Source organism: Pseudophryne corroboree, chromosome 6, assembly GCF_028390025.1.
Source record: "Pseudophryne corroboree isolate aPseCor3 chromosome 6, aPseCor3.hap2, whole genome shotgun sequence".
Taxonomy (NCBI): domain Eukaryota; kingdom Metazoa; phylum Chordata; class Amphibia; order Anura; family Myobatrachidae; genus Pseudophryne; species Pseudophryne corroboree.
This window is the reverse complement of record NC_086449.1, coordinates 486,443,171-486,515,259: the sequence shown is the minus strand read 5'-3', so window position 1 is coordinate 486,515,259 and position 72,089 is coordinate 486,443,171.

Genomic DNA, 72,089 nt, shown 5'->3' with positions numbered 1-72,089 from the left:
GGGTTGCCAGTATCCATTATGGAGCACAGTATCCCTAATTCACATTATGACATACAGTGTTCCCAGTTCATATTATGCCACATTACAGTGCCCCCTGTTTATATTATACCATACTATAGTGCCTCCCCTTCAAGTTGTATGACATTACAGTACCCCACAGTGGCGCACGTAGGGGGGGTTTACGAGTACCTGGAAACCCCCCCTGAAGAGTTGAATTTTCTATTTTGAGATGGAGACAGCTGTGTCTCCGTCTCAGCAAAATCCGCAACCGCATTCACGATCATGATCACCACAGTGTAGCTACAACAACAGAGAGCTATGGAGCTCTCTGTTTACAGAATGTCCTGGGGCTGGGGCAGGGCCGGTTCTGTAGCTCTCTGCGCCCCGGACGGCAATAGGGGGTGTGGCTTCATACAGGGGGAGTGGTCATTTACGCCCCCTGTACAGACTGAAATTATGTGCGGTGCGCGATGACGTCATCGCGCACCGCACACTAAAGGTCCTTTCCACAAAGGGAAACTAGACGCGTAGCGTCTAGTTCCCTTCGTGGAGAGTACCTTTGCTGTGCGGTGCGCGATGACGTCATTGCGCACCGTACAGTAAAAGACCTCTCCACGAAGGGAAACTAGACGCGTACGCGTCTAGTTTCCCTTCACAGCGGTGGCGGGCAGCGGGGGGCACCTCAGCAGCAGATCTTGCCCTGGTGCGGCACCCTCCGGATGGCGCCCTGCGCCCTCCAGAAGGCGGCGCCCCGGGCAAAAGTCCTGCTTGCCCGTGGCAAGATCCGCTACTGGGCTGGGGGAGCTGCTGACTGTACATGCTTAGCCTCAGTAGCTCCATCCGTCCTCTCACACTGCTGCCCCTCTGCTCCCAGCACCTGGTGGATTACACACATTTAACACTGCATATGTAAGTGTGAAGTCTGTATTTATGTGTATACTGTATCTGTATGTTTGTATGTACAGTATGTATGTATGTATGTATGTATGTATGTGCTTGTGTATGTACAGTATGTATGTATGTATGTATGTTTCATGTGTGTTTGTGTATGTACTGCATATACTGTATGAATGTGTGCTATATATGTATATATATATATATATATACACATACATATATATATATATTTGTATATAGTATATACATACAGTATATATATCTATATATTTATGTGTGTGTATATATATATATATATATACTGTGTGTATATATATATATATAGTGAAAACGGGAACAGCCGGCACTCATAGAGACTCTATGAAATAACTTGACACAGCACAGCAGCTATAGTATAGTATAGTATAGTATATATATATATATATATATATATATATATAGTACACATACATGGATATATGCACACACACCCACCTACGGAAACCCCTATCGCAAAATCCTGCATTTGCCCATGCCCCAGTTCATATTATGCCACACATTAGTGCCTCCACTTCGTTTTATAATACCACATTAAAATTAGCAGGTCCAATGTCATAACTAGATATAGTGTAGGACCCAAGGCAAAAGTTTGTAAGGGCCCCTATGTACCACCCAATGATGAAAACACATGTAACAGTGACAGGGAAGGTGGGCCCCACTCAGCTCTGGGCCCCATAGCAACTACACTCTCTGCACCTATGGTAGCTACTCACATATATCTAGTTATTGTAATGCTGATTTTTACAGTAAATAATAAAAATAAAACTATATGATACAAGTATTACAACCATACTGATGGTGACCAGTGCTATGAAAGTAAAATAAAGGGAATACCCAATCCACAGCTGAACAAAGTTATTTTACTAAATCTATTTTTGTTACAAATAAAAGAAGGTAATAGAAATAAGTTGTGCATCTATAAATAGTTTGGTTGCTTTTTCAGTTTTATATGTTTGTATTCGGACACCTTTTGCTCAACAAAAAAAACTTTAATAAAAATAGTTGTATAGATAAAATAAATATATAAAACATTAAAATGTGTCAAACCTTGACAGATTCATCAAATCTACAGTATGTTACATCATACAAAGAGTAGGCATCTAAAGTGATTCATCGTAGCATGAATATTGTTCTGCATCCAGCCCTCACTGCAAACTGAATACAGAGTGACAGATGCATACAATTTGGATTATCGGGTATCTTATTTTAGCAAAAAATAATTGCAAAGACTCACAAGACTGTTTTCAACTTTTATGTGTGTCATGATACAGTATATAGAATTTATCAGTTTGTAGCCTGTTCACTATTGGTTATGAATCCTTGGTTTTTCAAATGCATCCCTTGATACACTGAGGCACCTTACAAATCAATGGAAATAATAATAACAACAACTTCAACATTAAAGCAATATTCTCTGTTTATAAAAGTTTGATATAATCAATACAGGTTGAGTATCCCTTTTCCAAAATCCCACATTTTTGGGTCCCCTACTGAGATAATGACATATATATAATATATTATGTGTACATATCGATATATTTTAAAGATATACAATAATATCATATATATATATATATATATATATATATATATATATATATATGTCATTATCTCTGTAGGGGAACCAAAAATGTGTGATTTTGAATTTTGGATAAGGGATTCTCAAACTGTATATGCATTGTTTAACATTGCTCTAAATAGAAAAGTGTTGTTAGGTTTTGTAGGTTTTACATTGAGGTATGTATTGTGTTTCTCAGTATTTTAGATTTTGCAAATGGAAACTTGAACTGAAAGTATTAATATTTTTATTCTTCTAGATTTCAGGTTTTGAGTACGTTAGACATTAGAATATATTTAATTTGGGCCATATGGAGACTGAATGTCACATTAAAGAGATACTTATTGTACTTAGAGTTGGCAAGAGGTGGAGCTAGGTAGCAATGACAGCAGCTCAGTTGGTAATACTTGAACTCTGAATTTCTAAATAGAGATTATTGCACTCATTATATTGTTCTATTATTCCACATGGGGGAAAAAAAATAAACACATTAGTCCACACAGGAAAATAATAATAATTTGAACAAACAGTAAAAAACAAAACATTGTCCTCCACAAGAAAAAATTATGTTGGCCCCAACAAGCTAAAAACACAGTAGCACTCATGGAAAACAATAAACAACACTGACCCCCCCAAAAGGAAAAGAAACCACACTGACCAACACCTTAAAAAAATTCAAACACATTGGCCAATACAGGTCAAATAAAATACATTGGCATCCACAAGAACAAAAACAAACACTTTAACCTGAAAGAAAAAAATTAAAAAATAATGGCCCCCACAGGAAATTAAAAACACATTGACCTCTTACCAGTAAACAAAACAAAAAAAAATACATTGCCCCCCACATGAAAAAAATAGAGTGGCTATTGTATGTCCCTGGGATGGGGGAGTCTATGTCTAGATGACTGTGGGATAAGGTGGGGAGTGTATGTTCCTTGGGGGGTGGTACAGTGGATAATGTATACAGACCCGGGTTGGGGGTTCTGTATATACCTGAGGCCATGGGGGGGAATGTATGTCATTGGGGCAGGGTGGTTGTGGTGGAAAGGTGGTAAGCATGTAGTGTATGTCCCTGGCCTAGGGGGTGCAGTGTGTCTAGGGGGCTGAGGGAGGGAAAGAGACAGTGCAAGGGAGAGAGACAGTGCCAGAGAGAGAAAGAGAGGGAGATATACAGTGTGAGTGTCAGGGAGAGACAGAGGGAGACACAGTGTCAGAGAGAGATTGTCAGGGAGAGTGTCAGGAAGCGGGTGAGGGAAAGATAGACAGTGTGAGGGAGAGAGAGAGTAGCAAGAGAGAGTGTCAGGGAGAGAGCATAGAGATAGAGAGGGGAGCGAGCAGGAGATATACATTACCGGCTTCTACAGCAGATTTGCAGAGGTCTCTGATGGGGACGGGGCTTCATAGCCTTAGGCACCTCCTCATAAATTACCACAAATCATGGCACTGCTGATTTGCTGGTGTTCTGAGCCTGCCTGAAGGGCCCCCGACCCCTTCCACATCCTCCACATGGCTGCAGGGGGGTGCTATCGGCAGCAGACATTCAACAGTGGTCAGTGTTGAAGGGGGAGCGGCAGGTCTCAGAGCAGCCCGTGATTGGGTGCAGGAGGAGCAGCAGGCCCTGGAAGCAGCTGGGGCCCCATAGCAGCTGCACCCACTTTAGTTACGCCATTGCACTGGCCTGTTTCCCTCAACTAGTCCCAACATCAAATCAATGACATACACATCTAATATAGACCATGCACTGCATTAATATCCTCCGAGAACCCCACATTACATTACCAGCCTCCAAATAACATAACACACTCCCCAGATAATGATAATGCAAACACTAGTCCCCACATAACATTCATAATCCCCTCACATCAGTCTCCACATAGCATTAACCTCACCCACCAGTCTGCACAAAATGCTAACCTGTCTACACTAACCTCCACATAACATTAATTCTCCACAAACTAGTTCCAATATAATATTAATACCCCTCAACAAAGTACATTCAAAGCTACTCCACTACAGGTACTGTACCTGCTCTGTAAAATGCTGGGGGAGAAAGTGAAGCAGAGGTGCCAAGGGGTGTGTGTGGGGTGCGGGGGGGGGGGGGGGGATGCGGTTGATCTCCATTGCTGCCCTTATAGTAATATTGCTGGCTCCAGAGTAAGGTCAAGCCACCAAAAAGCACCAAGCCTACTATAAGACCAGCCAGGGTAGAGGGCGCCCTGTTGCTGTGATGTCCCCGGATTCTACGGCTGGTTATCCTATTACATCCCACTGGAGCCACGCTATGCCTACATAGCTACTGCTGCTCCTGGCTAGTGACACTATGATGTGCCCACCAGCCAGAGCAGATTACAGCTTCCGGTTTGCATTGCGCAACGGAACACAAATCCCAAAGGTGCGGTTAGCAGTCAGCCCGGCCAGTGGTGTGATGGGACTATAGGACCAGCCTGGCCAAGGAGATGATGGGACCAGCCTAGCAGGATCTCACATGTGTCCCGCTGGGCCAATCTGCCCCTGTGTAGTAGTGTGGAGCAGAGGGGGCGCATAGGAGTAGTAGTATTTCAGAGCAGTGGGGCAGGAGAATTACTAGTACTGTATGAACACAATAGGATGCATGTTGGTGCAACTTAGATGCATGTGCACTATTAAAAAAAAAAGCATTCAACTCTGCATTACGTGCAACTCAGAATTTGGTAATATGTCTTGAAATCTAAAACTATCAATATAAGCCACATGAAAATCTTAAAAATGTATATCCACATTGAGGTGTCTTTTACGGTCTGCCCTCTTAGCATAGAGCTACTGCAGATCTGGAGCTTAGGCCCATTAGGACATATGTAATTCTGCTCCCTGTACAATATATGAGGATGTACTACTCTGACTATCCTAAGAGTTTCCAACTGTGTAGAAAAATAACTTTTCCCCATAGCAGCTAAACTGTTTGAACTGTCATTATTTTAGTGCAGTATAGAAAATGGAACACCACCTGATTGCATGCTATAGGTAAAACCATCCGGCTGTACAGTTACCTGTGAAAAGTTTACATAAATATATTTACTGGAGCCCATCAGCTACAAGGAGAGGATCTTGGATATAATTAAGGCCCAGGGGAAAAAAATCCCAAAAGATCTATTTTGTAGTGCTTGACAAATTGTCCTTAGTGACTTATGCTCAAAATAAAATATTCAAAAAAGTACAGTAGTCAATGTCACTACTGTCATATTCCATTGTCTTACATTGATTAATAGCATAACATGGAAAAATGCTAGCTTTTATAGAAATACCAAGAGATTATCTCTTCAGAGTTGCCATTTGATGTTTTTAAGATAAACACATTGAAAACAGAAGCACTGAGCCACTGACTTAATATCATTGAATTTATTCTTGAAACACAACAAATGTATTTAGTTCATCTCTTTTTAAAGACTGTCTGAGAAATAGAGAATTTATGATTAAACTTTGGTGGCAATGGTGCAGTGATATATGAAACTATGCTTACACTGTTGTAGTAGATAATGCACATTAAAGCAATTGTGGTTACACCTTTCATAGTTACAGTAACTAGAAAAAACTGCAATTGCCGCTTTCTAGAAACTGAGGCTCCTTCTTCAGGCAGATTGTAAAATGAAAGCTGAGATTGGCAGTGTACAGTATATAATATTTATATTTTCTGCAAAATGAAAGGGAATAGAAAATATACAGGATGGGTGGGAAAATATATATGAGATTGCTACACATTAAGCAACATGTTAATATCTCTCTTGTGCTATTGGCTGGCCCAGCAACAGGTGGCTACTATTGTGCTTGGTCCCAGGCTTCTGTGAGGCCCCTACACAATCCCTCTCCCTCTATTAGGCAGTGTATGTAGTTTGTGGGCACACAGTGACATCCTGTGCCTGGTTCTGTTGCACCGGTAAAACTCCAATGAGCCCCGCTACCAACGCTGGTAAGCAACCTGCTCTGGCATGCACTGCCCCTAAGTGCCAGATGTCAATCATCGGACAATGAAGTTCGGGAGCTGTCACTAACAGTAAAGTGGAGGGTAGCTGGGGATGGCCTGCCCAGTTCTGTACACCAGGGAAGTGTCCTAGATGGGACAAAGGACCTTGTCCAGGTTATAGAACACTGAAGTAGGCAGTGCATATGGAGGGAAGGGGAGCTGCAGCAACACACATGTGCCTTAAGGTTAGCTACAGCACCACAATTATGGAAGAAGGGGGCATTATGTTGTTTGAAAGCTGCTTTCCCTGCTAGAACCAGGTAGGGGGAGGTTGGAAGGCTTCCATTTGAGAACTAGGGGCTACAGTAGATGGGGGATTCAAGTTTCAACGTTTCAATTCAGATCATGAATCTTTTTCAAGACCAGCCTACATCCATCAAAGAAGACAATTAAATAATGTTCCAATAGTAATCCACTGCAGTATACATCAAATATACGCATTTGCCAAAACAAGATACTAAGGTGTAACAGCCATCCAGCATCTCTATTCAAAAAATGGGTCGGATAAGTGTGGTAATGTTCCAATAGTAATCCACTGCAGTATACATCAAATATACTCATATGCCAACACAAGATACTAAGGTGTAACAGCCAGCCCAGATCCGAGTCCAGCTCGGGACTTCCCGCCAGACTCGGAAACCAGAACGAGGCAAAACGTCATCCTCCCGCTGTCGGATTCTCGCAGGTTTTGGATTCCATATAAGGAGCCGCGCGTCACCACCATTTTCACTCCAGTCCTGGAGAGTCTAGCAAGAGGACATGTCTCTCTCCTCAGTGTCTGTGCAGGAAAGTGGGGTGGCGTCCTGCTCTGTCTTATGTATGTCATTCCAGTGCTGTGTTGTGCTGCATCAGTCCAGTGGTGGTGTCTTGTGCTGCATCAGTCCAGCGGTGATGTCTTGTGCTGCATCAGTCCAGTCACAGTGGTGGTGTCCTCTGCTGCCATATGTTCAGTGCTGCTGTATAAGTCCAGTGAAGTGGTGCTGTGCTGCATCAGTCCAGTCACAGTGGTGGTGTCCTCTGCTGCCATATGTCCAGTGCTGCTGTATAAGTCCAGTCCATTGCAGTGGTGCTGTGTTGTCCTGCATCAGTCCAGTGGTGGTGTCCCTGTACTACTGTATAAGTCCAGAGGTACTGCCATATAAGTCCAGTGAAATTGCTGTATAAGTCCAGTGATACTGCTGTATAAATCCAGTCAAGTGGTAGTGCCATATATGTCCAGTGATACTGCCGTATATGTCCAGTGGGTACTGCCATATAAGTCCAGTGATACTGCCAAATAAATCCAGTAATACTGCCACATAAGTCCAGTGATACTGCCGTATATGTCTAGTAATACTGCCGTATAAGTCCAGTGATATTACTGTATATGTCCAGTGATACTACCATATAAGTCCAGTGATACTACTGTATAAGTCCAGTCCAGTGGTACTGCCATATAAATGAAGTCCAGTGGTACTGCCGTATAAATTCAGTCCAGTGGTACTGCCATATAAGTCCAGTGATACTGCCGTATATGTCCAGTGGTACTGCCATATAAGTCCAGTGATAATACCATATAAATCCAGTCCAGTGGTACTGCCATATAAATACAGTCCAGTGGTACTGCCATATATGTCCAGTGGGTACTGCCGTATAAGTAATCCAGTAATACTGCTAAGTAAATCCAGTAATACTGCCGTATAAGTCCAGTGATGCAGCTGTATATGTCCAGTGGTACTGCTGTATATGTCCAGTAATACTGCCGTATAAGTCCAGTGATACTACCGTATAAGTCCAGTGATACTACTGTATAAGTCCAGTCCAGTGGTACTGCCATATAAATCCAGTGGTACTGCCATATAAATCCAGTCCAGTGGTACTGCCATATAAATGAAGTCCAGTGGTACTGCCGTATAAATTCAGTCCAGTGGTACTGCCGTATAAATCCAGTGGTACTGCCATATAATTCCAGTGGTATGGCCATATAAGTCCAGTGATACTACCATATAAAACCAGTCCAGTGGTACTGCCATATAAATCCAGTCCAGTGGTACTGCCATATAAATTCAGTCCAGTGGTACTGCCGTATAAATCCAGTGGTACTGCCATATAATTCCAGCGGTACGGCCATATAGGTCCAGTGATACTACCATATAAATCCAGTCCAGTGGTACTGCCGTATAAGTCCATTGATACTGCCGAATAAGTCCAGTGATACTGTCGTATAAATCCAGTCCAGTGGTTCTGCCGTCTAAATCCAGTGGTACTGCCGTATAAATCCAGTCCAGTGGAACTGCCGTATAAGTCCAGTTATACTGCCGTAATAGTCCAGTCCAGTGGTACTGAAATATAAGTCCAGTGATACTGCCATATATATGTCCAGAGGTACTGCCGTATAAGTCAAGTGATACTGCCATATAAATCCAGTGATACTGCTGTATAAGTTCAGTGATACTGCCATATATGTCCAGTGGTACTGCCGTATAAATCCAGTGATACTGCCATATATATCCAGTGGTACTGCAGTATAAGTCCAGTGATACTGCCGTATATGTCCAGTGGTACTGCCGTAAAACTCCAGTGATACTGCCGTATTAATCCAGTCCAGTGGTACTGCCGTATAAGTCCAGTGATACTGCCGTATAAGTCCAGTGGTACTGCCATATATGTCCAGTGGTACTGCCGTATATGTTCAGCGATACAGCCGTATATATGTCCAGTAGTACTGCCATATAAGTCCAGTGATACTGCCATATAGGTCCAGTGGCACTGCCGTATATGTCCAGTTATACTGCCGTATATGTCAAGTGGTACTACCGTATAAGTCCAGTTATACTGCCGTAAATACCCAGTGGTACTGCCGTATATGTCTAGTGGTACTGTCATATAAATCCAGTCCACTGGTACTGCCATAAAAGTCCAGTGATGCTGCCGTATAAGTACAGTGATACTGCCATATATCCAGTCCAATGGTACTGCCATATAAGTCCAGTGATACTGCCATATAAGTCCAGTGATACTGCCGTATTTGTCCAGTGGCACTGCTGTATAAGACCATTGATACTGCCCAAAAAAATCCAGTCCAGTGGTACTGTCATATAAGTCCAGTGATACTGCCGTATAAGTCTTGTGATACTGCCGTATATGTCCAGTGGTACTGCTGTATGAATCCAGTTATACTGCCAAATAAATCCAGTACAGTGGTACTGCTGTAGAAGTCTAGAGATACTGCCATATAAGTCCAATGATATTGCCGTATATATCCAGTGGTACTGCCATATAAGTCTAGTGATACTGCTGTATAAATCCAGTCCAGTGGTACTGCCATATAAGTCCAGTAATACTGCCATATAAGTCCAGTGATACTGCCATATACTGTATGTCCAGTGGTACTGTCATATATGTCCAGTGATACTGCCTTATAATTCTAGTGGTACTGGCATATAAATTCAGTGGGACTGGCATATAAATCCAGCCCAGTGATACTGCCATATAATTCCAGAGGTACTAGCGTATAAGTCTACTGTTACTGCCATATAAGTCAAGTGTTACTTCCGTATATGTCCAATAGTACTGCCGTATAAGTCCAGTGATACTGCCGTAAAAATCCAGTACAGTGGTACTGCTGTAAAAGTCCAGAGATACTGCCATATAAGTACAATGATACTGCCGTATATGTCCAGTGGTACTGCCGTATAAGTCTAGTGATTCTGCTGTGTAAATCCAGTCCAGTGGTACTGCCGTATAAGTCTAGTGATTCTGCTGTATAAATCCAGTCCAGTGGTACTGCCATATAAGTCCAGTGATACTGCCGTATATGTCCAGCGGTACTGCCGAATAAGTCCAGTAATACTGCTTTATAAATCCAGTGATACCTGCCATATAAGTACAGTGATACTGCCATATACAGTATGTTCAGTGGTATTGCCGTATAAGTCCAGTGATACTGCTGTATAAATCCAGTGATCCTGCCGTATATGTCCAGTAGTACTGCCATATAAATCCAGTGATACCACTGTATAAATCCAGTCCAGTGATATTGCTGTATAAATCCAGTGATACTGCCATATAACTCCAGTGGTACTGCAGTATAAGTCCAGTGATACTGCCATATAAAACCAGACCAGTGGTACTGACATATAATTCCAGTGATACTGCTGTATAAATCCAGTGATACTGCTATATACAGATGGGTCCATCTTTATCTTAACCTTTAATAGGATTTACTGAGACTGGGCAGTCAGACTTAATCCCCTGCTGTAATGACTTAATCCCCTGCTGTATTGTTCTCTGTATGGTATTGCAGCTGAGAACAATAGATGAAGGGTTTATGTTAATAAACCATGATGTGCCTAGGCGCAGCAAACTAGCCAAGATAACCATGGACCCATCTACTGTATATGTCCAGTGGTACTGCCGTATATGTCCAGTGATACTGCCGTATATGTCCAGTGTACTACCGTATAAGTCCAGTGATACTGCCGTATAAATCCAGTGGTACTGCCATATAAATCCAGTGATACTGCCGTATAAGTCCAGTGACACTGCCGTATAAATCCAGTCCAGTGATAATGCCGTATATGTCCAGCGATACTGCTGTATATGTCCAGTAGTACTGCCGTATAATTCCAGTGATACTGCCATATAAATCCAGTGGTACTGCCATATAAATCCAGTGATACCGCCATATAATTCCAGTGATACTGCCATATAAATCCAGTCCAGTGGTACTACCATATAAATCCAGTGGTACTGCCACATAAATCCAGTGCTATATAAGTCCAGTCCAGTAGTGCTGCCATATAAATTCAGTGGTGCTGTCCTGTGCTGTATATTATTTACTCCAAATAAAGGGGTTATTAATATTTAATTCAAATCATTTTTACAGGGTTTGCCCTCTGTGCTGTAGAGGTACGTTCTCCTGTGCTGCATTTTGTTATATAACTCCAGAAAAATAATGGAGAACAAAAATTTGAAGGATAAAATAGGGAAAGATCAAGAACCACTTCCTCCTACTGCTGCTGCTGCCCTGCTGTTGTTGCTGCTGGGAGTTGATCATCATCCCAGAGGGGAAGTCAGAAGACCACTTGTACTACTTCAACTAAGCAATTGACTGTTCAACAGTCCTTTGCGAGGAAGATGAAATGACAGCAGTCATCCTGTTGCAAAGCGGATAACCGAGGCCTTGACAGCTACAGATGGGTCCACCGTTATCTTGAGTAGTTTTCTGTGCCTAGTCACAACATAATTTATTAGCATAAACCCTTCATCTATTGTTCTCAGATGCAATACAATACAGAGAACAATACAGCAGGGGATTAAGTCATTACAGCAGGGGATTAAGTCTGACTGGCCAGTCACAGTTCATCCTGTTAACGGTCAAGATAAATGTGGACCCATCTGTATGTTGGTGCTAGACGTGCATCTAGTATCCACCATTAGTGCAGTGGGACTGCGGTGCCACTCCTAGATGGGCCAGGTGTTCGTGCCGCACACTTGTATCGCTTAGCTTAGTCATACAGCTACCTCATTGCACCTCTTTTACTTCTTTGCATGATGTGCTGTTTGGGGCCTAGTTTTTTTAAGTGCCATCCTGTCTGCCACTGCAGTGCCATTCCTAGATGGGCTAGGTGTTTGTGCCGCACACTTGTATTGCTTAGCTTAGTCATACAGCTACCTCATTGCACCTCTTTTACTTCTCTGCATGATGTGCTGTTTGGGGCCTAGTTTTTTTAAGTGCCATCCTGTCTGCCACTGCAGTGCCACTCCTAGATGGGCCAGGTGTTTGTGCCGCACACTTGTGTCGCTTAGCTTAGTCATACAGCTACCTCAGTGCAACTTCTAGGCCTAAAAACAATATTGTGAGGTGTTCAGAATAGACTGGAAATGAGTGGAAATTAATGGTATTGAGGTTACTAATACCGTAGGATCAAAATTACTCCCAAATTCTTTGATTTTAGCTATTTTTTTTATTTTTTTCAAAAATCATCCAGATCCGAAACCAAAACTCGAAAGGATGGTTTTGGCAAAACCTATCCAGATCCAAAACACGAGTGGGGATCCAGATCCAAAACCAAAACACAAAAAGTGCCCACCGCATATCTCTAATTTGATGTATAAAGCAGTGGATTACTAATGGAACATTATTTCATTGTCTTCTTTGATGGATGTAGGCTGATCTTGAAAAAGATTCAATATCTGAATCGAAACGTCGACTTCTGTGAAGCTACAATTATTAATAAAAATTCTCTGACCATTTGTGAAGATTTATTGTTTGGAGTGTGCCCCATCGTTGCACGGAACGCACAAGTATATACGTGGATCAACCTATGTAGTGGATATCCACTGGGAGAACCCCCTTGATGGATTATTCTGATGTGAGTGCAGGACATACGTGGATATATATATATATATATATATATATATACGCTACAGTAGTCGGAACTCTCATCATACTATACCCTGTGCATGCCTGTCCTGTTAGGGTCTCCTGCCCTGTGCTGCCACGTCGTCATGGCAACTGGGAGACAAGTGCTAGCGGAGTAACCTGAGCGCAGCTGATACTCCGGTTCGGGTCTTTTGCTGTGCAGTGGTTACAGGCTTTGTACACGGCAGGGGATCCGGTGCTGGTTTTTGTGCTCACAGTCTGTGAGGTCTGAGTGGGGCGTGGACAGCACCTGCTATATAAACCCTCTTCTCAGGTTAAGCAGATGCTGCTGAATCTTTGTTGGTTAGTCAGTTCCTGAAATTTAGCCAGTACTGTGTAGCTTTGTATTTGTTTGTTGCTTACTGCAAATAGGCCTTGGGATTTGGTACTACACTCTACCAATCCAGACCTAGCAGTAAGACTGGAGTCAGTCGTTTAACTTGCTGGGGTTCTTTTGCTACTCTGTGAACTTAGCAAGTTTGCAACAGTATTCTCAGACTTGCCTGCCAAAATCCTTTCTCACTGTGCAAGGTGTTCAGGTGTCAGTTTAGTGGCAGTAAGCTGAACCAGTGCACTGCAAGTGAGGACTAGGATTGTGGAGACTCTCCTTGTGTCTATTATTCCATCTCTGACCAAGGAGTTTACTGCCACACCCGTTGGTAACCCTTTAGGGTTTTGCTGTTGCCCTTAGCAACGGCATTTCGGGTTCTCTACGTATTAAAACACAACATCTCGCTTCTTTCCATCTGAGCATTCCTAATACTAGGGAGACACCCAGTTTCTTAGCCTCTGGGCTTCTCTGTTCACTTTGTGTTGATTTTGTTACCCTATCACCTTCTGCGTACGTAATGTCATATTCCCCAGTCTGTCTGTGAGTTCATTTGTTTTGCATCCCTCTCCGTTCAGACACCAGTACATTCCTGCAGGCACTGGTGTGCATAACATATTCAGCAGCCCAATACTCCTGTTGAAATTTTGTGGGAATATGGAGCATACCCCTCAAAATACTTTGCAACAGGTGGTCGATCTGGTGCAGGTCTTAACTCGACAATTTAATGATTTGCCCATTAAAATGCACACCTCCCAGGCCGCTGGCGGAGCTCCCGCAGCAGCAGCACCTTCAGGGGTTATGGAGCCGAAAGTAAATCTCCCGGATCGTTTTTCTGGAGATCGCTCGCAGTTCTTTTGTTTCAAGGAGAGCTGCAAGCTATATTTCCAGCTTAGGCCTCAGTCTTCTGGGTCGGAGATTCAGCGGGTGGGCATAGTGATTTCCTTGCTACAAGGAGACCCACAGGTCAGGGCATATGGGTTGCAGCCTGACTGTCCGTCGCTTAAAAGTGTTGATGCTTTTTTTACGGCACTGGGCATGTTGTATGATGACCCTGACAAGACGGCCTCAGCCGAGGCTCAGTTTCCGATCCTTAAGCAAGGGCGAAGGCCAGTTGAGGTTTACTGTACGGAGTTTCGGAGGTTGGCCCATGATACCCAGTGGAATGACCCAGCCCTGAGACACCAGTACCGAAGAGGTCTTTCTAACCAGATAAAAGACCAACTGGTACAATATCCCTTGCCTGATAGCTTGGATCAGCTCACGCAGTTATCCATCTGGGTGGATAGACGGCTGAGAGAGCGTAGGCTTGAAAGGGAGACCGAGGTTTCCTTCTTTCCCAAGGGAACCTCAGACTCTGAGGAATTTTCCGAGGAGCCTATGCAGATTGGGGCTACCCGCCTCTCCTCGCGTGAGAAGACGCTGAGGAGACAGCAGGGGTTGTGTTTGTACTGTGGGAATAAAGGTCATGTGGTAGTATCATGCCCAGAAAAGCCGGAAAACTTCAGGGCCTGAGGGTGATGGGAAATATCCTGTCAGGCCAGAAGTCAGAATTTCCCAAGAAGACTTTTATCATTCCGGTGACCTTGAAGATCCTCGGTCAAACTGTCAAGACTGAGGCCTTTGTGGACAGTGGGGCCGACGGGGTTTTTATGGACCGCCAATTCGCCCTGAAACACTCTGTTCCCTTAGTACCCTTGGCATCGGAAATTGAGATCTATAGGTTAAACGGGGAACTATTATCCCAGGGTAAAATTACCTCTTGCACTAGCCAGATTTCTTTGTTTATTGGAGCCACACACTCTGAAAAATTGTCCTTTTATGTGACTGTCTGTACTTTTACCCCATTGGTGTTGGGGTTACCCTGGTTAAGGGCCCACAATCCTCAATTTGACTGGGTCTCTGGGGAGATTCTTAGTTGGGGTACTGATTGTTTCAGGAGTTGCTTGAGCCTTCCAGTCAGGCTTTCGCAGCTAAGTTTGCCAGGATTGCCAGGATGTTATGCAGATTTTGCGGACGTGTTCTCCAAAAAAGTTGCAGAGGTACTACCTCCCCATCGCCCCTATGACTGTGCCATTGATTTGTTGCTGAATGCTAAGCTTCCCAAGAGCAGGTTGTACTCCCTGTCACGTCCTGAGACTCAGGCTATGGCAGAGTACATTCAGGAGAACTTGGCTAAGGGATTTATCAGACCTTCACAGTCTCCAGTTGGGTCGGGGTTCTTCTTCGTGGGTAAAAAGGACGGTTCATTGCGACCCTGCATCGACTTCAGGGAATTGAACCGTATCACGATTAAAAACTCATACCCACTGCCTCTCATTTCGGTCTTGTTTGACCAGCTTCGTACTGCCACCATTTTTTCTAAGATTGACCTACGCGGTGCGTACAATCTAATCCGAATAAGAGAGGGGGATGAATGGAAGACTGCCTTTAATACCCACTCAGGGCATTATGAATATTTGGTGATGCCTTTTGGGCTCTGTAATGCCCCGGCAGTCTTCCAGGATTTCATGAACGATGTGCTCAGGGAATATTTGGATAGATTCTTAGTTGTATACTTAGATGACATCCTAATCTTCTCCCATTCCCTGGAGGAACATCGGAAGCATGTACGCTTAGTCCTCCAGAAACTCAGAGACCACCGGCTTGGGGCGAAGCTGGAGAAGTGCGAATTTGAAGTTCAGCAAATCGCATTTCTAGGATATATTATCTCCCCAGAAGGTTTCCAAATGGAGGGTTCCAAGGTACAGGCAGTCCTGGATTGGGTGCAGCCCACTAGTTTGAAGGCGCTTCAGCGTTTCCTGGGCTTTGCAAATTTTTATAGACGATTTATCGCTGGATTTTCGTCTATAGTGGCGCCCTTGGTGGCACTCACTAAGAAAGGGGCGGATGTTGCTCACTGGTCTTGTGAGGCCAAAGCGGCTTTTGCCCGTCTCAAAAGGGCATTTGTCTCGGCCAAGGTGGTCCTTTTGTGGTGGAGGTGGATGCCTCTGAGATGGGTATTGGGGCAGTGCTCTCTCAGATGGGAGTGTCTGATAATCGCCTTCATCCCTGTGCTTACTTTTCCCGTAAATTTTCGCCTGCCGAGATGAATTATGACGTGGGTAACCGGGAATTGTTGGCTATTAAGGATGCACTCGAGGAGTGGAGACACTGGCTTGAGGGGGCTAAGTTTGTGGTCTCAATTCTCACCGACCATAAGAATTTGGCATATTTAGAGTCAGCAAAGCGTCTCAATGCCAGGCAGGCACGATGGGCTTTGTTTTTTGCTCGCTTTAATTTTTTGATAACATATCGCCCTGGGTCAAAAAACATCAAGGCTGATGCGCTCTCGCAGAGTTTTGCTCCAATCCAGGAGACCACCGAGGAGCCATTGCCCATTGTGTCCCCATCATGTATTAAAGTGGGCATTACCCAGGACCTCTTGTCATTAGTCCTTAGAGCACAGGAGCAGGCTCCTCCAGACCTTCCGGTAGGTCTTTTGTTTGTGCCTCCTAGGTTAAGACAGCGAGTGTTCCTGGAATTCCATGCCAAGAAGTCGGCAGGTCACCCGGGTATTGCCAGAACTCGGGAGTTGCTATCTAGGGTGGTGTGGTGGCCCTCGGTGGCTAAGGATGTGGATCAGTGGGTTCGGGCATGTGACATCTGTGCCCGAAATAAGACTCCTAGAGGGGTTCCTGTTGGCCCATTACATCCACTCTCTATTCCATCTAAGCCATGGACCCACATTTCAATGGATTTTGTGGTGGACTTGCCCAAATCCTCGGGGATGACAGCAATCTGGGTTGTCGTTGACAGGTTTTCGAAGATGGCGCACTTTGTTCCACTGGTTGGGCTGCCATCGGCCAGACGCCTGTCTGAATTATTTATGCTGCATGTTGTGCGCCTCCACGGGTTGCCACTTGATGTGGTCTCTGACCGCGGATCCCAGTTTGTGGCCAAATTCTGGAGGGCATTTTGTTCCGATCTCCAGATTTCTGTCAGCTTGTCGTCAGGCTACCATCCGCAGTCTAATGGGCAGACTGAAAGGGTGAACCAGTCCTTGGAGCAGTTCCTCAGGTGTAATGTCTCCAAGTGTCAGACTGACTGGGTTGCTCATCTGTCCATGGCGGAGTTTGCCTATAACAACGCGGCTCACTCTGCTACAGGGATCTCTCCCTTCCTTTGTGTGTATGGGCATCATCCTAAGGCCAATTCTTTTGACCCCCTGGACTCCACGCCTGGTGGTTCCTCTGTGGTTTCGGTCCTTAGGGGTATTTGGAGGAAAGTGAAGAAAGCCCTTGTGTCTGTGTCATTAGTGACCAAAAGGGTTTTTGATAAGCGGAAAAGACCCTGCAGCTTCAAATTAGGAGACTTCGTCTGGTTGTCTACCAAGAATTTGAAGTTGAGACAGCCATCTCATAAGTTAGGCCCCCGGTTCATCGGCCCTTATAAGATCACTAGGGTTATCAATCCGGTGGCATTTCAGTTAGATCTGCCCCGTTCTTTGGGTATCAATAAAACATTTCATTGTTCCCTTTTAAAACGGGTGATTAGTAATCCTTCTTCCAGTGGAAGACCTTCTCCTCTTCTGATACGTGGCCAGAGGGAGTTTGTTGTTGAAAGGATTCTTGACTCCAAGATGGTTCGGGGTCGGCTGTCATTTTTGGTGCACTGGAAGGGGTATGGCCCGGAGGAGCGGTCGTGGGTGCGCAGTTGTGATCTTCATGCCCCCAGACTGATACGCTCTTTCTTCTCGCAGTTCCCCGATAAACCCGGTGGTAGGGGTTCTTTGACCCCTCGTCAGAGGGGGGGTACTGTTAGGGTCTCCTGCCCTGTGCTGCCACGTCGTCATGGCAACCGGGAGACAAGTGCTAGCGGAGTAACCTGAGCGCAGCTGATACTCCGGTTCGGGTCTTTTGCTGTGCAGTGGTTACAGGCTTTGTGCACGGCAGGGGATCCGGTGCTGGTTTTTGTGCTCACAGTCTGTGAGGTGTGAGTGGGGCGTGGACAGCACCTGCTACAGTATATAAACCCTCTTCTCAGGTTAAGCAGGTGCTGATGAATCTTTGTTGGTTAGTCAGTTCCTGAAAGTTAGCCAGTACTGTGTAGCTTTGTATTTGTTTGTTGCTTACTGCAAATAGGCCTTGGGATTTGGTACTACACTCTGCCAATCCAGACCTAGCAGTAAGACTGGAGTCAGTCGTTTAACTTGCTGGGGTTCTTTTGCTACTCTGTGAACTTAGCAAGTTTGCGGCTGTATTCTCAGACTTGCCTGCCAAAATCCTTTCTCACTGTACAAGGTGTTCAGGTGTCAGTTTAGTGGCAGTAAGCTGAACCAGTGCATTGCAAGTGAGGACTAGGATTGTGGAGACTCTCCTTGTGTATTATTCCATCTCTGACCAAGGAGTTTACTGCCACACCCGTTGGTAACCCTTTAGGGTTTTGCTGTTGCCCTTAGCAACGGCATTTCGGGTTCTCTACGTATTAAAACACAACATCTCGCTTCTTTCCATCTGAGCATTCCTAATACTAGGGAGACACCCAGTTTCTTAGCCTCTGGGCTTCTCTGTTCACTTTGTGTTGATTTTGTTACCCTATCACCTTCTGTGTACGTAATGTCATATTCCCCAGTCTGTCTGTGAGTTCATTTGTTTTGCATCCCTCTCCGTTCAGACACCAGTACATTCCTGCAGGCACTGGTGTGCATAACTATGCCTTGGTGCCCTCCAAGGTGTTTCAACTCCAGATGTACTGCTTCCAAGACGGTGGCCCTCACGAGACTTGGTAAATGAGGAGTTAGAGACACTGAGGTCTGTTCAACATTTCGGTCCACTGGACCTTTATCAAGAACCCATATACATCATTATCAAGAATACTGTATACAAAAATAAATATATATATATATATATATATATAAATATATATACATACATAACATACATATATACATATATAAAGTGTGTGTATATAAATAAGTATATATATATGTATATATAGTGGCAAAGTGGTGTAAGGATGCCGTCTTCTGGGATAGACAGGTGCACTTTTGTACAGCAGTCAAATAGCCTGGACATAATCAAATGGATTCCCTTTCCCTTTCTCAAACAATTTTACCCAGTAATCACAGTGTCTCTCTACAGACCTGCTGCCTGCTCGCCTAGGTAGCGAGAGGCTGCAAGTCAGGTTTCATGAGATGTTCACCTTAGTATACAGCGCTGCATAATATGTGAACACTTTATAAATAATACTGTTGTGCTACTAAGCTTGCATATGTGAATGTGGGGATCCGGTCTGAAGATCGACAGTGTCTAGGTCGACAATGTTTAGGTCGACCACTATAGGTCGACAGTCACTAGGTCGACATGGATGGAAGGTCAACAGGGTTTCTAGGTCGACATGTGCTAGGTTGACAGGTCTAAAGGTCGACATGAGTTTTTAAAAAAAAATTCTTTTTTTTTATTTTTTCATACTTAACGATCCACGTGGACTACGATTAGAACGGTAAAGTGTGCCGAGCGAAGCGGTAGCACCATGCGAGGGGACGCGGTGCACTAATTTGGGATCCCGGTCACTCTACGAAGAAAACGACACAAAAAAAAAAAATCCCCCTGTCGACCTTTAGACCTGTCGACCTAGCACATGTCGACCTAGAAACCCTGTCGACCTTCCATCCATGTCGACCTAGTGACTGTCGACCTATAGTGGTCGACCTAAACATTGTCGACCTAGACACTGTCGATTTGATGAACCACACCCGTGAATGTGATAAGAAATGTTTGTGGAGTTCTCTCCAGATTATTATTATTACTAAATTGTTTGCTCACTGCATAGCTTATCGTTTGCAGTCAATTGATCTGCTTTGCTTTGCCTTGCACCTATACTACATGGATATCACAGTCCTGGAGTCTGCACTTCTGTCCACTAGTAATCTTTGCTAATGATATTTACCCTTGAAGTTTCATACTTACATGAAACATGAGGAAATTGAGCTGTCTTGTTCATGGAAGCTCCAGACATGTACTGTATCACAAGTCACCCTACTTTCATAGTCACTGTGGTCTATACTTGCAGATATGCTAGCTAATGAGGGTACCTCAGCATTCTTTTACGTGAGCATGACCATGTTGCCACATTATTTGATTAATTAGCACATATTCCACATCAGTGTGAAAGCCCCTGCTTGCATCATGCTTGGTTCCCGGAAATTACCCAGCTGTTTCCATTTTTTATTCCCAATTGTATGTACTGTTCATGACTTAATTATGATCCAAAGCAGTGCAGATCACATCACAAAACCACAGATGTAAAGGCTTGCCACTCACTGTGTGTTAAGTTAGACTGTTTTTCATTGGTTTGTAGCTAGCAAACTCTAAGCACCATTTGGGAATTGACTAAGATCATAGCCAATGTGAAAACCAAGAAAACAATTTCAAAACCAGGAAGCAGTATCAATACCCAGTGCTTGGTCGAGGATTCCTAATGCTCAGGCTAGGAGTGAAGGAAATCAAGTGGTGGGTTATATAGGATGTTCATAATAATGATTGGTCTGGGAAGAAATGCTTTTGTGGGGGTTGAGTCCATCAGCTTACATGACAGCACTGGACATATGGCAGCAGAGGACACCACCACTGTGATTGGACTGATGCAGCACAAGACACTACCACTGTACTGATGGAAGACACTGAGGACGGAGACACGTCCTCTCGCTACACTCTCCAATGCTGGAGTGAAAATGGCTGCAACGCGCTGCTCTTTATATGGAATCCAAACCCCGCGAGAATCCGATAGCGGGATGATGATGTTTTGCCTCATTCTGGTTTCCGAGTCATGTGGGAAAGCCCGAGCCTGACTCGGAGATGGGCTCGGTTAGTGAAGTTCGGGGGGGTTCGGCTCTCAGGGAACCCGAACCCGCTCATCTCTAATCCTAACCCTTTGTTCCATGCTCACTGTCTACCCCATCAATTCCACCCCTGTCTGCCTGCCCCTCCCCTTTAGAATGTAAGCTCTCACGAGCAGGGCCCTCCACCCTTACGTGCTTATCCTTATCTTAAAGCATTCTCGATATCACCTAATCCTGTGGGGTTTTTTGTCACTGTGATACTTAAGTCAGTGTTATTTACCCTGTACTTGTCCTATGTTGTCTTTAACTGTAAGTCACTATTGTCTTGTTTTGATTTTTCATTTATGTATTCTGTAATTGTGCGCTGCAGATCCCTTGTGGTGTGATAGAAATAAAGAATTATAATAATAATAATAATAATAATAATAATGTTAGGACTAGTAACAATGAAATCAATAAAAAAACCATCACCATATATTGTTGGATTTATTGTACAATAGACTATATTATTTTTTTATTTATTAACAGTTTCTTATATAGTGCAGCATATTCTGTTGCGCTTTAAAATTAGAACAGTAATAGAACAAAACTGGGTAAAAACAGACAGACATAGAGGTAGGAAGGCCTTGCTCGCAAGCTTACAATCTATAGGGAAAAAGGCATTGATACAGGAGGATAGATGTTACCTTTGGGTTCACCATATTGCTAGGTTCTTAATGGGTTGTATGATATGATCACCCAGCAATGTTGGCCAAGGGTCAGGAGGGTGTGAGAGTAAAGAAAGACAAGATTTGTGATGTTATGTGTACTGTACAGAGAGGATGTAATTAGATAGGGAAGCACTGAAGGTTATGTGGGTGGGTCTGGAATTTGATAGGCTTGTCTGAAGAGGTGAGTTTTAAGGGAACGTTTAAAGGTTTGGAGTCTAGAGGTGAGTCTTATTGTGCATTTTAGGGCATTCCACAGAGTGGGTGAAGCCCGGATAAAAGGGGTCATTCCAACCTGATCGCACGCTAGCTATTTTTTGCAGCACTGCGATCAGGTCAAAACTCTGCAAAACTGCGCATGCGTATGCACCACAATGCGTAGACAGTCACGTCATATAGGTACAAAGCGGATTGGTGCTAGGCGATGGATTTAATGAAGAATCTATTAGCACAGCCGATCGCAAGAAGATTATCAGGAAGAAGGCGTTTATGGGTGTCAACTGACCATTTTCAGGGAGTGGTTGGAAAAACGCAGGCGTGTCCAAGCATTTGCAGGGCGGGTGTCTGACATCAATTCTGGGACTGGACAGGCTTAAGTGATTGCAGCGGCTGAGTAAGTTCAGACCTACTCAGAAACTGCAAAAACTGTTTTTGTACTGCTCGGCTGCACAAGTGTTCGCACACTTGCAAAGCAAAAATACACTCCCTCATAGGCGGCGACTATCTGATCGCAGTGCTGCAAAAAGTAGCTAGCGAGCGGTTAACTCAGAATCTCCCCCAAAGTCCTGGAATTTTCAGTGTGAACAAATAATGCGTGTGGATGAGAGACACAGATCTTGTGCAGAGCGAAGAGGTCGGGTAGGGAGATATTTTGAGATGAGTGAAGAGATGTATGTTGATGCAGTTTGTTTAATAGCCTTGTATGTAAGTAAAAGTATTTTATATTTAATACGGTAGAATACCGGTAACCAATGGAGGGACTGACAGAGCGATCTGCAGACGATGAATGTCTAGCAAGGAAGGTCAGCCTCGCAGCTGCATTCAAAATGGATTAAAGTGGTGAGAGCCTATGTTTGGGAAGACCAGTCAGGAGACTATTACAATAATCAATGCGGGAGATAATGAGAGCATGGATTAGAGTTTTTGCTGTGTCTTGTGTAAGATATGGTCATATTTTGAATATGTTTCTTAGATGTATGTAACATGATCTTGAGACAGATTGAATGTGGGGAACGAAGGACAGTTCAGAGTCAAGAATGACACCTAGGCCGCGAGCTTGTGGGGGTAGTGGTGATTGCTGAGTTCTCAACAGTGATAGAGATATCAGGTTGGCAACTACTATTGGCTGGTGGAAATATAATTAATTCTGTTTTGGAAATATTAAGTTTGAGGTGGCGAGAGGTCATCCAAGATGAAATGGCAGAAAGGCATTCAGTGACACGGCCCTATACAGATGGTGACAAATCTGGGGAGGATAGGTAGATTTGAGTATACAGTATACTACGTATATACAGTATGTGCTAGACAGACCATTTTTCTTCTAAGTTAAGGATACAGAAATACTGTATTTGTGCAAATATATTTCTGAATCATTGAGGTAAGTAATACTAAACTCACAAGCTATTCCAACACAGTAAAATATAAAAGTGAACAGCCTTTTTTATTCAGACCTCACCACATGCTCCTTTTATACCCCTCAGCTCTCTCTGAGGGGCATATTTAACACAATCAGCATCTCAGATGCAGATGCAATGTGATAAATTCACCCCGATCTGCATGGTGATAATTGAAAGCATCGTATGGATGTATCAATTATCACATGCAGGGAAAGAGATTGTGAGAAAGCTCCGTCCCTGCAAATCTGCTTTCTGCAATTCTCAGGGTATGATTGGTGAAAAACAGTTTGAATTTGTACTGTGCATGCCCCACCGCCAGGTACCATCCAAGCATATACTTTTTTTTAATTATCTTTTTTTATACAATACGCAGATTCCACATACATACTCCCATACATTAATATTCATAATTCATTTAGAACAATACCCTACAATTACCCATTCCCTGCCCAACATACATTACGCAAAAGTCTCTGTCTTCCCCATCCTCCTCCCACCCACATCCTTAATTACCATTCTAAATATAAACATTGTTTTAGTTCGAGAGTACAATAGAGCACAAATCATTATACTTCCCACCTTCTATTGCCAGGATTTATTACCTACTTCCCAAGTTCTAATCTTCCTTGACACCTCGTTTCCCTATTTATATATAAAATAAAGTTCCGTGAGATGAGCTAATACTTAATTAATTCCACTCCAATTAAATCTATAGATAGTGAATTTTTTCAATATACTACATACTGTAACTGTATTAAATACTAACCTTAGTGCAATCTCATACCACACATATACTGACTAACTAATTTGATGTATACATAATTATAAACCAGTGTTCGTATACTATGTACACTATCTAGTACATATTCAAAAACATATTTAAAAATTATCTATAATCACTTTTACATTATGTGTATTATTCTGTGACCACTCTCCCTCTTTATGATATGTGACTTTCATTTTAAAACCCATACCTGCCAATAGTACATGAAGTTTGGAAAGAGTTATATTATACTTCATGCTTTATACCTCAGTGATAGCTTTGTCATTTATAATTTCTAGTTGTTTCTATCAAGTGGCCTCCACTGTGCTTCTCTACTGTACCCTCACTCCTGAACCATACGTTAGGAAGGAATCAAGGTGAAGCCACAGAGGGGGGAAAAAGGGGGGTTCTCTCCACCCGCCCACCCATTCTTTCCCCCTTGACACCCCAAGGTCGCTACCTCTTATTACCAGAATTTACCTATTGCTCCTAGATCCTTTAACCACTTTCCCTTTTTTTGTTATTCGTTCATCTGTTTCCCCCTCTTCCATTTCAGATTCCAGGTAGATCAAAATGACTATCCTGCATTACCCCCAACCTCGACTTTCTGCAACGATCCCATTTCTCGTGAAATTTACCCAAGCATTTTGGGAGGCATACATAACTCTCCCATGTCTTATGAAATTGTTTACCAATGCCCTCCATTTAACTACTTCTGGGGAGTTACTTGACATCCATTCACGAGCAATAATAACTTTGGCTACCGTGGTAAGACTAACTATATAACCATACTTCTTATTTGTGTATATTCCATTTAGTCCAAGATCAAGTATGCAAATACGTAGGTTTAATTTAGGTAATGATGGAATTGTAGATTCTACATCCCTCCATATTTGTTCCCAGAAGGAATTTACCATCTGGCATTCCCACATCAAATGCCAGAATCCTGCCCTTTCTAGTTTACACCTTGGACATAAAGTATTGTCTCGCAGGCCTGCTCTGTTCATAGATAATGGTGTATGATATACTCTATGAGACACAAAGAAGTGTACCTGTTGATATCTAACACATGCCGTAGCCTTCTTTATAGTACTTAGCACCATTGCTCATCTGGGATCCAACCCAAATCCCTTTCCCATTTCTATTTAAGATTTCTGGATCCACGCGTATGAGGCAGGCAAGAGTCTCAATGGCCAATGCAAACAGTGCTGGAGACAGTGGGAACCCCTGGCGTGTTCCTCTAGCCCAGAGATTTTCAACCTCTTACAACTGGCGGCACACTGAACAAGATTTAAATATTGCCAAGGCACATTCAAATATAATGGTGATGCATGGTGCAGTTGCGGGTCCAAGGATGTCATGTCGCAGCTTCTCCATAGGTAACGCCTGAGCCACATCTGGGAAAGCCAGAAGAGCCCAACACTGCCCGGGCCCAAAATTAGAGCTGGCTCTGCAACCACTAAACCCACCAGTATTGATCGTTGCAGGGCCTCAGTAGCGGCAAAGTACTGATGGTCCTGGCTGTGCTTCTATGGCGGCACACCTGGAGACTGCTCAGGGCACACTAGTGTGCCACGGCACAGTGGTTGAAAAACACTGCTCTAGCCAGATGAAATTAGTCTGATATATACCCATTTATGGATACACATGCTGTTGGTTCCACATACATAAGCCGTACTACCTCTCTGCAGCTGACAAAATAATATTTGTAGATTCTGTATTGTTCACTTCCCTGGCATAAAGCCGGTTTGGTCTGGGTGCACAATTGACGTTATTACTAAATTTAATCTCAACGCAGGAATCTTTCCTATTATTTTTACATCTGTTGTCAAGTGCAATATAGATCTATAAGACTCTAAGCAAGAGGGATCCTTCCCTGGCTTTGGCAGCACCATGATAATTGCCTCTGTCATGGAGGGAGAGATCGAGTCCCACTCATATAATGAGTTAAATAATTCTAATAAGTATGGGAAAGAGAATTTCTTATATTTTTTATAGACTTCTGCTGGAATTCCATCAGAGCCCAGGGTTCTAGATGATGGGAGAGAAAAGACTGCGTTCTCAATCTCCTCCAGCATAAAAGGAGCCTCAAGAGCTTCAACCATCTCCCCCGACAATTTAGCCAACTTTATCTGATCTACTGTAAATATCTGTATAATTTTTCCAGTGGTATATGTGGCCTTAGTTGAATATAATGAAAGATAATACTCCTTAAAAGCATCAGCTATTTCCAGCCTTGTGAGGCACTCATGCCCCTGGAGGTTGCGAACACACAGAATCGCCCCATTATTGCTTTACTCTCTGGCCAAAAAGGACAAATATTCTCCTCCTACTTTAGCTTGAGAATATTGTGTATGCATATTAAATAACACCCTGCGATTTGCTTTATCATGGAGGCAATCTGACCCACTCCCTCTGCGCATTCAACCACTCCTCCCTTATTCTTGGCAGAGCTGAGGCTACATATTGAATCTCTAACTTTTGTCATCTTTCCTTCAGTTGATTTTCCTCTTTCCTACTTCCCATCTTGATCCTGGCTATCTTTTTGAGGAAAGTTCCATGCATATATGCCTTTAAAGGCATCGTGTTGGATAGCAGGATCCAGTTCAGATGAATTCTCCTCTTTGAAACACTCCTACTCCACCATCAAATACAATCCTTCCCCTATTTGAGTCATCCAATATGGATTTAACTTCCAAAAGGACGTCCCCTTATTATTTGGTAACTATATGTTTAAATACACACAGGTGAATGGTCAGATATACCCACAGACAAATACCCAACTTCACTAACCATTGAACCAAGGCATGTAGAAACCAGAGCCAGGTCTATATGAGATAAAGTATGGTAAGTTGCAGATTGACATGAGTATTTCACGACTGTAGGATTACGTATCCGCCAAATATCTTTCCAACTTAGTTCTTCTATAAGTCTTGCAAATGGGGTTTTAGAGGAGTATGGTGTGCCTATGGCATTCCCCCCCCCCCCCCCCCACCTATTCAAACTATTATCCATAACAGTGTTACAATCCCCAATACTTTTTACTGCGGTATATGGTGATTGGTTAATAAATAATGCCACTTCCCACAGTACTTCGTTACTGAATGGAGGGGGAATATAAATTGCTAATAGAGACATTAATTTTTTATTGATCTTTGCTCTTAAAAAAATAAACCTTCCTCTGGGATCAATGAGACTAGATTCCAGATCAAACCTTACTGATCTTTTTATAAGGACTGAGACTCCCATAGCATTGTTTGAGAAGGCTGCATGGTACATATGTTCTATCCAGGGCTATTTAAGAGATAGTGGTTTACTGCCGCTTAAGGGTGTCTCAGATAGACAAATGATATTGGCTTTATATTTTTTAAATCTGGGCCATAACTGATACCCTTTTAATTTTATAGTTGATTCCCCTGACTTTCCAACCCAATATTCATAATTCCTCTCTCTCCCTAGTCATTGAGACAAGAATAGGTCATTATCACCGGGGCTTAAATACACACATTCCAAATATGAGTGTAGCAAGACACGGTAATGCCATACACACAAACCGCCTTAGCCTTTCTATATACAGTACTAGGGCCAATATCCACTCTAATTCTATAGCATTTTGCCAAGTAACCATGGATGCACAAAAAGAGAGAGGGAGGGAGAGAGAGAGAGACAGAGAGAGAGAGAGAGAGAGAGAGAGAGAGAGAGAGAAACCAACAACCACTTGTTTACTGAGCAGCAAAAACATCCTAAAAAACATCTCAAACTTACTTTACCTTCTCTTACCCTCCCTAACCAACCCTGTATATCCACTTCCTTTGCGGAATACCTAAATCCCATTCCACCCCTCTCAACCTCTTCCCACTTTACCCACTCAACAAGGGGGGATAAAGGAAACAAATCCTATAGCTATTTGCGACATGAAGTAAAAACTCCCTAACCAAGGATTTATTCCATGAAATTATTAGCCATCAAATCAATTTATCTATGGTTTACTGTTACTTTATCCATTATTAACCATTACTCTATTAGACAAATTGCCATTATTACATCGGCAAGTAAAAACTCTACATCAAATTGATCATATCTAACATCTCTTTTCAATCGTCCTTTGGTTTCCTTTCCAACTAGTCCTCTGCTCCTTTAGCGGAGGTAAAGAAATGTGTAGAGTTATTGTACACTACTCTCAAGCAAGCTGGAAACAGCATAGAATATTGTATATTCCTCTCTCGCATCTTACGCTTGATTTGAAGAATTTGTGACAACTTCTCTGTACATCTTGAGCAAAATCCGACTAGAATGAGACTATGTTGTTCTCAAACTGAACTGTACCAGTATTCCGTACCAGCTGAAGAATAATTTCTCTATCTCTAAAATGCAAGATTCAGGCAATAAAAGTCCTGGCAGGGGTCCCAGGAATAGGGAACCTGGTAGGTACCATATGGGCTCATTCCACTGAGAATTGGGGACTAAAGGCTTCCCTGGTAAATAATCTGATTAGCCACTCCTCTAAGAATTTTTCAGGTGCTGTCCCTTCCACCCTTTCGGACAGTCCTACCAGTCGTATGTTATTACGTCTTAGACGTCCCTCCATGTCGGACAGTTTAGCCTGTATAACAGCCACTTGATTTGTTAATTCCTCAACTTTATTATTAATAGGTAATGACTTATCCTCCAGGTCTGATACTCTATTTTCCATCTCGCCGACTCTCTCTCTCATATTTTGTATATCCTGGCGAAGCAGAGATACATCTGCTTGAACATGCCCAATTTTCTCTGTAACCCACTGTTCTGAGGCTGCTATAGCATTCAAAATCTGTTGAGTAAAGTCAGCATAGCTACTGTCATCTGTCCACTGTTATGGCTAAGAGATAGAGGGAGGGTTTGATGCAGCCCGTGTTGTTTGTGATCTTCTTGCATACTTTCCAACTTGGCTGCTGCATTCACTGCAGTGTCTGTCTTCCCCATTCTATTACATAGTAACATAGTATTTGAGGTTGAATAGAGGCAAATTGCCCATTGTGTTCAACCTGTTTTAAGTTGTGATGATTCTACATACTTGGTAAATAATGTTTTATGACTAGTTAACTACTATAACTCATGTTACCCCCGGATTAACCACGTTGATATTTTAAGTATTATAACCTTGGATAGCTTTTTCATTCAGAAATGTATCCATTCCTTTTTTTAAATCCAATTACAGAGTCCACCATTACCACCTTCCCTGGCAGGGAATTCCACATCCTGATTGCCCTAACAGTGAAGAACCCTTTCCTCCGTTGCGTTCGGAACTTTCTCTACTCCAGTCGCAGCGAGTGCCCACGTGTCCTAAACTGTGGCCCTCATTCCGAGTTGATCGGTCGCAAGGCGAATTTAGCAGAGTTACACACGCTAAGCCGCCGCCTACTGGGAGTGAATCTTAGCTTCTTAAAATTGCGACCGATGTATGCGCAATATTGCGATTACTAACTACTTAGCAGTTTCAGAGTAGCTCCAGACTTACTCTGCCTGTGCGATCAGTTCAGTGCTTGTCGTTCCTGGTTGACGTCACAAACACACCCAGCGTTCGCCCAGGCACTCCCACCGTTTCTCCGGCCACTCCTGCGTTTTTTCCGGAAACGGTAGCGTTTTCAGCCACACGCCCCTGAAACGCCGTGTTTCCGCCCAGTAACACCCATTTCCTGTCAATCACATTACGTTCGCCGGAGCGATGAAAAAGCCGTGAGTAAAATTACTTTCTACATAGCAAAGTTACTTGGCGCAGTCGCAGTGCGAACATTGCGCATGCGTACTAAGCGGATTTTCATTGCGATGCGATGAAAAATACCGAGCGAACAACTCGGAATGAGGGCCTGTGTTCTTTTAATAAATAATTCCTCTGATAACTCTTTGTGATGTCCCTTTACATATTTGAAGATATTAATAATATCTCCTCTTAGGCGCCTCTTTTCACCATGTACTATGCACTGCTGCAGATATTATAGCCCAAATCAAGGGCCCCTGAAATAACCTCCTCTCAGATGAGCGAAAAGCACACAGTCTCTCACAACAACCAGGGGACCTTAACCAGTTTAATTTCCAAGATCAGATAAGGCTAGGAATGTGTAGCAAAAATGCTTCTATTAACTTGACATCAATTAAGCAGAGTAGCACGACTGCTCCTTCCCATACAGGGAGAGTAGATGCTTCCAATTCATTGACTAGAATGCTTGTATATTTACTACTGTCTCTGGAGGAAATATTTCCTTCTTTATACTTATTTTTCCACCTAACTATAGCAACAGAATCAGTTTAAACATATAATCAAAATATGACTGATATTACTTAATGTTCTCAGTCTCCTAAAGAACAGTTTGGGGTCAGTAGTCGGTAGCAAAACTTAGTATTCTCAGGCAGCCAGCAACAGTATCAGGGCTTAGGGCAGTGGTTTCCAAACTTTTTTGAATCACGGCGCCCTAGAATATCAGAATTTTTTTCACGGCACCCCTAGGCCAAACATTTCTTATTTAGGAATAAATATTACATTAAGTAGATCGCGTTTATATGTCATCCTTAGGGTCAGTTGTGTGGTGAGGGACAGGATTTGCTTCTGTTTGGCCACATAGTTTATGATTGGCAGCCACCAGCACTGGTTTTGCCTATTATATTGACCATGAATAATTTGAATTGGTCCTGGACCACCAACCCAGGGCACCCCTGCAAGTGTCCCGAGGCACCCCAGGGAGCCACGGCACACAGTTTGGGAACCTCTGGCTTAGGGTATCCTTAGGCAGCTGGAAGCAAAAAGCAATTCCCCATACAGCATCTGCCTGGGCTACCGCTGCAATTCCACAGCAATACCCCTAGCTTTTTCCACACAGCCTGGTGCCCTCAATTCCCCTTCTCCAGATCTGCTGCTCACACTGTCCCCCAGGCAACCCCCAGGTGCAGGACCCAAGGCAAACCAGCAACAGCACCTGCTGCCAGACTCCTCTCCTGAGGCTCGGAACAGTCTCCTAGTGCGCAGTCACAAGCAGGGCAGCAGAGGTCTCAGCCGCGTTCATCTAACACGTGTCCCAGCAAGGACCACACATCACACTGTATGTTAACTGATACAAAACTTGTAATAAGCGCCTTGTCCTTTAATAACCTTGGCTACCCAGAACAGTCACTCATAAATCTTCAAAAAATGACTTGCAACAATTTAAATAATGTATCACCTCTGCTCTTTCCCTAGCAGTCAGTAGGTACCTTTCAGATGTGTCACTTTTGTTGCTACAATATTTCAAACATTGGATCCACAGAGCTCTATCTTAGCCATCAGACTACAGCATTTCAGCTTCTCTGGGCAACCCAGGGCTTGCTCGCCAGCTCCAGGGCTTGCTTACCGGCTCCAGAGACTATTCCTCCTCTCCCACTGGATCCTTTCTCCTGGGAAACCATGCTGTGTGTCAATCCCCTTGACAGTGACCATGCTTAGGGTCTTCTCAGGTGGCTGGTGGTGGCCACAGCTCACTCCTAGCTATGTCTCCCAGCGTCTAATGCTGCTTGAAGTGGGACAGCCCTATCCACCGCTGCCAGACTCCCGGCCACTCTTACCGGTCATGTGTCACTGCGGGTAACACACGCTGCAGTCTCTCTGATGGCGCCGGCCCGCGGACACTCTCTGCACTTCCGGACCACAGGGGAGCTATATGGAACCTTGCCACTCACATCCGAATAGGGTCTCCAGCCAGTTTCGGACTCCAACCAAGTACACAGGCATCCTTCTTTTCAGGATTGATTAAGGGAGCTGCAGCTCAATCACTGCTACTCCATGCCACTCCAAGCCCCTCCTCCCATGTACCCAGCACCCCCAGCATATACTTACCAACCCAGTGATCGGTGAGTCTCTCCTCCAGTAAGCTGGTCGCCGGGATCCGGGATCCTGGTCTGTGACCTGGTCAGTTGTTTTGTAAACCAGCATCTCATATGCTGTAAAGTGAGATGCCGGATTACAGCACAGCTGATCGGGGTCACAGAGCAGGAGCCCAGTGACCACTTGACCAGAGAAGAGACTCAGAGATCACCCTTGGGTGCAGAACAGTATTTCTTCTATTTTTTTCTTTACTTTTTTTTACAGTGATTACAGGGGCCAGCTCCTAGCTCTACTCAGAGCAGAGCAGAACAAGCAAAAAGGGGATTATGTTGGTATCGCAGGGCTTCTCCCATCATCCTCCATCCTACCCCCAGTATTTTTACACAATTCCCCTAAGTAAATTTGTGTAAAATGCATTTCCCATTACAAGACTGGGAAATGAGATCTGCTTACTTAATTAAAGGGCTTGGAGTAGTTTCTCATGAAACTGCTCCAAAATCCCATTAGTACTGTACATTCATGTGAAACTAAAATGATGTGAAAAGGGTGTGAAACACCCCTTCTCACATTATTTTAGTAAAAATAATTTTGATAAATCTGACCGTAAAGCATATCAGACCTCCTCCACATTCACATGCACAACAGTCCTCCTCACATGTGGTTTACGTGTACAACACATGTTCTCGTATGCCCTCCAGATTTCCCCATATTCCATCATATCTCCCCACATGCCCTTTATTTATTAGGGACTAATACGAACCTTCTAGTGCCCAGAGCGCATGTAGCTGGGATGTGGGAGCAACATTTACTCCCTCCAAGATGGAAGGAGGGTGGCTGGAGGGTGAGAGTGTTTTTATCCTCACCTAGGGCACTAATATGTCTAGTTAGTTACGGCTTTGATCATTGCTTTTTGAGTAGAAGTCTAAGATTTGGTTCAGGCACCATACATTCTCATTATAAAAGTATTCATTAAAAACTAAGTATTTGAACTACAGTATCTTGAAATAATAAATTGTAGCTACTGAATACTTGTTTAAAAATAAATCAGTACGAAAGACATTTTAAACTTAAGAAATGATAAGAAATGTTTGAGGCATTCTTTCAAAACTCATACAGATTGATTTGAAAGTTTATCGAGGAGTACTTGATTACAAATTTCTTTTCAGGCATATTTTCTCTTTGTGGTTTTATTAAAACTACAATCAGCCCTGCAAGACAGAATAGAATGTTGACAGAAAATCTCTTTTTTTTTCACAGCTAACTCTTGCTTTATTTTTATATCCATGCTTTATTTTTCATAGTTCTTGATTGCTGTAACCTATTGAATAAAAGTAAAAATAAGACCCATAATATGAATCCAGAATTTTTTGCAGTTTTTGTCAATAGATATTACATATACCCTTTAATATTATGTTATATTCCAGTCAATTGTATTGATGTTTTGGTTGATAGTTTTGTTTACAATTGCTGCAATACATTGCACAAACATTGTTGAAAAAAAACTGGTTTAATCACTGACATAACTACAGCCCCAGCAGACACTGCGGAGGCTTTGAGGTGACAGATTTGGGGGACGTCGCTGCTGTTTAAGCAGATTCCCATGCAGACTAGCTGACTGCATGTAAATATGCTAAATGTCCCTCCTAAAATGGCCACCGCCTTGAAGGAGACAGATGCTAGAGGTCATACTTGACTTCTAACATGTGACAGGGAGCACATAGCTACAGTGTTAACTGAAAGTGCCAGAAGCACTTAGCACTGGCACCAACGAGCATAACACCTCTGTCAATAAGCATTACACCCCTGTCCATGAACATGACACCCAGAATATGAAACACCTGGCAATGAACATTACACCCATGGCAACAAACATGACACCCAGAGTATTACACCCCTGGCAATGAGCATTACACCCCTGGCAACGAGCATGACACCCAGAGCATAAATCCCCTGGCAACAAGCATGGAACCCAGAGCATGAAACCCCTAGCAATGAGCATGGAACCCTGAGCATGAAACACTTGGCAATGAGCATTGAACCCAGAGCATGAAACCCCTGGCAAGGAACAGGTAATATAAAGTAATTTGAAGCCTTACTGTGGGGCATAGTATGTAATGGGCATTGTGGTGTGTGTCATAGTGTATCATGGGCATTACGGTATGTTGCATAATGTACAATGGGCATTGCGGTCTTTGGCATAATGTGTCACAGGCATTATGGTGTGTGGCATAATGTATCATGAGCATTACTTGTGTGGCATAATGTATCACGGACATTGCGGTGTGAGGTATAATGTGTCAGGTGCATTGTGGTGTATGACAATGTATCACAAGCATTGCAATGTGGCATAATGTATCATGGGCATTGCAGTGTGTGGTATAATTTGTCACAGACATAACGGGGTGTGGAATAATGTGTCAGAGGCATTGCAGTGTTTGGCATAATGTGTCAGGGGCATTACAGTGTGTGACATATTGTGAAATGGGCATTACGGTGTCTGGCATAATGTGTAAGGGGCATTACTTTAAGGAGGAAAAATTACAATTAATGTAAGGGACATGAATCAGGATTTTTTTTCTCCTGTGGTGGCCAATGTCTCTATGTGCAGGTTGAAAAACTAGGGTATAAGGTAGTCTTTTCCTGCAATGCCACACCCCTTGCAGTGAGGCCACACCCCCACAAGTAAATTCTTCTCTTGTCACATGGAAATGGGGGGTGGGGGTGGGGGGGGTGCAGCAGAAGCTTTTTTGGCAGGGGGGTTTACTGATAAGCACTGATGGTCTTAGAGAGCTGTATGCAACTGTGTATGTTTGGATCCCTATGTAGAATTGGCCTTATATGCATCTGATGATTATGCCTATCTACACTAGTAGTTGAATAGAGAAGCAAAGTGGCATTTTTACATTATGCAGCTATGGTAAAGGTGTATTTATGTGCTAAATTCCTTTGTTGAAGCCCAGGCAGACCCAATTAGTCCTGTTAGAAGGAATTGCTGCTACTGTATAAAATACGTAAATAAATATTTTTATAAACAGCCTGGGATGCAATTATCAAATCAGGGGGATGAAAAATGTGCAGTCCCCCTAAGAATGCCAGGGCCATACAGTGCGTCAGTGGGCCCAGTCACTATAGGTGGCATGACCTAATCAGACAGGTGCGTGGCCATATAGCCTACAAAACATATATATCACAAGACCCACATACATTGGGAGGAGGGGGCATCGTGCAAATCTGGGGGGATGGGGTTTGGTGGTGTAAGCATCATTATCTTACCTTTCTTATTCTGGGAAGCGAGTCCCTCTTCTTGCCCTACACCATCTTCCCAGTGCTGTTCGTGAAGACGGCACATGTGCACTCAGTGTCGGACTGGAGCATGTAGGGCCCACCGGGGGAATATAGTGGTAGGGGCCCATGCTTAGGGGTGTGGCCAGTCTATAGAGGGGGTGTGCCCAGCCACCACATTAGTTTGCCTAACCATTTTGTATGGGTTGGTCCCCTTGATAAATATATACAGTAAATACTGTAGTGCATGCATGATAATGTACTAGATTAGTTAACAGTACAGTCTGGAACCTGATCCCTAGAGGAGGGTGTGGGCCCCCAGGCAGTAGGGCCCACCGGTGGTTTCCCCTGTACCCCAGTGGGCCAGTCCAACCCTGTGTGCACTAGAGAGCCTTTATTTTCACTGTATGGTGCCATCTTCCTGAAGATGTCACTGGCAAGATGGCACAGTGGAGGAGGAGCTTCCTGGAGCATACTGCTTAACAACCTCCTCTAACTCTCGACACAAGTGAAGAATGCAGATACTAGCACCAGGTTATGACAAACGTGGTGTCCTCCTGTCATAATAACATCTAACTCTAGCCATGGGACAATATTTACTAATATCCGTGTTTGTGTCGGATTGTGTAGTGTTTAAACTCGTCTTGTATCGGGTGCATTTTCATGCAACTTTTTGAAACTATATACGCCAAGTTACGAAGCAGTCGACTTTATGCTTTTTGTGTTTTCCGATGTCGATGCCAGTCGGGTTTTTTTGGACCATTTGCTGCCGTCATTGTTGTTTGCGTACGTGTTTTTGTTTTTTTGGGTGTTTTTTTTTCTAAGTTAAACGCGGCAGGGTTATTTTTTTCCGCGGTCGCATTATCACTTTTAGTTTAGTTTTTCCTCCCCGTTCGTGATTGGTTGTGTTTCAGATGGTAGGAGTGTCTGTGCGCAACCATATAAATACGCCCCAAACCGTCCGCACCTCGTGGGTTTAGTTAGTGGTGAGGAGGGAGGTTGTGCTGTGGAGGTTGGTGAGTAGTTGGTTTGGTGAGGAGTTTTTTGGGCGATTTCTGAGTGTAGTATTTTGTTTGAAAGTAGTATTGTCATTCTTGTAGTCTTGTTTTTTGTGGTTTTGTCTCATTTTTGGTCCAAGTTTTTTTTTTATAGTCCCTTGTCACTGTGTGTGTGTGTGTGTGTGTGTGTGTGTGTGTGTGTGTGTGTGTGTGTGTGTGTGTGTGTGTGTGTGTGCGTGATTTGTGCAGTGGTAGTTGCGGAGTGTGTTGTTTGTCTTTTTATTTTTCTGTGTTAAGTGTTTAGACACACAAACAATTATGTGTGACTCACAGGTGGGTGAGATGGAGGGTGTGAGTGAGGGGGAGGAGGTCAGTCAGGTGGAGGAGGTGAGTGTGAGTGAGGTTCGTGAGGTGGAGGAGGTGGGTGAGGTTGCTGCAGCAGCATCAAGTGACAGTGATAGTGACAGTCAGAGTGCTCCGCAGCCACGCACCACTACTAAGACTGGGCGGAATGTCAAGTTTACTTATGCAGAAAATGTGGCATTGGTGCGGGAGCTGATGAAGTATCAGCGGCAGCTATTTGGCCCTGAGTCCGCCAAGGTGCCAACACGGAAGAAGACGGTGTTGTGTGCGAAAGTTGTTGCTGCTGTCAATAGTGAGGGGGTGGTCAAGCGGACGGAGGACACGTGCCGCAAATGGTACTATGACATAAAGCGACGTGTCAAGTCCAAAATGGCCAAGGAGGCGAAGTCGGCTCGAAAAGCCGGTGGTGGCCAGCCCTATATTGCAAGATATCTGGAGTATGAGGAGCTCATGCAGAGTGTAATACCTCCTGAAGTAGTCTCTGCAACCCATGTCCGGGATTCAGATAGGCCCAGGAAGAATGGTGAGCATGTGTATTTGCATTAACATTCTATGTTTTTTTTTATTTAATTCTAATGTGTGTTATGTGACGTTGCATATTACTCCCATCTTCAAGTGTGTGTCAGCAAATACCTTGTTTTTGGTAATGTTTTATACAAAAGCCAATGTAACATCTTACTTTATTGTATGTCATGTTTTTTTTTCCACTGTATTTTCCATGTGTAGTTTGGACTTGGTGTGTCATAGAATTGTCCTGCAATAATGTATTCCTTTTGCACATTTTGAAAGTTTACATTTTGACTAGGTTTGAGATTTATGTTATCCATGTACAATGTTGTTAAAACTGTGGTTGTCATGTTAGAGGCTGGAGTAGTGGAAAGTGGTTTTAAAACCACTTACATGTGTAATGTCCTTATTACTGAATGTTTTCTTTTTTTTTTAAAAACACTATTTGTTTGTTCAGTTTGAGGCTGTATTTGTACCCAGACACAACATTGTTTTTTTTTTTTTTTGTGTGTTGTATTTTTGGTTGCCTCATATAGTGGTAATGTGTGTTTGGAGTGCCACATCACAGAGCAATTTCTATATTGCATATGTAATATTTGACCTTTCATTACCAAATGAAGATGTGTGTGCTTTTGGTTGTTATTGACTGTATTTTGACTTGTGTCCTATGTCTGTGTCCTGTACATGTTTTCCTGTGTTGCACTTTCCATAGTGCATATGGCTATTGGACAATCTTTATTGTTTTATGTAGTGGTTTCTTGGTTTTCGGTCCTTATGTTTTTAAAAAATGCAAAACACGCTCTTTTTATTTAATTAATGTTTATAAGCATAATGGATGGATGTATCCACAATAGCATGATTACATGATTTCTTATTTTGGTTTTACAGTGTTAAAAAAAAACAGTACTGGTTGTCCGACAGTAACTCCCATTACATTTGATGATGTTGACGCGGCGGAAGCAGGTAAAGTGTCCATTGTAGTATAGGGTATGTTTGTAAAGGAATGGCCATAACAACATTTCACTTTCAATACTAGGTCCATCAAAAGAAGTCTGGAGCAGCAGAAGTTGGACTTCAGTAACACAACAGGCAAAAAAAAATGGGGCAGCAAAGAAAGCAAGGTCTGATGTCCAGGGCCAACCACAGCAGGCTACCCCACCACGAAGATTATCGACAGTATGTTCGGGCCCCACACTCCAAATTTTGGACACACCTCCAAGACGTGAACCACACTCCCCTCAGCTTGATTGTGAGTATCAAACTGTAAAAAAAATGTAAAAAAAATATTCATCAAACTTTTACTTAAACGCATTAAGTCCAAACACATCAAAATATGATATACTTACCGAAGTCAGTAAAAGATGAAATGGAATCCGAGCAAAATGGCCTTGTCCACATCCTGTAAATATATGTATGTCCACTTCAGCCATACAGTAGCACATTGTGTGTAAGATGCTGCAACAGAAACTCATGTTGATTTTGTGAAAATAGTACGGTAATTTTACAATTTAACACATGTGTGTTTGAACTAACATGGCCAAATACATATAAAAACATTACTATGTTTGTTTAAATACAAATATAAGGTAACACATTATGGATTTCAAAGTGTTTTTATGGTGGAGTATGTGTGATCTACACGAAAACTAATGTGTTTGCTTTTACAATGAAGTAACCAGACCCAGTTGCCACAAACAGGCATATGTATGTATTTAAGTTATGAGTGATGATGTTGCTATGCAGGATATCTGGAAGCAACAGTCAATGACATGTGTTCCATGTGTAGTGATTTGTTAGAATTGATCAAACATATGGCTAGCTAATGTGTTTTTTTTTACATTTCTGCTTCTAGTCCTGGTAACAGCATCCCTCCGCAACATCAGCAAACAAGCAGCAGTTCTTGTACGACTACTCCAAATATCACGCCAATGTCATCACCACCAAGATGCTCCACCAGAGCACGCCAACATGACAGTGGTAAAGGCAAAGGGCAGGACAAGCAGCCAACCAAAATCAATTAACATTGAAAACTCAATTTTTTTTTCAGAGAAGTAAATAAAAATACTTCGTAAGTGTATGTTTGTTAAAAAAGATATAACACTTAGCTCCTTGACAATTTGAACAACATCATAAATTAGAAGTGGTACAAACAGCAACAGGAAATTCATATGCACATTTATTCTGTACCATTTTTGCAATTTTTTGGAGGAGGGAAATGTTTGTGATGCACATAGATGTTAGCAGGAAGTAACCAGACCACTTGATTTTTTTCTAATCATTACTCCTTCGAGATTCCAATCAATCTCAGATCCTGCACACACAATAATTGGCAGCCAGCAAGAATGTATTTAGCATGAAGTAACCAGACCACTTGATTTTTTTCTAATCATTACTCTTTCTAGATTCCAATCAATCTCAGATCCTGCACACACAATAATTGGCAGCCAGCAAGAATGTCTTTAGCAGGAAGTAACCAGACCACTTGATTTTTCTTCTAATCATTACTCTTTCTAGATTCCAATCAATCTCAGATCCTGCACACACAATAATTGGCAGCCAGGCATAATCATCCATGACTAATGCAACTTACAATGTGAATTAAAACTGGTTTATATTGGTTTACAAAACACAATAGAGTTGTGTAAAAGTGTCCTAATATGTTTGTGTACATTTATAATTTATCATAACCAAAATGAATGACATTATTGTTGTGGCATGTTTGTGTGTGTAAAAAATGAGTAATCATATTTAAAAACCTGAGGCACAACCCACAAAATAAAAAAGATTTTAACTTTTAACACTAATGTGTGTAATAATGGATATATGTTGAAAAATGTGTATGGACTTTTAAAAGTCCAAATTTACTCCAGCAAACACAAGGCAATAAATTATTTTGGATGAGACAAGTTTGTGTCCCTTTTATAGGCATGATAAGTCAGGTGTGAATGATTTGTAAGTGTCAGCACATGTAAACACGGCTGAAAAAAGCAGGTCTATTTTTTTGCAGATTTTTTTAATGAATCGCATAAAAATACGACCGCATTTGACCACTCAGAGACTAACACCCAAATACGAATGAATAGTGAATTCCCGTATTGTATGAAATAACAGCCGCATTTGACCGATGGTCTATTCATTCGTATTTCTGAACTTTGCTAATCAAACCATTACGAATAGTCAAAACACTGCCGAGATTGGTGCTTAGTGAATTCCCGGATTGGGACTTAGAAAAAAAAACACAAATCGGACAAACTCGAAATCTTAGTAAATATTGGCCCTGGTGCTGTATTCCCTAGGAGGATCAGGCTTTTAAAAAACCTTGCTCCCATGCCTTAAAAAAAAAAGTAAGCATTTTTTCAGGTGAACTATATGTTCCAGTTGAATAGTGATAGATCTATACAGAGAAATAAAATACAGGATGAGTATCCCATATCCAAATATTCCGAAATACGGAATATTCCGAATTACAGAATTTTTTGAGTGAGAGTGAGAAAGTGAAACCTTTGTTTTCTGATGGCTCAATGTGCACAAACTTTGTTTAATACACAAAGTTAGAAGCAAAAAAAAGGTTGGTACAATCTCAGAGTTGCGCAGTGAAACAGATAAAGCTGCCTAGACAGACTGTTCGGTTGGGGGAAACAACACCAATTCCCAATATAAGCAAAAGAAGAGTTATGAACAAAGTGTCACTGGCGCTAAATCGGTATAGATGTATTAAGGGCCCTGACCTGGGCCAATTAGATATACAGTGATATTCACAATGAGAACAAAGGTGGTCAAATGAATATTATAAACCCCCCACACAAATGGGATAGCCCATGAGTGGGACAATTCCTTAGTGAACAAGACAGGTATAAAAGTACGAACAAACAGGTTTATTACTGAAAAAAACACAATTAAGAATGATTACTGTAAGTGCAATGTGGAATGGTAAAATCCATGAAGGTGACTTGTGCGTTAAGAAGAACAGAAAGAAGCTCTCACCATCTCCCTGTATTGCGGTGGGCTAGCTTGTGAATAAGCTGGTGTGGTCCTGGGCTGAAATAGCCTGGCACCACTGCAAAGAGTTTATCAGCATTAGTTCACCATGCATCCACATGCGTCCCTCCTCAGTCCAAACAACGCATTTCGGTTCAGCAGAACCTTTCTCAAGAATTGGATGAGGAATGATGTACTGACTGATCTTTTATACCTGGTTAATTAGCAGTAAATTGAATAATTACTGATGCTGCCACTTCCGGTTTTGGAAAAACGGAAATGATGTGACTGGGTTCCAAATCATGTTTACCATCTGTTGAATCCCGTGAAAAAGAAAGATCCTCACATATTCATAACTCACCCACACATGATGGGCACCTATACTCTCCCCTCTTGGAAAATACACACATTGCAAACGAAGGTGTGCCGTGACTTCCGCGTACTCCGGCCGGAAGTCACGTGTGTGCGGTTCAACTGCGGCTTTGTCTGAATCAGTGCGTTCCACACATGTCTTCCGCACGGAAATGACGATAATGCAGTGACGATAATGCGTTCCATGCGCTATTCCTTCCTTGCGTTCCATAGATGGTGTACTACTCAAATCCAAGCGTAGGGGATACTTTTCCACTTATGCGTGGTCCCTTTAACCATATGCATCCTGGACAAAGTGCTCTCGTATCTTAGCTGGAAAGCAGCCGGGAACACCCACACCGATACCTTTCTTGGTGGTACTTAGTATTCCCAGCCTGTCCATCCCTAATACCCGGGTGGGGTCCCATATTGTCTCCTCATTCGAATCCAGGTTCAAACATACATATAAAAGAGATAAAGGAAAATTATTAATATGACAAATATAAAGTGAATGTGTAGATGAGCATAATAGGATTGAAAAATGTATTTATGTAAAATGAGGTAAAAAGGGGAACACTAAATGCATACAAGTAATGGATAAAATCAATCTAAAAACCATTTAAGTTCGAAATCTACGTTGTGTCCCTTTGGTTTCAAAGTGTCTAAATTAAAAATCCATTTCATTTCACATTGCGCAAGTCGCTTTTCCAGGTTTTTATTTTTCCAATTAGGTTTAATTTGTTGTAATCCTATAAATCTTTTGATGTGCCCTTCACACTTATTGTGGGTGACCCTAAAATGATCAGAAAGGGGGTGAGTCTCCAACCCTTTACGGATATTATATATATGCTCCGCAGCCCTAGTTTTCAAAGTGCGCGATGTCTTCCCAACATACATTTGTCCACATTTACACTCTAGTAAATAGACAACATTTCTGGAGTGACAAGTTATGAAGTCATTGATTTTATATTTGATGCCATTAACTTCAAATTCAGTGATTTTACGTGATATATCTTTCTTGGTTGTGGTACGACACTTAAGGCATTACCCACACCTATGAAATCCCTTATTACACATTCTCCCCCTTGTATTATCTTTTAAACTGCTCTGTACCAAATGGTCCTTCAAAGTTTTGGCCCATTTGTAAATGAACATCGGTTTGGGAGGTAGGTGTTCCCCAAGGACCGGGTCATCTTTCAATATCCGCCAATTTTCCCTGAATATATTTTCAATCTTTTTATGGTAACCTCCATATCGTGTGGTGAAGGCCCATTGATATGGGTTCTCTCCCGGTTCGTCCTTTTCTTTTTCTCTTAGTAGGTCCTTTCTATCTTTTTTCTGGACCTTTTCTTTTGCTGTGTTCAAAAGAGAATCATCATATCCTTTTTCACGGAATCGATCTGTCATCTCATTAATCTGGACGTCCAGGATCGCCTTATTGGTACAATTTCTTTTCAGGCGCTTGAACTGTCCCACCGGGATATTCTCCAGCCATCTGAAATGATGTTCACTGTTGATATTCATATAGGCATTCGAGTCTGTTGGCTTATGGTGGGTTTTCGTACAGATCTGATTATTCTCTATGTAAATGTTCAAGTCTAGGAAGGAGAGTTCTTCCTTACTCCTGGTATAGGTGAGGATGATGTTGAATTGATTGGAATCAAGTAAGTTCTGGAAATCTTGGAGGAATGCTTCACTGCCTTTCCAGATCAAAAAGATGTTGTCAATGAACTGCCACCAGCACATCAAGCCCGCCCCCAGATCTCTACAAGGGTCCACTGTGGAAGCATCCCAATAGGCCATGTAGAGGTTGGCATAACTGGGGGAGAACATGGTGCCCATGGCGGTCCCCCTAACTTGCAGGTAGTAAATACCCTGAAAGTAGAAATAGTTATTTCTCCAAATAAAATCAATAGATTCCAATAGAAATTCCTTAGTGGCGTCGTTATATTCACTTTTATCCAGGAAAAATTCTACCGCTTTTTCCTTTGTCCCAATTAATGATAGTGTATAGTGTACTTACATCCGCACTCATTAGAGTGCAGTCAGTACCCCATTCAACATTTTCCAACTTTCTAAGGACATCTCCTGTGTCTTTTAAATAAGCCATAGTACTCCCCACCAGTGGCTGTAAGAAAGAATCCACCAAGGCAGATAGATTGGATGTTAAACTGTTGGTGCCCGTGATTATGGGTCGTCCCGGGGGGTTGGTGGTATCCTTATGGACTTTGGGCAGCACATAAATGGTTGGAGTGGATGGCTCTTCTATAATGATGAATTTCTTTTCTTCTTCCGTAATGGCTCCCTGGTCCAGTGCCTTTTGTGTTAGAACCTCCAAATTCTTTATGATGTTAGAGAGGGGATCTGATTTCAATTTTTTATATGTGTCTTTATCACCTAGTTGTCTTTCTATCTCCTTGACATAATTTTCTTGAATCATGATAACCCCCCCCCTTTGTCTGCAGCTTTCACTACGATTTCTTTGTTATTCTGAAGGTCTTGTATGGCAAGAAATTCCTTCCGGGACAGGTTTCTTTTCTTAGTTCAAGGAATTTTTCTTAATTCCTTCATGACAATGTAATTGAAGCAGTCAATGCTGCCTCCTTTGACATGTTTGGGGTAAAAATGGGATTTCTTCCTAAACCTGAATCGTTCTGAGGAAACCACATCCTTAGTACTTCCTTTTCCCAGGAAGAATTTCTTTAAAGAAATCTTACGAATAAACTTCTGTAGATCTACAAATAGATCAAAGGGGTTTGGATCGCTTGATGGTGCAAACTTTAATCCTTTCAGTAACACACTCTGTTCTTCAGTGGTTAACACATGAGTGCTTAAGTTAAATATTTTGCTCTGCGTTTTATCTCCCCTTTGTGTACTAGTGACACCCACATGATTTGTAACAACCCCAGCCTTGTTAGATTTACTAGGTTTGGGTTTCTTAATTCCACCTCTTTTACCACGTTTAGTAAACCCACTTCCTAATTTAATTACTCCCTCCTTGGGATCCAATGGCCTCTCTCTAAAAAAGCAGCATGATTAAATTGCAGAGTGGAGACATTCCCTGATCTTAGTCTACCCACATTCCTTTCTCTTTGTGTGTGCTCTAGATCCATGCGGGGCCCTCCATCACTCTGTTGATTTTTTTCAACCCTATGCGGGTGATTCCTGCCATTCTCACGAGGCATATGCTGGAATTCCTCTTCATATCTTCTCCTTGGGGTCTGCTCATATTCTCCAAATTTGTTTAGATTAATCCTCTCTGTATAGTTCCTTTCCTTAGACTGCGGTCTGGTTCTGGATCCTCTAGGGATAGGTCTCCTTCCCTCATTGCCGTGGTTCCCCTTCCCTATGGGTCCGCGATGGGAATTCATGGGTCTCTTTCTCCATGTAGGGATGGATATTCTTCCTCCCTCATTGATGGATGTTTTGAATTTCTTGGGGTTATGTGCTGGAGGTTGGGATATTGTCTCCTCGTGAGTTTCATCTGAATCTCTGAGGAATTTCCTTTTCTTCCTTACTTTTAAATTCCTTTGTCTTCCTTTCTAATTTCTGTATGATACATTTCTCCTTCTCCTTTACCTCTTCTACATCTAAAAAAGGATCCACTAAGATTTTTAAGGATTCAATATCCTTATCTATTTCTATGAGGTTGTTTTTCCTCTCCTTTATTATCAATTCAATCAAGGACAGGCTACAATGGGTCAGAATATTATCCCATTCGGTGGTAAACACCTCATTGTCATTGGTGAATGAGGATTTTTTGAAAATCCTGAGACCTTTAGGTACTAAGTGGTGAGACAGATAGTGTTCTAAAGTAGTGACTTCCCACCATATTCTATTTTCTTTCACCATTAGTTTCTCTAGTTTATTGAGTATAGTAGGAAGATCCTCATCCTCCACATTAGAATCTATAGTGGATTCATCAAAGAATCCTTTGGATATATTCCTCCTTGTTTCCCTGAAGGTAAACACCCCTGCTGCAGACTAATATGTACAGGTGTTTCAAAGACAATACTAGAAGCAAAAAAAAGGTTGGTACAATCTCAGAGTTGCGCAGTGAAAGAGATAAAGCTGCCTAGACAGACTGTTTGGTTGGGGGAAACAACACCAATTCCCAATATAAGCAATAGAAGAATTGTGAACAAAGTGTCACTGGCGCTAAATCGGTATAGATGTATTAAGGACCCTGACCTGGGCCAATTAGATATACAGTGATATTCACAATGAGAACAAAGGTGGTCAAATGAATATTATAAACTCCCCACACAAATAGGATAGCCCATGAGTGGAACAATTCCTTAGTGAATGAGACAGGTATAAAAGTACGAACAAACAGGTTTATTATTGAAAAAAACACAATTAAGAATGATTACTGTAAGTACAATGTGGAATGGTAAAATCCATGAAGGTGACTTGTGCGTTAAGAAGAACAGAAAGAAGCTCTCACCATCTCCCTGTATTGTGGTGGTCTAGCTTGTGAATAAGCTGGTGTGGTCCTGGGCTGAAATAGCCTGGCACCACCGCAAAGAGTTTATCAGCATTAGTTCACCATGCATCCACATGCGTCCCTCCCCAGTCCAAACAACGCATTTCGGTTCAGCAGAACCTTTCTCAAGAATTGGATGAGGAATGATGTACTGACTGATTTTTTATACCTGGTTAATAAGCAGTAAATTGAATAATTACTGATGCTGCCACTTCCGGTTTTGGAAAACAGAAATGATGTGACTGGATTCCAAATCATGTTTACCATCTGTTGAATCCCGTGAAAAAGAAAGATCCTCACATATTTATAACTCTCCCACACATGATGGACTCCTATACTCTCCCCTCTTGGAAAATACACACATTGCAAACGAAGGTGCGCAGTGACTTCCGCGTACTCCGGCCGGAAGTCACGTGTGTGCGGTTCAACTGCGGCTTTGTCTGAATCAGTGCGTTCCACACATGTCTTCCGCCCGGAAGTGACGATAATGCAGTGACGATAATGCGTTCCATGCGCTATTCCTTCCTTGCGTTCCATAGACTGTGTACTACTCAAATCCAAACGTAGGGGATACTTTTCCACTTATGCGTGGTCCCTTTAACCATATGCATCCTGGACAAAGTGCTCTCGTATCTTAGCTGGAAAGCAGCCAGGAACACCCACACCGATACCTTTCTTGGTGGTACTTAGTATTCCCAGCCTGTCCATCCCTAATACCCGGGTGGGGTCCCATATTGTCTCCTCATTCGAATCCAGGTTCACACATACATATAAAAGAGATAAAGGAAAATGATTAATACACAAAATTATTAAAAATACTGTATTAAATGACCTTCAAGCTGTGTGTAAAAGGTGTATATGAAACATAAATGAATTGTGTGAATGTACACACACTTTGTTTAATGCACAAAGTTAGTAAATACATTGGCTAAAATTACTTTCAGGCTGTGTGTATAAGGTTTATATGAAACATAAATGCATTCTGTGCTTAGACTTGGGTCCCATCGACATGATATCTCACTATGGTATGCAATTATTCCAAAATACTGAAAAATTTGATATACAAAATACTTCTGGACCCAAGCATTTTGGATAAGGGATGCTTAACCTGTATATTTATTTGCAGCATTTATTTTTTTACACTTCTATTCTCAGTTCTGTTTTAATTAATAATGCTAATTATCTTATTTGACTTTGAACAACTTTTTATATACTGTATATGTTACATTTGCCAAGTTTCTTCTTATGTTAACATAGCTCTGGTGCTGCCAATCTCAAAGGTGAGTATATTAATTCTCACTCAAAGAGTTATTAATAATTAGATATGAGCGGGTTCGGTTCTCAAAGAACCGAACCCTACGGGACTTCACCATTTGAGCCCGGATCCGAGTCTGGCTCAGGTTTTCTTGGATTCCATATAAGGGGCCGCGCGTCGCCTCCATTTTCACTCCGGCATTGGAGAGTGTACAGAGAGGACGTGTCTCCATTTTCTCAGTGTCCGTGTCTTGTGCTGAATTTGTCCAGTCACGGTGGTTGTGTCCCCTTGCTGCCATATGTCCATTTCTGCTGTGCTGTGCTGTGCTGCATCAGTTCAGTGGGGGTGTATTGTGCTGCATAGGTCCAGTGGTAGTGTCCTGTGCATCAGCCATCAGTCATTCCAGTGACCAGGCAGTCACAGTGGTTGTGTCCTCTTGCTGCCATATGTCCATTGCTGCTGTGTTGTGCTGCATCAGTTCAGTGGTGGTATATTGTGCTACATCAGACCAATTGTAGTGTCCTGTGCATCAGCCATCAGTCATTCCAGTGACCAGGCAGTCACAGTGGTATACTCTGCTGACATATGTCCACTGCTGCCGTATAATAATAATAATAACAACAACAAGCCCTTACAGTGTTGCTGTGTTGTCCTGCATCAGACCAGTGGCAGTGTCCTGTACATCAGCCATCAGTCATTCCAGTGACCATGCAGTCACAGTGGTATACTCTGCTGCCATATGTTCACTGCTGCCGTATAATAATAATAATAATAATAATAATAACAACAACAACAAGTCCCTTAGAGTGTTGCTGTGTTGTTGTCAGGAATCAGCATTCAGTGATGTATCACTTACCAGCACGCTGGTGTGCAGGCCTCCGGAGGTCACGGCCCCAGTCTGCGGCTGTATGAGCATCCTGTCTGTGGAGCGCAGTACCCACTATTGTGGTGAACCCCTGAAGTCCATTCTGCGGGTGCCCTCCTGTGTACCGGCCATCTGTACAGCATGGGCGCTGCCATGACATTTGCGGTCAGCTGACCGGAGAGCACCCAATCCTGCACTGTGATTGCTCACATGATCCAAGTATTCAATGACTGCTGACCAGGGAGTATAAGTCCAGAGCATCGGCTCAGTCTCATGACCTTGGACAATGTGTTGCATTGCTGCATAGCGTCTCCTGGTTCCAGTTTCCAATCTCCAGTTTCCAGTTTCCAGTTTCCAATCTCCAGTTTCCAGTTTCCAATCTAAAGTTTCCAGTTTCCAGTTCCAATCTCCAGTCTCCAGTCTTCAATCTCCTGTTTCCAGCGAACTCCTATTTCTGGCATCTCCAAGTGAACTCCAGGTTTCAGTATTCCTGTGGAACTACAGGTCCCAGCATTTACTTCAGCTCCAACTTCTACTACAGTCAGCCTCCACCTTTTGCAGTAAGAGACTTTCTTCAGGTGCTATTCATTATCTTTACCTGTGTATGGTTAACTTGCATTCAGCATTGTGCTATGGCATCTGGCACTTAATACAACCACTTCATATGTGTTTCAAGTTGTCTCCTGCTTAACCTTGCTTGGTTGTGGACTTTGCATGACAAACTGACTGTGTGGAGTATTGTTGCTGGTTTCCAAACCAACTGTGGGAGTGATCACCATCTGATTGCTATACTAGTTTCCAGACTAGTTAATTGCCTGTATTTCATTGCCTAATTACTGCACTGGTTTTCAGACCAGCTAAATATCTGTGACTGTTTATTCATCATTGTCAGCATTCCATGTACCATCCATCCCAAGTTATCATCTGCTTCAATTACTGTATATATTCGTGAGCATATAATAAACATCATTGTGCACATGCGCAGGAATCTCTTACAGGCTCCTCGGTTTCTCCATCGCACCACCACTGAACCACTAGTGCCCCCTCTGGGGACAGACATAACCTCAGATCTGACAGTTGTTCTGCATCAGACAAGTGGTAGTGTCCTGTGCATCAGCCATGATTCATTCCAGTGACCAGGCAGTCACAGTGGTATACTCTGTTGCCATATGTCAACTGCTGCTGTATAACAACAACAACAAGTCCCTTACAGTGTTGCTGTGTTGTGCTGCATCAGACCAGTGGTAGTGTCCTGTGCATCAGTCATCAGTCATTCCAGTGACCAGGCAGTCACAGTAGTATACTCTGCAGTCATATGTCCACTGCTGCCATATAATAATAAATTCTAATAACAACAAGTCCCTTACAGTGTTGCTATGTTATCCTGCATCAGCTCAGTGGTAGTGTCCTGTACATCAGCCATCAGTCATTCCAGTGACCAGGCAGTCACAGTGGTATTCTCTGCTGCCATATGTCCAGTGCTCCTGTGCCACATATTGGGTTATATAACTCCAGAAAAATAATGGAGAACAAAAATTTGGAGGATAAAATAGGGAAAGATCAAGAACCACTTCCTCCTAGTGCGGAAGTTGCTGCCACTAGCCATGACATAGATGATGAAATGCCATCAACGTCATCTGCCAAGGCCGATGCCCAATGTGATAGTAGAGGGCATGTAAAATCCAAAAAGCCAAAGTTCAGTAAAAAGACCGAAAAAAAGAAATTTAAATAGTCTGAGGAGAAACAAAACTTGCCAATATGCCATTAATGACACGGAGTGGCAAGGAACGGCTAAGGCCCTGGCCTATGTTCATGACTAGTGGTTCAGCTTCACATGACGATGGAAGCCCTCAACCTCCATTTTGCCATTTAATTCCAGTGATTTGGATGTATAATTTCAGTTATTTTGCAGTATAATTTCAGTGATTTTGCAGCATAATTTCAGTGATTTTGCCATTTAATTCCAGTGATTTGGACGTATAATTCCAGTGATTTTGCCATTTAATTACAGTGATTTGGACGTATAATTCCAGTGATTTTGCCATTTAATTCCAGTGATAATTACAGTTATTTGGACGTATAATTCCAGTGATATGGACGTTTAATTACAGTGATTTGGACGTATAATTCCAGCGATTTTGCAGTATAATTCCAGTGATTTGGACGTATAATTCCAGTGATTTTGCCATTTAATTCCAGTGATTTGAACGTATAATTCCAGTGATTTTTTCCATTTAATTACAGTGATTTGGATGTATAATTCCAGTGATTTTGCCATTTAATTCCAGGGATTTGGTCGTATAATTACAGTTATTTGGACGTATAATTACAGTGATATGGACGTTTAATTACAGTGATTTGGACGTATAATTCCAATGATTTTGCCCTTTAATTCCAGTGATTTGGACGTATAATTCCAGTGAATTTGCCATTTAATACCAGTTATTTGGATGTATAATTTTAGTGATTTGGACATAATTACAGTGATTTAGACATATAATTCCAGTGATTTGGACGTATAATTACAGTGATTTGGACATATAATTACAGTTATTTGGACGTTTAATTACAGTGATTTGGACGTATAATTCCAGTGATTTTGCAGTATAATTTCAGTGATTTGGACGTATGATTCCAGTGATTTTGCAGTATAATTCCAGTGATTTGGACATATAATTCCAGTGATTTGGACATATAGTTCCAATGGTTTTGCCATTTAATTCCAGTCATTTGGATGCATAATTCCAGTGATTTAGCCATTTAATTCCAGTGTTTTGGACATACAATTCCAGTGATTTTGACATTTAATTCTAGTGATTCGGTCGTATAATTCCAGTTGGAATTGTTTGTGTCACTTGGCTTAGTCATACAGCTACCTCATTGTACCTCTTTGACATCTTTGCATGGGTTGCTGTTTGGGGCCTAGTTGTTGATTCTGTCTGACACTGCCATATGAGTCCAGGGATACTGCTGTTTTAGTCCTAGGGTACTGCCGTATAAGTCCACCAATTGCAGAATTTTTTTAAAAAAATGACAGGGGCGTGCTGGAGATGCTGTCAGTGGACCGAACAATTGCGGCCCACTCTCAAATTTCAGCCACTGCATGACACTACTAGATGGGCCAGGTGGTTGTGTCACTTAGCTTAGTCATACAGCAACCTCGGTGCACCTTATTTTCTTCTGTGCATCATGTGCTGTTTGGGGCCTTTTTTATATCTCCCCTCCTGTCTGCCACTGCCGTGCCACTGTTAGATGGGCCAATTGTTTGTGTCGCTTGGCTTAGTCATGCAGCTACCTCATTGCACCTCTTCTACATCTTTGCATGAGGTGCTGTTTGGGGCCTTTTTTTGGGGATATCTGCCCTCCGATCTGCCACTGCAGTGCCACTCCTAGATGGGCCAATTGTTTGTGTCACTTGGCTTAGTCATACAGCTACCTCATTGCACCTCTTTTACATCTTTGCATGAGGTGCTGTTTGGGGCCTTTTTTATATCTGCCCTCCTGTCTACTACTGCAGTGCCACTCCTAGATGGGCCAGGTGTTTGTGTTGTCCACTTGTGTCGCTTAGCTTAGAAATCCAGCAACCTCGGTGCAACCTTTTGGCCTAAAAACAATATCGTAACGTGTGAGGTGTTCAGAATAGACTGGGAATGAGTGGAAATGAATGTTATTGAGGTTAATAATACCATAGGATCAAAATTACCCCCACATTCTGTGATTTTAGCCATTGTTATGCTTTTTTTCCCAAAAATCATCCAGTTCCAAAACCAAAACCATAACACAAAAGGGTGGTTTTGGCAAAACCAAGCCAAACCCAAAACACGAAAGTAGAATTAGAACCAAAACCAAAACACAAAACATGAAAAGTGCCAGCCGCATATCTCTATTAATAATCATCATAAAGACAAAGTATAACTGGTTAATTCATATCAATCTTGTCAGAGAAAATTCCCCTCATACATTGAAACATAACATTTATTCATCTGCAGTAAAATCAGATAAAATAACTGTGACTATTTGTATTTACCAAAAATAAAACAGAAAAACGATTGTGGATTAAAAATATGTCCATGGTATGTGTGTTGTGTGTGGTTAGTAAGCCCTGGTGTATCAGTATATAGATGTAAGGCAGTAAATATTACTTCAATATATTAGAAGGGGTAAAATCTCCTCGTTAGCAAGGTTATTCCCTGTAAAATGTGGAGAATTTAATAATCTGAATAAAAAGTAGTATCACTCACCCCCTGCAGTCATACCTTAATGTTTTAGGAGAGTGTTGCTGATATCAGAATGGAACCTCCCATTACTGAAATAAGGGGAATAAATAACCATATTTAAAGAATTTATGCTTAGCAATCAAAAAATGTCAGTGCTAAACTAAAATTTCCCCCATTTTAACCAGAAGCAGTAGCCATGGTTATAAGGGGGGAACTGTAATGGTTCTATAGACAACTTCTATCTTATCTGTTGCTGGTATCAAAATGCAACCTCCCACACAGTTATGTCACTACGTCGGTGCAGCACCTGGGTGTCAACTGCCGAGGGTAGACACCAAAGTGCCACCCTCTCAGTGACAGAAGCCAAGTGCTGCACTGCAATATTACATGCAGCATCTGGCTTCTATCACAGTGTAGGAGCCATCATTGTCTAATTAATGGACCCTGGGCGCAGCTTGCATCTCTAGGACACCCAGAGTGATGAAAATAGGGGTCCAGGAAGCATGGCCATGCTCCCTACCCATAAGGTCATGACACCTACCCATGAGGCCACGCCTTTTTTTGCCAGCGTGCGAGAAAGGACAACATGTCCTCCCGCATCAGGTGTAATCTGAGGTAGGGAAGCCACTGCTCCTTAATTTGAAATTCAAGGTTATTAGAGTTTCATTTAAATAAATAGATGCCAGCCATCACGTCATGTCATACTAGTGCCTAAAAAGAACAATGGCTATCATATCCACCACAAAACTATATGTTTCAGCAATCCCATGTATTGTTAAACTGCTGTATCAGCATATGTTATGATAAATGTTATTTTGGGGTCTATGTACCAAGGCTTGGAGAGAGATAAAGTGGATAGAGATAAAGTACCAACCAACCTGCTCCCAACTGCCATGTTACAGGCTGTGTTTCAAAAATTACAGGAGTGTTGGCATTTGACAATAGATTTACCACAGGTGTGTAGTGTTCTCATACATAAAAGATCATCACAGGAGTTACCTTATAGTCAGACAGGATGAGTCTTGTAAAGGTATAACTTCTTTATATAACACTGAGTAACAGGATCAATAAACTGTAAATATGACAAACATCAGCTTTTCAGTAACAGCTTCTCAAACAAAACATGTCAGCTACATGGGACCAGCTTTCTATCTCTCTAGAACAGGGGTGGGGAACGTTTGGCCCTCTAACTGTTGTTAAACTACACATACCAGCATGCCCTGCTACAGTTTTCCTATTTAGTCATGCTAAAACTTTTGCAGGGCTTGCTGGGATGTGTAGTTCAACAAGAGCTGGAGGGCCCCAGGTTCCGGGCCCCAGGTTCCCCACCCCTGCTCTAGAAGATACATGGGGAAAGATAAACAAGTACTTGAATATACAGCAAATAATACACATGCATTTATATATATTGCCATCTGCTGTCTCTCCAAAGTAAGTACTTGCATATGCATAAACATTCAGTTTGTTGCATATTTCAACACCCCTTCTCAACAGACTAGGTTTCTTCAAATAAACCCATCTTTGCTGTAAGTCTCCAATGTCTCTCTGACAAGAGGCTTAGTCAGGATATCAGCGGTCATATCCTCTGATGGGCAATAGTTCAACCTTGTTCTTGTAGATCCCTCAGAAAATTATGCTTGACATCAATATGCTTGGTTCTTGGATTAACTCTTTCTGTCTGTGTTAACACAAGGCATCGTTGATTATCCTCATATATCTTGATAGGTTCTTCTTGATGCATTCCTAGGTCTGATAGTAGTTGCATCAACCATATCATTTCTTGACTGGCGTGATCTGCCCCAATATATTCAGCCTCTGTAAATGACAGTGTTATGGAAGACTGCTTCTTATCCTGCTGATTATTCCTTCTCCGATTGAAAATAAGTATCCACTTGTGGATTTTGTCATTTTGGTTTCTAGCTCAGTCTGAGTCAACATGTCCTGTTACGTTGTGACTTGTGCTTGCTGAAAGTTTAAGTTTCTTGTTAATCATTCCCTTTAAATAACGAATGACCCTCTTAACTGCATTCCAGTCCATCTTTGTTGGTTTTGAAACTGCTAAGAATCCCAACTGCTGTGGAAATGTCTGGTCTGGTGACAGTTGCAATGTATAACAATTTATCTATAGCTTTTCTGTATAGATGATTATCTTGTAACAATTCACTCTGATCGTTTGATTCCTTAACATAACTTGTCTCCATGGGATTGCTTGATAACTTTGCTTCTTGCATACCAAACTCCTCAATGGTTTCCTGAATCTTGCATTTCTGACTTAATGTGAATGTTTCATCATCTTCTCTTCAGATTTGCATTCCCAAATAATGTGTTATGTGACTTAGGTCTTTTGTTTCAAATTGACTGTTTAGTTCCTATAGTAGTTTAATTTCATCCCCTTCTTGTTCAAAAACAAACCAGTAAATCGTCCACGTAAATTAATACATAGATCCATCTTTCTTCTATTAACTTTGTATAAAGACAGAGGTCTGCTTTCCTTCTGATGAACAACTTCTTCATCAAGACTTCATTTATCTTTGTATTCCATGCTCTTGCTGCTTGCTTTAGACCATATATGCTTTTGTTAAGCTTACATACATGAACTGATTCTTTAGAATTCACAAAACCTGATGGTTGTTCCATGTATATGTATTCCTTTAGTTCACCATGTAAGAAAGCAGTCTTCATATCAAAATGTTTCACCTACATGCCTTTTATGGCTGCTGTTAGAAGTAAGTTTCTAATGGTGGTGTGCATCATAATCTTCTCTAAATTTCTGTGAATATCCTTTCACAACTAATCTTGCCTTGTATCTTTCTACTTTTCCTTCACTATCACACTTGACCTTAAAAGTCCATTTACATCCTTTTTATCTGCTGGTAGTTTGGTCAACATGCATGTCTGACAGTTGGGCTACTGTCACTTTAAATGTTCCATTCCAATTATGTGCACTTGTATCTGTGAGTGTGGCTTTGACACTTTGTGTAATCTTTGTGTAATCTTTCAGGTGGTCTATGCTGTTCTGTCTTCCATATGGTGCAATCTTTTTTAAGGTGACCCAATTTCTTGCATCTGAAACATGCTCTTGTTTCCTTATATGTGGCTTAGTACAGTATCTGCCATTTTAAGTGCTTTCTCTGTATCACTTTCAGTATTACACTCTGTAAGCTCCTTTCTGCGTTGATACTCCTCTATGAGTCTGTTCTTTATAAAATCTAGTGTGATTTCTGCTTCAAGTCTTGTTTCTAGTGTGTTTATTAGTGTGCTGTATGTATCTGGTAAACTGCACAGGTGAATGGCTACTATGTGGTTCCGTTTAATTTATTCTCCCATCATTCTGAGCTGTATAGTTATATCTAGTAGTGCATTAATGTGTTCTTGCATTGTCTTGCCTTTGTTAAACCTTATCTGGTATAACTTTCTTAATAGGAATAGTATGCTGTTCAAAGTTGACCTTTCATGCACTTTCTGCAATGCTGTCCACATGCCTTTAGCTGTACTTTTTTGTCTTATGTGAATGAGCTGATCATCTTCCACCAATAAAGTTATGGTTGCTCTTGCCTGTATGTCCTTCTTAATCCACTGCTGATCCTTTCCTACAGGCCTGATTCTTGTGAATATTACACAGTCAGCTGTCAGCGCCTGCTGGCACTTGCAGTTTGGCGATGGATATACCATAGTTGTGCAGCAGAGTTCTCATACATAAAATATCAACACAGGAGGTACCTTACAATCAGAGAGGATGAGTTTTGTAAAGGTATAACTACTTTATATAACACTGAGTAACAAGATCAATATAAATGTGACAAACATCAGGTTCTCAAACACAGCATGTCTGCCACATGTGCCCAGCTCTCTATCTCTCTAGGAGAAACATGGGGAAAGAAACAAACAAGTACTTGACTATACGCAGACAAGTAATACACATGCATTTATATACATACAGATGGAGCCACCTTTATCTTGGCCTTTAATAGGATTAACTGAGCCAGGGCAGTCTGACCTAATCCCCTACTGTAATGACTTAATCCCCTGATGTATTGGTCTCTCTGTATTGTATTGCAGCTGAACACAATAGATGAAGGCCTTATGCTAATAAACCATGGTGTGCCTAGGCGAAGCTGAGAAGCCAAGATAAACTAGATTCATATATATATATATATATATATATATATATAATCCATACGTAGCAAAACAGTGGCACTCAAGAGACTTATTAGCAAAACAAAGAGTGTATTTCACATCTCAAACTCCAACATTTTGGGGCATTCTAGCCCCTTTGTCAAGGTGAGCAACAGTGTAGAATGTGCAAAAACATATATATATATATATATACAACAATTCTATTCCTTACAGCGGCACTCAGAGACTGGATACAATGGTAAAAATCCTTTTACTGGTTCATAGTGATAAGTTGCATTCCAACGTTTCGGGGCGCTACCCGCCCCTTTGTCAAGGTGAGCAAACAAACAAGTCACTTGTTTGTTTGCTCACCTTGACAAAGGGGCGGGTAGCGCCCCGAAACGTTGGAATGCAACTTATCACTATGAACCAGTAAAAGGATTTTTACCATTGTATCCAGTCTCTGAGTGCCGCTGTAAGGAATAGAATTGTTGTTTGCATATGATTCAGAAGGCACCGGAGCACTTCACCAGCTGGTAGGTGAGTGCCAATCCGTCACAGCAAGTATATATATATATATATATATATATATCTGAAAACAAAGGAAGAAACGAAAGAGCGCCTATGGTGTAGTATTCTTCAATAAATTCTGTCACACGCAAGAAAAATATTGCGTACCGGATTACGGCTTGACATAATGCTCGTCGGTCCCCCATTCTTTAGTCCAGGTCTCTAATAGGATCTAAATATGTTTAGGAGACATAGAAAATCACTATATAGCGTAGTAGTTTTCCGTATGTAGGGTTAAATTATCACACAAATTTGCATGCATACCAGATTAATAAATAATTTATGCGTATCAATACAGGTACTGTGTCCAGTTCTTCGTCGAGGAACTGGTGACTGGACAGCCTCACATTCCACACAACGGCAGACAGCCCTACATACGGAAAACTACTACGCTATATAGCGATTTTCTATGTCTCCTAAACATATTTAGATCCCATTAGAGACCTGGACAAGCCGTAATCCGGTACGCAATATTTTTCTTGCGTGTGACAGAACTTATTGAAGAATACTACACCATAGGCGCTCTTTCGTTTCTTCCTTAGTTTTCAGATTTCTTTTAGGGGCTACGCATACCTAGTGGCACTTTTTGAAGAACTGAGCAGCCACCCGACAAAGCGGGGGAAAGTGTGGTTTACTGACCATTTGATTAAACATCAGATCTGGAAGAATCCATTATATCTTGAACTAATTATCTGACTGATCCAATTGTGGTTGAAAGACCATAGTAAAGCAGTAAGGAACTTTCTTGAACTGGACGAGCGCACTGATCCACTCATCTACAATATATATATATATATATATATATATATCGCCATCTGCTGTCCCTCCAAGGTAAGTACTTGCATATAAATAGACCTTCAGTCTGTTGCATATTTCAACACGGAGCTTGTTGGTTGGTACTTTATCTCCATCCACTTTATATCTATCCAAAGTTTAGTACATAGAGACCTCAGTATTTAATTATCTTTTTTTTTTACAAATAAAATTAACAAGGCAGTCATGATCATCTATAATCCTTATGATAAAGTCACAGTTACATGATGTGTTAGGCTCTTCACTTGTTACCTTGCCACAATACAGCTGTACAGCTACCACTGACTCATCAGCTACAAACTGAGCTTCCATCAGATGGAACTATTTAAGCTCACTGCATGACAGATGCTGTTCTAGTATTATAATGTTTGATGTTCTGCATTCTCCTTGGACACATTAAAGACTTACTTTGTTTATGGAAGTTACTAACTACTTATTGACATTGAATCAAGCATAATGGTACACTCACCAAGGATAATAGGTCCTGAACCACATTACTATTAGAGATGTGCACCACCCAAATCTTGGGTTTGGGGTTTTGGTTTTGGATCTGTATCTCCTTTGTGTATTGGATCCTTGTGGGTTTTGGATCCATATTTTTTTTTAGAAAAAATCATAAAAACAGTATTATTAACCTCAATTACATTCATTTCCACTAATTTCCTGTAAATTTTGACCACCTCACAGCTCACAATATAGTTTTTATCCATTTTAGGCCAAAGGCTGCAGCGAGCTGGGGGTTATAACTGACAGAGCAGCAGCACAAACATATGGCAGTTTATAGCCCATCTATGAAACATTATCACACAGCAGTGCAGAAATGAAAAGTGGTACAAGATGGAACTGTCTTTGGGCCCTCCCACCCTCTAATGTTGCATATTAAAAATTATATGCACAGTGCAACAAACCAAGCAGTTCAGTGACAGGGACTGACACTGTTGTGGCTGAAGTGCTTGCTTTGTTTGGGCCCTCACAAAAAAAATATTTTTGGAAGAACTACTGCTGGTCACTAAATGAGGAGGTTGATGATGAGTGTGTTAATTACATTATAATCTTGTAAAATAAATTTCATGAATTTGCTGAAAATTACGTAACATGGAGGAGGTGCCTAGAAGGCTAATGTCTCTACCTCTACTAACTTTGGCCTCACAAATGGAGCAGATGCTTTTACAATCATTGTCAAGATTTGTGGAAAAATAATTCCACACCCAAGATGTGGCTTTTTTGGTCTTATACCCAAACATCAGAATGGCTTTCTTTTTATCATGGGCAAAAATTGCACCCACTGGTGGTTGACTTACACACACAATGTCAACAAAATCCTCCTCAGTGTCAGATAGTAGTAGATACACATATCTCCTTCATCCTGTTTCAATTCCACACGTGAATGCTCAATTTTTATTATGCCCTCATCATCATCATTATGTGTACTGCTCTCTACATGAGCAGATGGTGCATAAATGGTGGAAGGAGGTAAAAGAGGACTCTCTATGAGGACAGTCTGAGAAATGTCAGACTCACACATCGCTAATGTAGACACCCCTAAACGTTCTTCAGGAATATTTAATGAATCTGAATGTAGTTTGTTCTACTGCTTTAGTTTTAATTTTTAATTTTCTAGACACCTCTTCTAGACTCTGGGTGAAAAGTTCTTGTATCATCATAAGAAGCAGAAGAAGATGCCTCACTAACAGTTGCAGAATCAGCAGCTATAAATGAAGGCCAAGGTCTGAGACTTTCCTTGACAATTTGTGTGGTGAATGGCATATTGCCAATTTTATCTTTCTTTGTAGCTAACTTTTTTATGTTCTTTTCCTTTGCCACTGTAAAATTATATTGCTTCTTTGATGTTACATGCCCTGACTTAAGCTGTCTATGCTCTTTGGTATCGGGCTTAGTAGATAACCTTGATCATCATGACTGGTGGCAGAACCTACACCACTAGTATGTGCTTTCTGCTCTCCTCTCAATTGTTAGTCCTCCATATCTATCCACAAACATGAACACAGTAAGTACAGCACCCACCACAATTTGTAGAAAAAATGTCCTACCTACAGTGAAACAATATGTGTATGAGTCAGAAATAGTAATCAAACACTGCGGTTTTTATTTCATCCAACAGTGTTGCACAATAAATACGTAAATGAGTACAAAATAAAAAATATACTGTTGTCTGACTGGCAGTGTCACAGTACTTATGAAAATAAAACAAAAATTGTAAAGTACACTGGGGTACAGCACAAACAAAATATATATATTTATATTTTTTAGAATTATATTTTAGGCTTTTTAGCTTTTATTATTTTAATGTTACACTGGGGCAGAGTCCATGGATGGACGGAAAGATCACCCCTTGTCAGATACATCAGATGACAGACAGAGCACCCCTGAACTGATACTGATAGGACACATCAGCCCCTGGATGTACACATAGTATACTGGGTTTTAACACTGGGGCAGAACCCTTGAATGTATATTAGGAGTGTGCGCGAGGCCATTTTTCGGGTTTTCTGTTTTGGTTTTGGATCTGGATGTCCTTGGTTTTGTATCTGTATTGGTTTAGGCCAAAAGTTTGCACCGAGGGTAGCTGGACGGAGCAGCAGCAGCCCTTGGATGTATATGCTGGGAGGACAAAATATTTTTAAAAAGAATGTATTTAAATTAGAGATGAGTGGGTTCAGTTTTACTTGGATTTAGAAAAATTGAGACACAAAGAAAACTCTTTTTTGGGGGGCACTCTTACAAAAAATTGCTAAAACTTATCTTTTATACATGGACTTACTTAAACATGGACACACATACAACATATATAATATCAAAAAAAGATTTTTTTCTTAAAAGGCTAGGGAGTTACAGTTTATATTACCCTGTAAATGTGGTATAAATATTTTTTTTCTTGCAGTTGTAGTTCTAAAAGACACTTAATCCCCTGTTAATCAATGAACAAAGTTTTATAATTGGGATCATCAAAAGTCAAGCTCATTATAAATAAAGTTCTGTCTCCTAGAAACATTATATATGTAAAGGTCTCCACGTATAGAATACATAGATAAATATCAGAGCATGCATATTTTATGAGACCACAAATGGCAGCATATAGATTACAACCACAATCTTTGTAACCTGTTACAAAGAAAAACAGAAAAATATGAAATCATATGCATATTTTGTGAAACCACAGATGGCAACATATAAATTCTAACCACAATCTCTGTAGCCTGTTGCCACTATAGTGATACTGTTTCACTTTATAAAACAACTGCAATACAAATATTTAACCCTTGTTAAAATATATAATTAAAGCATCATCCACAAATTGTGGTTATATTCCAAAGTGGCAGTAGCATTTTATTACTTTATCCTCATAACATAGAAAAAAGTTAGAGATAAGAGAAATAAGAATAAATATAGCAGAAAAAGTTGAAATGAGACGATATTGTGCACCACTGCTTCTCACCTTCAGACTACCAATGGTTGAAACATCGAATGGCCAGTGAGTGAGTGCTGTATAAAGTTAATACCTCACACTGGGTTAACTTGCACCGCTACTTCTCACTATCATATCATATATCACTGGAACATCTGGTGGTCAGTGAGCGAGTGTAAACAATATCAGGAAGGAAGGAAGGAAGGAAAGAAGGTGCTTCTGCTGTTGGTTGCTAGTGGTAACCATCCTAATATTAATTAAGCAACTGATGAGAGAGCACTAAATGGATATAAAATATAAGAAAAAAAAGAATGTTAAAGAGAGAGGTTGTGAATTCTCTCCAATCACCAAGTATACCAAATTCAGATATAATCTGGAGGGTGTAAGATCTCCTTAAGAAAATACTCTGTACTGCTGCTTCTCACCATCATAATTTGAATTATCAAAACATCGAATGGCCAGTGAGTGGGTACCACGGGTAAACTATAGGAGAAGAAAAATAGTCATGTGCTCATTTACAAGTAAATGGTGCTAATAAGAATAACAAGAATTACCCGATTTGGTTGAGAAAAGGAAAGAGGATAAATTAAATGTTTGTATGCCCAATATATTGCATGTATTTAAAAAAATAACACTATACTTCCCTTAGTCGGATTCTAGTGTGGTGGACAAAAGTGGAATTTGGGCTGCTGGTATGAGCATGCCTTGTATCTTCCCAAAGATGGTCCGTTATCAATTAGTGCCTCCTACGTGCACGTTTCACCGAGGGTGGCTTCATCAGGGTTTTACTCGTTTCTCAAAACGGCATCTTATTGGCTCATGGATGTCATGTGTTTTGTATAGCCAATAGAAAAAATCCAGATAAAACTGAACTGGTGTCAATCCTGGCATTAAATTCAAACCCGCTCATCTCTAATATACATATGAGTGGATCAATTCCATATTATATATATATATATATATATATATATATATATAAAGATACAAATCAGCCGGCACTCAGATTAAATAAACAGCATGCCCCGGTGCCATAATCCAAAAAGCAGCATACATGTATCCAATGGTGGACAATAAGGCACTCCAGAGGCTAAGTACAAGAACAAACTGTATTGACAAGAGCAACGTTTCGGGGCAGAGCCCCTTCCTCAAGGCATACCAATACACAGTGAAACACAAAAACTTACCCACTAAAATACCCCCAGGGCCGAACACGCTGTCCTCCACGTCTCCCGCCGCGTCTCCGTCTCTGGTCACCGCCGCATAGTACTTCCGGGTCCCGGCTTGACCTGGTTACCAAGGCAACCCAGGCAGCATGCGTTCCACCACGGGAGGTGCTGCGTGCGGTCTACATCCCGAAGCGCTGGCAAAGGAGGGCGGGGAAAACATGCACATCCAACTGGCCCTACACAATATACACAAAACAACATAAGATGTGACAAACAGTAACCATACCAGAGCATATTCAAAACCACATACATATAGATATATAGATATAATGACTTAAAGCACCATGAAGCAGTCCACAGGAGCAGGAGTGTGACTCCAACTAAACATAACTACATTAAACTGTTCCAGTTGATCTTGTCATTAAGGGACATAGTATTTAAGTGAAAAATCCAAGGGATTCTGCCAGCAGAAGAGCTTTATGACGATCACCACCCCTTAGTGATACGGGGATGTGATCAATTATAAAGTATCTAAGCGAGGACAGAGTATAACCCTTTTCTCTAAAATGACGGGCCACCGGTTGTTCCAAATTTTGACCAGAAAAATTAATAGCTGAACGATGTAAAGCCATGCGATCCCTGAATGACCTGAATGTCTGTCCCACGTAATATAGCCCGCAAGGGCAACATATTACGTATACCACAAACTCTGACCTACGTGTCAAAATGTGTCTAATATCATACATTTTGTCAGAGTGTGGGTGTTTAAAGTTACGACAGGGTTGCATGTATTTACATGTAGTACAATAGTAGCAACTGCAGCATCCAGGGGGTTTGTAATACACATTGGGGATAACACTTTTCCCCATGCCAGAGATGTCAGATTTCACAAGCCTATCGCGGAGATTGCGACCTCGCTTAAAGGCCACCATAGGTCTAGTATCCCTAAAACATGGTAATTCATTGTCTGATTTAATGATGGGCCACAAAGCCTGGGACGCCTGCTTGATAATCAGGCTGGCTGTAGTAAACTGACTCACCCACGGGATACAATTGTCTTGAGCTCGTGTTTTAGGCTATAAAAGTCGAGCCCGTGGTATTTGTAACACTTGCTCTTTCTGTGATTTTAAGGTTTTAGGGTCATAACCCCGTGCTACAAACTTCTGAATCAAATCATCCAATCTAAGGGTGGGGCTATTGTGGTCCAAAATATCTCAGATTATCGTGGTGAGATCGAACGACAACTAGCAGACCTTGGTGTCTATAAAAAACTGCATTGTGACCCCACCGGAGAGTATCTATGTGAAGTCCGAGATATTCTTGATACGGCTGTCCAGGATGGTTTGCTAACGCCAGCTTTACAGAAGATCTTACTTAATGAGCATCCAGTAATTCCCGTGTTGTATACATTACCGAAACTACACAAGGACAGTGTATCTGCTCCCGGCCGGCCCATCATATCAGCTCGAAACTCACTACTACAAACCATAGCCCAGATGTTGGACTTTGTTCTGCAACCATTACTTCCATCAAAAAAGTCATTCTTGAAGGACACTACCAGTTTTATTAACCTTTTGCTTGATTTGCAGGTGGTAGCCGAGGGCACCATTATGTGTTGCTTGGATGTGTGTAGCCTCTACACCTCCATCAGACATGTGGATGGTGTGGAGGCTATGCAGAGTTTTCTAAGTGACCACTTGGATTCTGATGTGTTTGATCATGACTGTCACAACTGAGGGCCTGAGCTGACGGGAGGCAGCCTCAGTTGTAGGGGCTGAGATGTACCGGAACCTGGGAGGTTGTATCAGACCCCTGGACATGTAAGTAACATAAAGAAGAACCGCCCGAAGGCGTGACCACGACAACTTGAATAAAAGTCAATGATGTTTATTTATGACAAACTCCATGCATCACAGTAGCAGTAAAAGAAACATAAAATCAGCAGAGAAATAATACAGTTCCTGGGTACTACAGGGTGGCAGGGGCCACAGAGCTCTGGTAGTATGAGACAGTTCTTATTATCTGCGAGTTGGAAAGTCCTTACCAGGCCTGACTGTAGCAATGAAGAAAGCCCAGGATCGTACCAGCTGGTGTTCCAGGGAAAGCTGGACTGCTGTAAATAAAATAGCTGCTGTGGGTTCTGGTTGGAACCAGACAGATGTTGGCACGGAGTGGATACTGGCTGGAACCAGTTAGATAATAAATAAAGCTTGAGAGCGATGCAATATGAATGAAATGTAGAGTTTGAGAGCGGAGAAATAATAATACCGGTGGAGAGTGGTAAACTGTAGAAAGGACACCGGCCCTTTAAGAGAAGCTGTACTCTGCTGGAAGCTGGGCTGGAAGCAGGAAATGTTGAAGCTGGAAACAGATGAATCCACAATGGATCGGAGAGTCAGGCTACACCGCAGGTGGAATGCTGGTGCGGGTCTCTATGGTGGAAGTCTTGAGACAGGAGCTGGAACCTGGAAGACAATCACAGGAGAGAGACAAACAGGAACTAGGTTTGACAACCAAAGCACTGACGCCTTCCTTGCTCAGGCACAGTGTATTTATACCTGCAGCAAGGAAGGGATTGGCTAGGCAATTATGCAGATTATCAATACTGAGAACAGATTGGTGGAAATGATCAGCTGACAGAATCCAAGATGGCTGCGCCCATGCAGACACTTGGAGGGAAGTTTGGTTTGTAATCCATGTGATAATGAAAACAGTAATGGCGGCGCCGGCCACCGGAGACAGGAGGCGCCAAGCTGACAGGTGCACATCCAACCACGCGGACACAGCGGAGGCCGCGGCTGACGTAATCGCCACTCAGACACTCTGCATGCAGAAGCTCAGGGACGGCGGCGGAGGCCGCGGGAGACGCCATGCCAGGTGTAATATGGCGTTTACTGTGACCGCGTCTCAGAGTGACAGGAGAGGATACAGGAATGTAAACATCAGGATAACAGATGGGATCCGGACCTGGAGCGCTGAGCCAACCTTAGGAGGTATCTGATGGGTAAGAAATGGCGTCCAGATACCCGGATCGTGACAGCACCCCCCCCCTTTAGGAGTGGCCCCAGGACACTTCTTTGGCTTTTGAGGAAACTTGGAATGGAATCTCCGGACCAAGGCAGGAGCATGGACATCAGAAGCATTGGTCCATGAACGTTCCTCAGGGCCATAACCCTTCCAGTCAATAAGATATTGTAGTTGACCGTAACGGTGACGTGAGTCCAGGATCTTGGCTACTTCATACTCAACGCCTCGTTGAGTTTGGACTTTCGGAGTTGGAGGAAGTGAGGAATGAAACCGATTCAAGATCAGCGGTTTCAACAGGGAAACATGGAATGTCCTGGGTATTTTTAAGAAGGGAGGCAACTGGAGTCTGTAAGCAACAGGATTGATGACTTGTTCAATCTTGAAAGGACCGATATAGCGAGGTGCAAACTTCATACTGGGAACTCTTAACCTCAAATTCTTCGTGGATAACCATACCCGATCACCCACCTTGAGAGCAGGAACTGCTCGACGCTTCTTATCCGCAAACTTCTTGTACCTGAACGATGCCTTGAGCAGAGCTGATCGTACGCTCTTCCAGATATTGGCAAACTGATGCAAGGTGATATCCACTGCGGGAACAGAAGTTGCTGGAAGCGGTTGGAACTCAGGGACTTTAGGGTGGAATCCAAAGTTAGTGAAGAATGGTGTTGAAGCAGATGAAGAATGATACTGGTTGTTATGACAGAACTCGGCCCAGGGAAGTAATTGAACCCAGTCATCTTGAGAGGAGGACACATAGATGCGGAGGAAGGCCTCCAAGTCCTGATTCACCCTCTCGGTTTGACCATTGGTCTGAGGATGGTAAGCCGTGGAAAACTTTAGCTTGACTTGGAGGACTTGACATAAACTTCGCCAGAATTTGGCTGTGAATTGAACTCCTCGATCTGAGATAATTTCTTCAGGAAGACCGTGGAGTCGGAAGATCTCTTGTATGAATACTTGAGCCAACTTGGAAGCTGACGGAAGACCGGTGAGAGGAATGAAGTGTGCCATCTTGGTGAACCGGTCAACTACCACCCAGATGGTATTGAACTTGTTGCACATGGGTAAATCTGTAATAAAATCCATCGACAAATGGGTCCAAGGTCGACGGGGAACAGATAGTGGAACCAGTTGCCCCGCAGGCGACTGGCGGGATACCTTATGTTGAGCACACTTTGGGCAAGATGCAATAAACTCCAAGACGTCCTTTTTCAGAGTTGGCCACCAATAGGACCTAGAGATAAACTCCAGGGTTTTTTGGATACCTGTATGTCCGGCAAAACGGGAAGCATGGGCCCAATGCATGAGCTTCTTCCTTAGCATCGGTTTCACAAAACTTTTCCCTGATGGGGGCGTAGAGTCCATCCCTACCGTGGAGAATGCCAACGGATTTATAATAGGATGCTTGTCTGAAGACTCTGACTCATTTTCTTGCTCCCATGAGCGGGAAAGGGCATCGGCCTTGCGATTCTGAGAGCCCGGACAGAACTGGAGTTTAAAGTCGAACCTGGAAAAGAAAAGTGCCCATCTGGCCTGACGAGGGTTGAGACATTGTGCGCCTTTCAGATATAAAAGGTTCTTGTGGTCTGTAAGTATGGTGATTGAATGAGAAGCTCCCTCCAACAGATACCTCCACTCTTCTAGAGCGAGCTTGATGGCTAGCAACTCCTGGTCGCCAATGGCATAGTTGCGCTCAGCTGGGGAGAACTTCCGGGAGAAGAAACTGCAAGGGTGTAAATGGCCATCTTTAGCCCTCTGAGATAACACCGCTCCTACTCCAACGGAGGAGGCATCCACCTCTAAGATGAAAGGAGAGTCGATGTCAGGCTGTTTCAGAACAGGCGCAGAGATGAACCTTTGTTTTAAAAGATGAAATGCTTGCATGGCTTCTTCAGACCACTTGGACGGGTTAGCACCCTTCTTAGTGAAAGCAGTAATAGGCGCCACAATGGTGGAAAAGTCTCGTATAAACTTTCGGTAATAGTTGGCGAACCCCAAGAACCTCTGGACCCCTTTGAGGGTTAAGAGTACCGGCCAATTTTGAATTGCTTGTAGTTTCTCAGGATCCATCTCTAGTCCGGAACCGGACACAATGTACCCTAGAAACGGAATGGACTTGACTTCAAAGACGCATTTCTCTAATTTACAATAGAGATGATTGACACGGTGACGGGACAGAACCTCTTTAACCCAAAAACGATGTTCCTCTAAATCGTTGGCAAAAATGAGGATATCGTCTAGATAGACCACGACATGACGGTATAGAATGTCTCTGAAGATCTCATTGACAAAATGCTGGAAGACAGCTGGAGCATTGCTCAATCCGAAGGGCATGACGAGGTACTCATAATGTCCGTCACGGGTGTTAAAGGCGGTCTTCCACTCGTCACCCTCACGGATCCGGATGAGATTGTACGCACCTCTCAAGTCCAGCTTTGTAAAGATGGTAGCTCCGCTAACTCTGTCAAAGAGCTCAGTAATCAGGGGTAAAGGATAACGGTTCTTGATGGTAATGTCGTTCAAACCTCTGTAGTCGATGCACGGCCGCAGACCACCATCTTTCTTCTTTACAAAAAAGAAACCTGCGCCGGCTGGAGAAGAAGAAGGTCGAATGAACCCCTTTGCTAGGTTCTCTTTAATGTATTCCTCCATAGAATGCGTCTCAGGCAGAGACAACAGATAAGTTCGGCCTCGAGGTGGAACCTTCCCTGGAACGAGATCAATCGGGCAGTCCCATTCTCTATGAGGAGGAAGGATATCAGCAGAAGCTTTACTGAACACATCCGTGAAATCTTGATATGGAGGAGGTGGAACATCAGACGACCTGGGGGAGGAAGAACAGACAGGCAATACTTTAAACAAACATGTCTCAGCACAGGAGGAACCCCATGCCAGGATTTGGGTAGTCGTCCAATCAATTGTAGGATTGTGAAGACGGAGCCATGGAAGGCCCAGGACCACAGGATGTGTGGCTCTTGGAATCACTAAAAAAGAAATAAGTTCGGAATGAAGAACTCCCAATCTCAGACGAACTGGTAGAGTCCTTAAAGAAATAACTGCATCAAAAATTTTGCTGCCATCCACGGCAGTTAAAGAAATGGACGAAGGAAGTCTCTCGGTGGGTAGGGACCACCGTTTAACATAGGCTTCGGTAATAAAGTTCCCAGCTGCTCCGGAATCAAGGAGGGCAATGACGTTCCGATAACGTTGAGCAACTTGAAGCGAGACTGGGAGATTACAATCTTGAGGAGATGGAGAGGAGATCATTACTCCTAGCCGGCCCTCTCCTTGGCGAACTAGGATTTGGAGTTTCCCGGATGTTTGGGACAGGCATTAATGGTGTGAGACGGAGCTGCACAATAAAGACAGAGAGACTCGGAGAGACGTCTTCGGCGCTCAGCAGGAGTTAAACGGGAACGACCAATTTGCATGGGCTCATCTTTAGTTGGTGACAGTTGGCGAGGAGGAGGAGCAGAAGATTTTGGAGCAGATGATCTTCCACGCTCAGTTGCTCTCTCTCTGAAACGTAAATCAACTTTCGTGCAGAGTGAGATTAGCTCATCTAACTTAGAGGGTAAGTCTCTGGTAGCTAACTCATCTTTAATACGCTCAGAAAAGCCATGCCAGAATGCAGCATACAGGGCCTCGTCGTTCCATGCCAGTTCGGATGCCAGGATCTGGAACTGTATCAGATATTGTCCTACAGTACGTGACCCCTGGCGTAAACGGAGAATCTCGGATGAAGCTGAGGTTACCCGGCCTGGCTCGTCGAAGATGCGCCTGAATGTTGACACGAATGCAGTGTAAGAAGATAGCAGGGTGTCGGACCTCTCCCATAACGGTAATGCCCAATCAAGGGCTGAACCACTGAGAAGAGAAATATTGTAGGCAATTTTTGTACGGTCACTGGGAAAATTGCCAGGTTGTAGCTCAAACTGAATCTCACACTGGTTGAGAAATCCCCTGCAGAATCTTGGAGATCCGTCAAATTTTGCTGGCGTTGGAAGATGAAGACGTGGAGCAGAAATGGGTAAGGTGGGTGGGGTTATAGCTGGAGTCACTGTGGTTGACGCAGCAGAAGCGCCTGATCCATGGAGAGTTGTCTGAATCCCATCCAGTCGAGTAGAGAGATCCTGGAGACAGCGGATGATGTGGCCCTGTGCAGCCTCCTGATGTTCTAGTCGGGCTGCCAGTTCTTGCATCGGCCTGGCCGCTTGATCCTGGTCTCCGGCTGGATTCATTAGGTCAGTGCTTACTGTCACAACTGAGGGCCTGAGCTGACGGGAGGCAGCCTCAGTTGTAGGGGCTGAGATGTACCGGAACCTGGGAGGTTGTATCAGACCCCTGGACATGTAAGTAACATGAAGAAGAACCGCCCGAAGGCGTGACCACGACAACTTGAATAAAAGTCAATGATGTTTATTTATGACAAACTCCATGCATCACAGTAGCAGTAAAAGAAACATAAAATCAGCAGAGAAATAATACAGTTCCTGGGTACTACAGGGTGGCAGGGGCCACAGAGCTCTGGTAGTATGAGACAGTTCTTATTGTCTGCGAGTTGGAAAGTCCTTACCAGTCCTGACTGTAGCAATGAAGAAAGCCCAGGATCGTACCAGCTGGTGTTCCAGGGAAAGCTGGACTGTTGTAAATAAAATAGCTGCTGTGGGTTCTGGTTGGAACCAGACAGATGTTGGCACGGAGTGGATACTGGCTGGAACCAGTTAGATAATAAATAAAGCTTGAGAGCGATGCAATATGAATGAAATGTAGAGTTTGAGAGCGGAGAAATAATAATACCGGTGGAGAGTGGTAAACTGTAGAAAGGACACCGGCCCTTTAAGAGAAGCTGTACTCTGCTGGAAGCTGGGCTGGAAGCAGGAAATGTTGAAGCTGGAAACAGATGAATCCACAATGGATCGGAGAGTCAGGCTACACCGCAGGTGGAATGCTGGTGCGGGTCTCTATGGTGGAAGTCTTGAGACAGGAGCTGGAACCTGGAAGACAATCACAGGAGAGAGACAAACAGGAACTAGGTTTGACAACCAAAGCACTGACGCCTTCCTTGCTCAGGCACAGTGTATTTATACCTGCAGCAAGGAAGGGATTGGCTAGGCAATTATGCAGATTATCAATACTGAGAACAGATTGATGGAAATGATCAGCTGACAGAATCCAAGATGGATGCGCCCATGCAGACACTTGGAGGGAAGTTTGGTTTGTAATCCATGTGATAATGAAAACAGTAATGGCGGCGCCGGCCACCGGAGACAGGAGGCGCCAAGCTGACAGGTGCACATCCAACCACGCGGACACAGCGGAGGCCGCGGCTGACGTAATCGCCACTCAGACACTCTGCATGCAGAAGCTCAGGGACGGCGGCGGAGGCCGCGGGAGACGCCATGCCAGGTGTAATATGGCGTTTACTGTGACCGCGTCTCAGAGTGACAGGAGAGGATACAGGAATGTAAACATCAGGATAACAGATGGGATCCGGACCTGGAGCGCTGAGCCAACCTTAGGAGGCATCTGATGGGTAAGAAATGGCGTCCAGATACCCGGATCGTGACAATGACCTGTTCATTCGTTTGCTAGAGCTGACTCTCTGCAGGAATTATTTTCTGTATGACAGTCAGTTATTTTTGCAGTTGAGGGGTTGTGCCATGGGGTCTATCGTGGCCCCCTCATATGCAAACGTGTTCATGTTTGCCCAGGAAGAACACCTGTTTTTGAATTGTCCAGAGGTGAGCCAACACCTTCTGCTCTACTTCCGGTACATAGATGATATTTTTATCCTGTGGACCGGGGGTAGAGACCGTTTTGAGGGTTTGATGGTGAAGGTTAATCAGCTAAATTCTCCCATTAAATATACCTATTCCTGTAGCACTACGGTTATGCATTTTCTAGATGTTAAAGTCATGATCAAGGGAGGTATTATCAGTACTGACATTTACCATAAGGACGTTGATCGCAACACTTTTCTCCGAGCTGAGAGCCATCATCCTTTAGCTTTGAAGAAGGGATTGCCGCTATCCCAAATGATGAGAATTGCTAGGATAGTGAGCGACCCTCTTGTGTTACCGAATAGATTGGATGATTTGATTCAGAAGTTTGTAGCATGGGGTTATGACCCTAAAACCTTAAAATCACAGAAAGAGCAAGTGTTACAAATACCACGGGCTCGACTTTTACAGCCTAAAACACGAGCTAAAGACAATTGTATCCCGTGGGTGAGTCAGTTTACTACAGCCAGCCCGATTATCAAGCAGGCGTCCCAGGCTTTGTGGCCCATTATTAAATCAGACAATGAATTATCATGTTTTAGGGATACTAGACCTATGGTGGCCTTTAAGCGAGGTCGCAATCTCCGCGATAGGCTTGTGAAATCTGACATCTCTGGCATGGGGAAAAGTGTTATACCCAATGTGTATTACAAACCCCCTGGATGCTACAGTTGCTACAATTGTACTACATGTAAATACATGCAACCCTGTCGTAACTTTAAACACCCACACTCTGACAAAATGTATGATATTAGACACATTTTGACACGTAGGTCAGAGTTTGTGGTATACGTAATATGTTGCCCTTGCGGGCTATATTACGTGGGACAGACCTCCAGGTCATTCAGGGATCGCATAGCTTTACATCGTTCAGCTATTCATTTATCTGGTTGAAATTTGGAACAACCGGTGGCC